General features: G+C 41.1%; 1 protein-coding gene across 1 annotated transcript; it reads left to right on the plus strand.

The window, feature by feature from the left end:
• Window positions 1–19222: 19222 nt before the first annotated feature.
• PROKR2 (prokineticin receptor 2) lies at window positions 19223–30481 on the plus strand. Its single transcript, XM_040247914.1, has 3 exons — window positions 19223–19398; window positions 20571–21164; window positions 27361–30481. The coding sequence occupies exons 2-3, from the start codon at window positions 20707–20709 to the stop codon at window positions 28055–28057; spliced, it is 1155 nt and encodes a 384-aa protein (XP_040103848.1). The 5' UTR covers window positions 19223–19398; window positions 20571–20706; the 3' UTR covers window positions 28058–30481.
• The last annotated feature ends 41608 nt before the right edge of the window (window positions 30482–72089 follow it).

The raw sequence follows: 72089 nt of genomic DNA on the forward strand, positions 1-72089 counted from the left end.
ATCATTCCAATAATATCCTTATATTAATAGCTTCTCTTTCAACTGAAGATCCATTCTAGGATCACTTATTACATTTGATTTTCATGGCTCTTTAATCTTTTTTCATTTAGAATAGCTATTCTGCTAATTTTTGCATATAATATTGGCTTTCTGAAGTGTCCAAACCAGTTATTTTGTACAACGTACTTCAACTGTATTTGTGAGGCTATTTGCCTTATAACAAGATTTGGCTTGTGTATTTTTATTAGGAATACTGCAAATGTGAGTTTGTGCCTTTCTCGGTGAAACATCACATCAGAGGTCACATGATATCATTTTGTCCCATGACTTGGAATGTTAACTTTGACCCCTTCCCTAAAGTAAAAGCCTCTAGATAATTCCCTTGTAAAACTACCTTTCCTCTTTTATAATTAACAAGTAATCTCAGGGCTAATGCTTCAAGGCTGAGGTCTGAAAGATCAATTACTGGAAGTGGAGTAAAAACCATGATCCATCAATAATTCTGTGAAAGAAGAAAATGCAAGAATATTAGAAAGGAAAGTAAGTGCTCCCTCCCACACCACTTTCCTTTCATGCACACACACTGACACAATCTAAGGATCCCTGGAGATGCTGGGAAGAAGATAATGGTAAACCCAACATGTATGGGATGAGAGTTTGAGCTGTTCCATTTCAAACTGAAGGAAAAGTAACCCAGGCTGTTGGAAGAATTGGCAGCCCTTGAGGTGGCAGGCACTCTTGTAGATTGTTTGCAGTAATGAACCCAATTTGTCCATGCCCCTCTATCCATGCTCTTTAATAGTACCTTCTCACCTGACCTCTGAACCTGGTCATATGACTTGCTTTTGTCAATGGGACAGCAGCAAATGACACAAGCAGAGATCAAAACGGAGAAGGAAATGGCAACCCACTCCAGTGTTCTTGCCTGGAGAATCCCAGGGACGGGGGAGCCTGGTGGGCTGCTGTCTATGAGGCTGCACAGAGTTGGACATGACTGAAGCAACTTAGCAGCAGCAGCAGAGATCAAAAAGTGCACATTAGGATTTGCTCTCTTTCTGCTCTTGGACCTTGAGACTACCATTTGAGTGACCCAGCTAGCCTCCTGGGCAGTGGGAGACCACAGGGCCTCAGCATTCCTCTCACCACAGTCTATGACAAAAAGCCAGCAGACAAATGAGTGAAGCCATCTAAGACCAACTAGTCCATGTACACCTTACAAGCTGACCTCAGACACCTGAGCAAACACCACTGAGACCAGCCAAGCCTGGCCCAGTTGGCAGAACAGCCCAGCTGACCCATAGACTCATGAGAAATGATGAATAATTCTTAAGTTACTAAGTTTGGGAAATATCTACTAATTAATATTATGCAGCAAAAACAAACTGATACATTTAGGAACTACTCCATTCACAAACTTTGATTCAAGATATAAACTGTAACCTGGTTTTTAAAAAATAATATCTCTCTTCATAGGTTGTAATCTTTTTCTTAATATAAATTTATTTTAATTGGAGGTTAATTACTTTACAATAGTGTATTGGTTTTGCCATACATCAACATGAATCCGCCACGGGTGTACACATGTTCTTTTTCAAAATAAGATTTATACTGAAACTTTATGAGGGTTTTCAAAAAAACTTAACATTGTTTCAGCAAATTCTAAATTCAATTGAACTCAAAACCAATGTCTTGTGACTTTCTACATGTATGCTTATTTTAGTACAAGATAGCTATGTACAGAATATATTGAAACATTCCAATGTTCCTTAGTTGGGTTATTAACATAAACACACTGTTCAATAGAAAACCAAGCCTCAATGAAGGCAAATCAATTTGACCTCAAATCATAACTTTGTTGCAGAGTTTAAAGTAGTATGACAATCCCATAAAGGAATGCTCAAACTTTCCTATGCATTAGAATCATCTGGAGAAGCTTTTAAAAATCCCAATACCCAGGCCACACTCCAAACAAATTATTCAGAATCCCTAGGAGTAGTCCCCAGGTATCAGTACTTTTTGATAGCTCCTTGGGCCATTCTAATGAAGAGCTAAACCTGAGAACCAGACCCACAAAATGTGCCTCTATATAAATGTATCAACAGATGTAAGTCATTCATTCTGCAGTTCGAGTAATTGAGAAGCAAAAATACAGCATGTGGTCTACTCCCTAATATACATGTTACAGTAACCCTTTACAAAAGCATCAAAAGATGTGTTCACCTCTAATTTCTACCCATAAAAATTTCATATTTTAGGTAATGTAAAAAGACCTGACAACCAAACTTCACAATTATCCAATACTTTATTTTTTTTTCTCTTCCAGAGTGTATCCTGAACCCTGGAAACTTACCAAAATAATTCAATTGCTTAATTTTAGAATTAAATAACGTAATAATTGTCTCAATAGATCTCTGCACTCTGAGGATTCCCTATTCTCTAACTACTTGCCTGGCAGAAAATACTTTTAAATTTCTTTTGAAAACTATTCTTGGCCTGCTATTCGGAGTTCCTTAGCCGTTATATCCTAGCTGCTTTATGACTCAACCCCAGGACTCCTAAACCATGTGCATGGCAAGTCATCGCATCTACATTGTGAACTTTCCATAAGGGTCTTTTGCTGCCCAGGGATTTTGTCTCCGTTTTACAACCTGGCTCCTACAAACCCTCTGCAGCTTGTTTAGCCACAGATCTCTAAAATGAGCCAAACTGATTTTCTTCCTAGATTTTTTTAATCCTCCAAGACATCACTGAACAGTTAGTTGTCTAAATTTCATCACACCTACAACATAAGACATGTTGTATAACAATATTCTCTGAACAAAAAGATACCACACCAGATGATGGGCTAGAAGAGATTCAAAGATTACACAAACTCCCTTTCCCAGACATAGCTAATTCAACCAATTAAGTTGTAAATACAATCATCAGTATCTCCTGTCATGATTTCCCCACCCAACTCAGAGTTGGTATTGAACACCTTGAATCAAGTTAGGGTTACTGTGTGGCAGAAATAGACAATAAAATCTGAAACAGAGAAACTACAAATAGTCCCAAAGTCTCAAAGAATATTCTAAGGTCAACTATAAATATACTGACCTCCAACTACAAAAGGTGGTCGATGACTTGTCATTTCACAAGAGAATGACATTTTGAAATATGTGCCAAGCTGTATGGGTCTAAAAGGATGATGAGCAAGGATCAGGGGCTGTTGCATTCAAAGGAAACTGGGAAATTCCATGTCATCAGAAAAGCCTAGAAATGAAGCCTGAGTGACTGATCAGGAGAGCCTGCTCTACAGGGAGAAAAGGGAAGAAGGGACTCCTAACATAGCCTGAGTCTTGTCAAACATGGGAGAGGATGGAGAATAGGACAGGAAAACAGATGCAGAAAGTCAGCGGCTTTCCTGAAATACAGATGGGTTTTTATGACTAGTATGGGAAAAAGGTTGACAATTACAAACAGATTTCATGAAACTGAGTTTACAGGAGTGGGTTCAAACAGTTTTAAAAGGAAAGAACTGATTGCTTTCTCTGAGCCTGGTATCTTGGTCCGTTCAGCAGGGCCAGGAGAAGCACTCTAGACCCTGCCTCACCACTTCCATACTACCCCAGATGCTTTCAGTCTCTAGAATGAAAGCCTCCTATAGAAGAACTGTTACTTTCTTTAGTAAATTATTTGTTTCTTGGTGGTGAGGCTCAGAAGCTATTGTGTATTTTACTCAGTTATTTGATGGTAGAGAGTGAGCCCAGGTGATTTTTTTTTCTTTTCTTTAGCTATACATAGTGATGCATATATCAGCCTGGGTTTAATCAAGTTCTTTATACACATAAACAAAAGTTTATAGTTCCTTTGTGGAATATGCCAGCACAAAGTACCTTCAGCCCCACTGTAACATGATCTGCCTGAAAGAAGTAGAGTAGAAAAGTCTAGAGCTGTTTTTGTTATGGAAGTGGAGGGTAGAGGGGAGGAGTGCTATCTCCTCCCTCACCTGCTTGGGGGTGTCCATACAATTCTGCTTGCCCCTACCCAGCCATAGATGACTGGACCAGAGGTGGATAAGGGCTTCCATGCAGTTGTCTGTGTTGTACCCTACACAAAGAAAGGGAGTGGCTGGGCTCAAGTGAAGCCCTGGCTCAGGGCTGTATCTGCCTGCCTGAAGGAAGGATGCCTTTTCCAAGTAATGCTAATGCACCCCAGATGCCTTATCCAAGCTGCTGCTGCTGCTAAGTCACTTCAGTCATGTCCGACTCTGTGTGACCCCATAGACGGCAGCCCACCAGGCTCCCTTGTCCCTGGGATTCTCCAGGCAAGAATACTGGAGTGGGTTGCCATTTCCTTCTCCAATGCATGAAAGTGAAAAGTGAAAGTGAATTCGCTCAGTCGTGTCCGACCCTCAGCGACCCCATGCACTGCAGCACGCCAGGCCTCCCTGTCCATCACCAACTCCCAGAGTTTACTCAAACCCATGTCCATTGAGTTGGTGATGCCATCCAACCATCTCATCCTCTGTCGTCCCCTTCTCCTTCCACCTTCAATCTTTCCCAGCATCAGTGTCTTTCCAAAAGAGTCAGTTCTTCTCATCAGGTGGCCAAAGTATTGGAGTTTCAACTTCAGCATCAGTTCTTCCAATGAATATTCAGGACTGATTTGCTTTAGAATGGATTGGTTGGGTCTACTTGCAATCCAAGGGACTCTCAAGAGTCTTCTCCAACACCACAGTTCAGAAGCATCAATTCTTTGGCGCTCAGCTTTCTTTATAGTCCAACTCTCACATCATACATGACTACTGGAAAAACCCTCTCCTATTATCAACATCTCTCACCAGAGTGATACATTTTTTGCAACTGATAAACCTACATTGACACATCATTATCACCCAAAGCTCATAGTTTACATTAGTGTCCATTCATGATATTGAACATTTTATGGGTTTGGACAAATGTATGAAAACCTGTATCTCAGGTGGCTCAATGATAAAGAATCCACCTGCCAATGCAGCAGATGCAGGAGACTCAGGTTAGATCCCTGGATCAGGAAGATCCCCTGGGGTAGGAAATGCCAATCTGCTCCAATATTCTGGCCTGGAAAATTCCATGGACCAAGGAGCCTGTTGGGCTGAGTCCACAGGGATCACAAGGATTCAGATGTGAGTGAGCACACACACACACACACAGTAGTTTCACTGCCCTAAAAATTCTCTGTGTTCCACTTTTTTATCCCCAACTACTTGCTAACCTCTGGCAACCACTGATCTTTTTACTGACTCCATAGTTTTGCCTTTTCCAGAATGTCATATAGTTGGAGTTACACTTAGGTAGACTTTTTGGATTGGCCTCTTTTACTCAATAATAAGCATTTAGGATTCCTCTAGATCTTTTCATAGCTTGATTAGACAGCTCGTTTCTTTTTAGCACTGAATAATATTCCACTGTCTGGATGTACTTGTTTATTTATCCATTTACCTACTGAAGCACATCTTTGTTCCTTCCAAATTTGGGTAGTTATGAATAAAACTGCTTTAAATATCCATGTGAAGGTTTTTGTGTGGACATAAGTTTTCAACTCCTTTGAGTAGATATCAAGGAGCATGATTGTTGGATCTTAAGGTAAGTATATGTTTAGTTTTGAAGCAACCACAAAGTGGCTTCCAAAGCGACTGTACCATCTTGTATTCCCACTAGAAATGGATGAGTTCCTATTGCTCTACACCCTCACCAACATTTGGTGTTGTCAGTGTTCTGGTCATAGTTGTTTTAATTTGCATTTCCCTGATGACATCTGATGTGGAGCATCTTTTCATTTGCTATTTGCCATCTGTATAATCTTTTTTGGTGAAAGTGAAAGTGTTAGTCTCTCAGTCTTGTCCGACTCTGTGACCCCATGGACTATAGTCCCCAGGCTCTTCTGTCCATGGAATTCTCCATCAGGGGTACTGGGGTGGATTGCCATTCCCTTCTCCAGGGGATCTTCCCAACCCAGGGACTGAACCCAGGTCTCCTGCATTGCAGGCAGATTCTTTACCATCTGAACCACCAGGGAAGCCCCTTCTTCAGTGAGGTATCTGTTAACGCTTTTGGTCTACTTTTTAATTGGGCTATTTGTTTTTATTTTTAAGAGTTCTTTGCATATTTTAGGAAATATTTATCAGATATATCTTTTGCAAATATTTTCTCCCCAAGCTAGTAGTTTATCTTTTCATTCTATTGACAGTGTCTTTTGCAGAGAAGTTTTTAATTTTAATGAAATTTGGCTTATTAATTCTTTCTTTCAAAGATCATGCCTTTGGTATTGTATCTAAAAAGTCATCACCAAACTCAAGGTTATCTGAATTTTCTCTTATGCTCTCTTCTAGGAATTTTATAAGTTTTCACTTTACATTTGGGTATGTGATCCATTTTTCTTGGGTTTTGGGTTTTTTTATTTTTCTTTATAGGATAGCTCTATTTAGTTATGCTTTGATTTCTATCATTAGAGTTTTGTAGTTTTTCTCATATAAATCTTGTCCTATTTTGTTAGTATCCTGTTTTGTGGGGAAGCTAATGTAAAAGATGATGCATTTTTTATTTCAAATTCCACTTGTTCCTTGTTAGCATGTAGGAAAGTATCTGACTTTTGTATATTAATCTTATATCTTGCAACTTTTCTATATTTACTTGTTAGTTGGAGAAAGTATTTTACTGATTCTTTTAGATTTTTCTATATAGACAATCATGCCATCTGCAACACAGATTGTTTTATTTCTCTGTTTCTAATCTGTATTCCTTTTATTTCCTTTCCTTTATTATTGCATTAGTTAGGACTTTCAGTATGATATTGAAAGCAGTGATGAAAGAGGACATCCTTGCCTTGTTCCTGGTCTTAGTGGGAAAGCTTTTGGTTAGGTTTTCTGTAGATATTCTTTATCAGGCTGAGGAAGTTCAACTCTATTCTTCAGAGAAGGCAATGGCAACTCACCCCAGTACTTTTGCCTGGCAAATCCCATGGACAGAGGAGCCTGGTAGGCTGCAGTCTATGGGGTCACTAGGAGTCGGACACAACTGAGTGACTTCACTTTCACTTTTCACTTTCATGCGCTGGAGAAAGAAATGACAACCCACTCCAGTGTTCTTGCCTGGAGAATCCTAGGGACTGGGGAGCCTGGTGGGCTGCCATCTATGGGGTCGCACAGAGTTGGACATGACTGAAGCGAGTTAGCAGCAGTTTACTGAGGTTTTTTTTTTTTTTCACCTGAATAAGTGTTGAATTTTGTTAAATGCTTTTTCTGTATCTATTAATATGATCACGTGATTTTTCTTCTTTAGCCTATTGATGTAACAGATTACATTAATTGATTTTCAAATGTTAGACCAGCCTTTTATACCTGGGATAAATCCCAGATTGTTGCAGTATATAATTCTTTTTTCTATTTTGTTGGATTCAACTTGATAATATTTTGGTGAATATTTTCACATCTATGTTTATGAGAGATATTGGTCTGTAGTTCCCTTATAATGTCATTGTCTGATTTTGGGATTAGGATAATACTGGCCTCATAGAATGAGTGAGGAGTTTTCTTCTGAAAGAAATTGCAGGGAACTAGTGTAATTTTCATCTAAGCATGTTTTCTGTTTTGGAAGGTTATTAATTATTGATTCAATTTCTTTAATATATGTATACCTATTTAGATTATTTCTTCTTCTTATGTGGGCTTTGGCAGATTGTGTCTTTCAAAAAATCAGTTATTTTTAATCTAGGTTATCTAATTTGGGGGCAAAGAGTTGTTCAAAGTATTCCTTAATTATTCTTTTAATATATTAGCAGTAACATCCCCACTTTCATTTTTGCTGTTAGCAATTTGTGTCCTCTCTGTTTTTTTTCCTTAGCCTGACTAGGAGCCCATCAATTTTATTAATCTTTTCAAAAAACAAGTTTTTATCTCATTGATTTTTCTCTATTAATTTTTTGTTTTTAATTTCTTTCATTTCTGTTCTAATTTCTCTTATTTATTTTCTTCTGCTTACTTTGGATTAATTTGTTCTTATTCTAGTTTCCTAAAGTAGAGGTTAAATGATTTATTTTAGATCTTTCCTCTTTTCTAATGTATACATTCTATGTTACTCAGTTTTCTTCAAACCTCTGTTTTTATTGTATCCTACAAATTTTTATGAGTTGCATTTTCCTTTAGTTGAAATATTTTAAGTTTTCTCAAGATTTTTCCTTTGACTCATGCATTATTTAGAAGTGTGCTATTTTATTTCCAAATATTTTTATATTTTTCCAACTATCTTTCTGACATTGATTTCTAGTTCAGTACTATTGTGATCTGAGAGTAGACATTACATGATTTCTCTTTTTTTTTTAACTGCTTAATGTATACAAGTTCATCATCACTAGACCTGCCTTACAAGAAATGCTAAAGAAATTTCTTCAAATTGAAACAAAAGAATGCTAATGACATGAAAACATATAAACATATAAAACTCAAACATGACTGAGCAACTGAACTGAACAGTAAATATACTCAAGTTCAGAATACTCTAATACTGTTATGAAAGTGAAAGCAAAAGTGTTAGTCACTCAGTTGTGACTGACTCTTTGAGACCCCATGTACTGCAGCCTGCCAGGGTCCTCTGTCCATGGGATTCTCCAGGCAAGAATACTGGAGTGAGTTGCCATTCCCTACTCCAGGGGATCTTCTTGACCCAGGGATCTAACCCACTTCTCCTGCACTGCAGGCAGATTCTTTACTGTCTGAGCCACCAGGGAAGTCAATACTGTAATGGTGGTGTATAAATCACTTTTATCTCAAGTAGAAAAATTTTAAAATAATATTAAAAGTAACCATAGCTACAATAGCATGTTAGTGAATGTGCAGTGGTTTCACTGTGTCTGCCCTCTGATGCCCTCTTGCAACACTTACCACCTTACTTGGGTTTCTCTTACCTTGGCGTGGGGTATCTCTTCACGGCTGCTCCAGCAAAGCACCGCCACTGCTCCTTACCTTGGACAAGGGGTATCTCCTTACCGCCACCGTTCCTGACCTTCAATGTGGGCTAGCTCCTCTAGGCCCTCAATGAAACCAAGCCATGCCTGCGGGGCAACCCAAGACGGGCGGGTCATGGTGGTGAGGCCTGACAGAATGTGGTCCACTGGAGAAAGGAATGGCAAACCACTTCAGTATTCTTGCCTTGAGAACCCCATGAACAGTATGAAAAGGCAAAATGATAGGATACCAAAAGAGGAACTCCCCAGGTCGTTAGGTGCCCAATATGCTACTGGAGATCAGTGGAGAAAGAACTCCAGAAAGAATGAAGGGATGGAGCCAAAGCAAAAACAATACCCAGTTGTGGATGTGACTGGTGATAGAAGCAAGATCCGATGCTGTAAAGAGCAATATTGCATAGGAACCTGGAATGTCAGGTCCATGAATCAAGGCAAATTGGAAGTGGTCAAACAAGAGATGGCAAGGGTGAACGTCGACATTCTAGGAATCAGCGAACTAAAATGGACTAGAATGGGTGAATTTAACTCAGATGACCATTATATCTACTACTGCAGGCAGGAATCCCTCAGAAGAAATGGAGTAGCCATCATGGTCAACAAAGGAGTCCGAAATGCAGTACTTGGATGCAATCTCAAAAACGACAGAATGATCTCTGTTCGTCTCCAAGGCAAACCATTCAATATCACAGTTATCCAAGTCTATGCCCCAACCAGTAACGCTGAAGAAACTGAAGTTGAACGGTTTTATGAAGACCTACAAGATCTTTTAGAACTAACAGCCAAAAAAGATGTCCTTTTCATTATAGGGGACTGGAATGCAAAAGTAGGAGGTCAAGAAACACCTGGAGTAACAGGCAAATTTGGCCTTGGAATGTGGAATGAAGCAGGGCAAAGACTAATAGAGTTTTGCCAAGAAAATGCACTGGTCATAGCAAACACCCTCTTCCAACAACACAAGAGAAGACTACACATGGACATCACCAGATGGTCAACACTGAAATCAGATTGATTATATTCTTTGCAGCCAAAGATGGAGAAGCTCTATACAGTTAACAAAAACAAGACAAGGAGCTGACTGTGGCTCAGATCATGAACTCCTTATTGCCAAATTCAGACTTAAATTGAAGAAAGTAGGGAAAACCACTAGACCATTTAGGTATGACCTAAATCAAATCCTTTATGATTATACAGTGGAAGTGAGAAATAGATTTAAGGGCCTAGATCTGATAGATAGAGCGCCTGATGATCTATGGAATGAGGTTCGTGACACTGTACAGGAGACAGGGATCAAGATCATCCCCATAGAAAAGAAATGCAAAGAAGCAAAATGGCTGTCTGGGGAGGGCTTACAAATAGCTGTGAAAAGAAGAGAGGCAAAAAGCAAAGGAGAAAAGGAAAGATATAAGCATCTAAATGCAGAGTTCCAAAGAATATCAAGAAGAAATAAGAAAGCCTTCTTCAGTGATCAGTGCAAAGAGATAGAGGAAAACAACAGAATGAGAAAGACTAGAGATCTCTTTAAGAAAATTAGAGATACCAAGGGAACATTTCAGGCAAAGATGGGCTCGATAAAGGACAGAAATGGTCTGGACCTAACAGAAGCAGAAGATATTAAGAAGAGGTGGCAAGAATACACAGAAGAACTGTACAAAAATGATCTTCACGACCCAGATAATCATGATGATGTAATCACTAATCTAGAGCCAGACATCTTGGAATCTGAAGTCAAGTGGGCCTTAGAAAGCATCACTATGAACAAAGCTAGTGGAGGTGATGGAATTCCAGTGGAGCTGTTTCAAATCCTGAAAGATGATGCTGTGAAAGTGCTGCACTCAATATGCCAGCAAATTTGGAAAACTCAGCAGTGGCCACAGGACTGGAAAAGGTCAGTTTTCATTCCAATCCCAAAGAAAGGCAATGCCAAAGAATCCTCAAACTACCACACAATTGCACTCATTTCACATGCTAGTAAAGTAATGCTCAAAATTCTACAAGCCAGGCTTCAGCAATACGTGGACCGTGAACTCCCTGATATTCAAGCTGGTTTTAGAAAAGGCAGAGGAACTAGAGATCAAATTGCCAACATCTGCTGGATCATGGAAAAAGCAAGAGAGTTCCAGAAAAACATCTATTTCTGCTTTCTTGACTATGCCAAAGCCTTTGACTGTGTGGATCACAAGAAACTGTGGAAAATTCTGAAAGAAATGGGAATACCAGACCACCTGACTTGCGTCTTGAGAAATCTGTATGCAGGTCAGGAAACAACAGTTAGAACTGGACATGGAACAACAGACTGGTTCCAAATAGGAAAAGGAGTATGTCAAGGCTGTATATTGTCACCCTGCTTATTTAACTTCTATGCAGAGTACATCATGAGAAAGGCTGGACTGGAAGAAACACAAGCTGGAATCAAGATTGCCAGGAAAAATATCAATAACCTCAGATATGCAGATGACACCACCCTTATGGCAGAAAGTGAAGAGGAGCTAAAAAGCCTCTTGATGAAAGTGAGAGAGGAGAGTGAAAAAGTTGGCTTAAAGCTCAACATTCAGAAAACGAAGATCATGACATCTGGTCCCAACACTTCATGGGAAATAGATGGGGAAACAGTGGAAACAGTGTCAGACTTTATTTTTTGGGGCTCCAAAATCACTGCAGATGGTGACTGTGGCCATGAAATTAAAAGACGCTTACTCCTTGGAAGAAAAGTTATGACCAAAATATATTCAAAAGCCGAGACATTACTTTGCCAACTAAGGTCCATCTAGTCAAGGCTATGGTTTTTCCTGTGGTCATGTATGGATGTGAGAGTTGGACTGTGAAGAAAGCTGAGCGCCAAAGAATTGATGCTTTCGAACTGTGGTGTTGGGGAAGACTCTTGAGAGTCCCTTGGACTGTGAGGAGATCCAACTAGTCCATTCTGAAGGAGATCAACCCTGGGATTTCTTTGGAAGGAATGATGCTAAAGCTGAAGCTCCAGTACTTTGGCCACCTCATGGGAAGAGTTGACTCATTGTAAAAGACTCTGATGCTGGGAGGGATTGGGGGCAGGAGGAGAAGGGGACGACTGAGGATGAGATGGCTGGATGGCATCACTGACTCGATGGATGTGAGTCTGAGTGAACTCTGAGAGATGGTGATGGACAGGGAGGCCTGGTGTGCTGCGATTCACGGGGTCACAAAGAATTGGACACAACTGAGTGACTGAACTTAACTGAACTGAATGTGCAATATAAAAATGTATGAAGTATGACATCAGCAGCATAAAATATGCAGGGAGAAGTAAAATTATAGCATTTTTATATGCAGTTTATGGTAAGGTATGATCAGCTTTTTAAAAATGTTATATCTAGAAAACTTTATGTAAGACTCTATGAGGCTTTATGTAAAACTCACTGTGGCCATAAAGAAAAAAACCTATTGTAGTTATCCAAAAGTCAAAGGGAAAGAAATTAAAGCATATTACTACCAAAAAATTAATAAAAATCACAAATAAAGACAAGAAAGACAGGGAAAAAGCAACTAAGGAACTGAAAAAACTAAAAAACAATTAACAAAATGGCAATAGTATGTCCTTACTACTAGTAATAGTCCTTACTATTATATAATATATATTACTTACTTACTATTACTTACTGTTAAATAGTAATAGTCCTTACTATTATTACCCATTAATAATTACTTGAAGCCTGGCAGATTACAGTCCGTGAGGTCACAAAGGGTCGGACACGACTGAATGACAAACACACTTTCTTGCTTAAATGTAAATTGACTAAATTCTCTAATCAAAAGACACAAAGTGGTTGAATGGGTTAAAAAAGATAAGATCCAACAGTATGCTACCTATAAGACTCTCACTTTAGCTTTAAAGATGCACATAGCTTGAAAATAAGTGATAGTAATGGAGTATCAGATAAAATGAACTTTCAGTAAAAATTGGTCACCAGAGAAAAAGACAGTTACTATATAGTGGTAATGGGGTCAGTTCATCAAGAGTATACAACAATTGTAAATACATATGCACCCAACACTGGAGCACCTAAGTATTTTAATCAAATATTAATAGAACTGAAGAAAGAGAGAGATAGCAATACAACAGTAGTAGGAGACATCAATATCCCACATTTAACATTGAACACATCATCCAGACAGAAAATTAATAAGAAGCATACCTGAATAACACTGTAGACCAAATGGACCTAACAGACACATACAGAACATTCCATACAGCAGCAACAAAATACATATTTTTCTCAAGTACACACAAAACATTCTCCAGGACATTGTATATTGGGTCACAAAGAAAGCTTCAATGATTTAACGAGATTTAAATCACATTTAGTGTCTATTCCAACTTCAGTGGTATAAAACCAGAAATCAGCAACAGGAAAAAACTGCAAAATTTACAATTATGTGGAAATTAAACAACACACTCCTAAATAACCAAAGAGTTGAAGAAGAAATCAAAAGAAAAATCATAAAATTCTTTGAGACAAGCAAACATGAAGTCCCAACTATCAAATCTTATGGGATGTATCCAAAGCAGTCTTAAGATGGAAGATTATAACAATAAATTTGTACATTAAGAAAAAGAAAGATCTCGGATAAGCAACTTGAATTTATACCTCAAGGAATTAGGAAAAAAAAGTTAGAAGCTCAACATTAGCAGAAAGAAGAAAATAATAAAGATTATATGAGAAATAAATAAAATAAAGATTAGAAAGACAAATAAAATCAATAAAACTAAGAGTTGGCATTTTGAAAAGATAAAAAAAAAAAAACTGAGAAAACTAAGTGCTGCACTCAATATGCCAGCAAATTTGGAAAACTCAGCAGTGGCCACAGGACTGGAAAAGGTCAGTTTTCATTCCAATCCCAAAGAAAGGCAATGCCAAAGAATCCTCAAACTACCACACAATTGCACTCATCTCACACGCTAGTAAAGTAATGCTCACAATTCTCCAAGCCAGGCTTCAGCAATACGTGGACCGTGAACTTCCAGATGTTCAAGCTGGTTTTAGAAAAGGCAGAGGAACCAGAGATCAAATTGCCAACATCTGCTGGATCATGGAAAAAGCAAGAGAATTCCAGAAAAACATCTATTTCTGCTTTATTGACTATGCCAAAGCCTTTGACTGTGTGGATCACAAGAAACTGTGGAAAATTCTGAAAGAGATGGGAATACCAGACCACCTGACCTGCCTCTTGAGAAACCTATATGCAGGTCAGGAAGCAACAGTTAGAACTGGGCATGGAACAACAGACTGGTTCCAAATAGGAAAAGGAGTATGTCAAGGCTGTATATTGTCACCCTGCTTATTTAACTTCTATGCAGAGTACATCATGAGAAATGCTGGGCTGGAAGAAGCACAAGCTTGAATCGATTGCCAGGAGAAATATCAATAACCTCAGATATGCAGATGACACCACCCTTATGGCAGAAAGTGAAGAGGAGCTAAAAAGCCTCTTGATGAAAGTGAAAGAGGAGAGTGAAAAAATTGGCTTAAAGCTCAACATTCAGAAAATGAAGATCATGACATCCAGTCCCATCACTTCATGGGAAATAGATGCGGAAACAGTGGAAACAGTTTCAGACTTTATTTTGGGGGGCTCCAAAATCACTGCAGATGGTGATTGCAGCCATGAAATTAAAAGACGCTTACTCCTTGGAAGAAAAGTTATGACCAACCTAGATAGCATATTCAAAAGCAGAGACCTTACTTTGCCAACAAAGGTCCATCTAGTCAAGGCTATGGCTTTTCCAGTGGTCATGTATGGATGTGAGTGTTGGACTGTGAAGAAGGCTGAGTGCCGAAGAATTGATGCTTTTGAACTGTGGTGTTGGGGAAGACTCTTGAGAGTCCCTTGGACTGTGAGGAGATCCAACCAGTCCATTCTAAAGGAAATCAGTCCTGGGTGTTCATTAGAAGGACTGATGCTAAAGCTGAAACTCCAGTACTTTGGCCACCTCATGCGAAGCATTGACTCATTGGAAAAAGACTCTGATGCTGGGAGGGATTGGGGGCAGGAGGAGAAGGGGACGACAGAGGATGAGATGGCTGGATGGCATCACCGACTCGATGGACATGAGTCTGAGTGAACTCCGGGAGTTGGTGATGGACAGGGAGGCATGGCATGCTGCAATTCATGGGGTCACAGAGTCGGACACGACTAAGCAACTGAACTGAACTAAACTGAAGCAAGGAAAAAAAGAAAGGATTCATAAAAGTGTAAATGACAGAAGAGACATTACAACTGGTTGTAATTTCATTACTATGGAAATACAAAGAACCCTAAGGTTACCATTACAATGAATTGGATAACCCATTAATAGAAGAAATTGATAAATTTCTAGAAACATACATATAGTCTACCAAGATTGATTCATAAAGAAATAAACAAACTGAGCAGATCAATAGTGATTAAGGAGATTGAAATCATAATCAAAAGCCTTCCACCAAAGAAAAGCTCAGGACAGAATGCTTTCGCTGGTGAATTCTACTACAAATTTAAAGAAGAATTTTTTTAAATCCTCAAATTCATATGGAATCACAAAAGACCTGGAATAGCCAAATAAATCCCGAAAAAATAAGTAAAAAGCTAGAGGCATGATATTTCTTGGTTTTGAATTATACTGCAAAGCTATAATAGACATGCAGAAGGAAATGGCAACCCATGCCAGTGTTCTTGCCTGGAGAATCCCATGGACAGAGGATCCTGGTGGGCTGCAGACCGAGGGGTCACAAAGAGTCAGACACAATGAAGTGACTTAGCATAGCATAATAAACAACTAGTAGAGTACTAGCATAAAAGCAGACACACAGTCTAATGGAACAGAATGCAGAGCCCATAATTAAACCCATGTACATACACTTAACTCATATTTGACAAGGTAGCCAATAATACTCACTGGGGAAAAGATAGTCATTTCAATAAATGGTGTTGGGAAAACTGGATATGCACAAACAAAAGGATGAAATTGGATTCCTAGATACATCACTCACAAAAATTAACTTGAAATATATTAAAGACTTGAATGTAAGGCCTGAATTTGTAAAACTCCTAGAGGAAAACAGGGAAAATGTTCCATGACATTGGTCTTGGTGACCATTTTTAAAATATAACCCTAAAAGCATGCTCAAGAAAAACAAAAATAAACAAGTGGGATTATATCAAACTAAAAAGCTTCTTCATATCAACAGAAACAATCAACAGAATGAAGAGGCATCATAATGGGATAGGAGAAAATATTTGCAAACAATCTTCCAAATAAGGGGTTAATATCCAAAATGTATAAGGAATTCATACAACTCAATAGCAATAATAATAATCTGATTTTTAAATGGTCAGAGGGCTGATTAGGCTGTTTTTTCCGAAGAAGACATACAAATGGACAACAAGTACATGAAAAGATGATTCAATATCACTAATCATCAGGGAAATGAAAATCAAAACCACAGTAAGATATTACCTCATCCCTGTTAGAATGGCTATTATAAAAAAGACGAAAGATAGCAAGTTTTGGCAAGGTTATAGAGAAAAGAGAACCCTGTGCAGTGTTGGTTGGAATGTAAATTGGTGCAGCCACTATGAAAAAAGTTGTGAAAGTTCCTCAAAAAATTAAAAATAGAACTACCATATGATCCAGCAATCCCCCTTTTGGGTATATATCAGAAGAATATAAAACCACTACCTTGAAGAGATAGCTGCACCCCCATGTTCTTTGCAGTGTTATTCACAATAGCCCAGACATGGAAACAACCTAAGTGTCCATGAATGTATGAACAGATGAGATATATATATGATGGAATACTGTAGAATGGTGGTTGCCAGGGGCTGGAGAGGTAATGGGGAGATGTTGGTTGAAGGGTATGGACTTGCAGTTATAATATCAATATAAGTTCTGAATATCTAATTACAGCATGGTGATTATAGTTAACAGTAGTGTATTATATACTCAAAAGGTGATGAGTTGAAAGTTGACCACTTTAAACTGTCTCACCACCAAAAAAAACAAATTATGTGAGGTGATGGATGTGTTAATTAACATTATTTTGGTAATCATTTCACAACATATACATGTATCAAACCATCACATTGTATACCTTAAACTTACACAATATACAGGGCTTATATATCAGCTCTATCTAATAAATCTGAAAAAATAAAGTAAAAAATATTAAAGAAAAGAAGGAGGGTGGGGTTAGTTCTACATAAGGTGAGAGGCAGAATCACATAATGTCACAACCCAAAAGTTTTCTTAATCATCCATTCAGGAATTTGAAATTGGCATCCCATTGGACTATATCCATTATGAAATATGTCCTCTTTGGACAACACAGGGCTTTTGTTTTGTTTTAACTAACCCAAGAGACTATTTATAAAGTTCTGAAATCCTCGACTCCTTGAAAAGATGGGAAGACATGATTTGTCCATATTCCAAACTGTCGATAATCATTGGCTAGGATTTAACAGCAGGAAATACCTTCAGTCCTTCAGTCTCCTGCCACAGCTTCCAGTTCCATCCAATTCCGTAAAGCCAGAGCTTACCTCTGCTTTGCAGCTAGCAGCCATCAGTTGCAGGTCCTGAGAGTTCAATCCCCTCGTTCAATGTGTAAGGAAACCAAAGACCAGAGAAACCATAGGAGTTGCCTAAAATCAGAACCTGTTGTAAACAAAGTGAGGAACTCAAGAGACTCCTTAAAGACAGGAGGACCCCAACTGGGATGGTTTTGAATGACCAAGGTGTCTGGCAGTTGTGGGCATCGCAGTTTTTAGTGAGTTCTTCAGGTCGGTGCTTTGAGCAGGGAAAGCCTCCCAGAGTCTCCAGCTTCCTCCAGAGGAATCTCCTCCCCCACAACCCCAAAGCCCCATTCTGCACTCGACAGAGTGTCCCCAGCACACAGCTTCCAGAACGAACGATAGAATGCACCCTAGGCTCCTCCAGAAGTAATCAAAGTGTATGCAGCAGGAGCGAACGCTGTCACTGGGCTCCAGGAAGACAGGATCCCTGTGGGGCGCCACGCAGGGGTACAGAGGGCCTCGAGGGTTCCTCAGAATTGCGTCATATCTAAACGGCTACTGAGGTCCCATTCACCGTGGGGTACGAGTGCTCAGAAACCCTCTCGAGGGGCCGGCCCCGCCAAGGCGGGTAGAACGTCGTGCGTCCCGAATCCTGGGAGCACCAGGTGCGCGAGGCGAGAGGCCACCCTCCGCCTCCGCGCTGAGACAGGCGGGGACCCTGGGGCGGAGCCCAGAGCGGAGCTGGCGCACCCAGCCCGGCCGCAGAAGCCGGGAAGAGCTGCGCGGGCCGAACGCGGACTCTAGCTGGAACCCGGGGACCGCGACACGCCTGGGAAGGGCGCCGGGTGAGAAGGAATAGGGACACCTCCTTCGAAGCGCAAGTCCGGTTCCCGAGACCGCTGGTGGGCAGAGCGCGGAAGCCGGTAAGCGCAGAGCTGGGCGCAGTCCCGGGCTCCGGGGGCGGGGTCGGGGGCGTCGCTCGGGCTGAGGGCTCAGACGCCCGTTCTTCCTCAGGGAGTTTCGGGCCGCCTTGCCTGCTGCCGCCTTCCGAATGCGCCCTGGCTGGCTCGCAGTAGAGCGGGTGCCGGGAGGCGACCAGGCAGGGGGCCGTAGGGTGGGACTAGGCAGTGCGGAGGGAGCCACTGGGTAGCCGGGCCGCGGGGCGAGCACCAAACTCGAGGAAGGCGTGGGCAGGGGAGCCCTTCGGGAAGGTGAGCAGGAAAGGGGAAGCGTCTCTGGGAAAATCCCCGCTCTGCAGCTCCTCTCTCCACTCCCAGTTTTCTTCCCGCCTGGAGGCCTCACATGCTTTGCTTCTCGAGCCTGAATTTCTGACTTGATTCCCGCCCCTGCCAGGGTAGCGCCTCCGGCGACTGCGCGGCCGTGCCAGTGGTTAATAAGGGAGAGGAAGGACCAGGCTCCCGGAGCGGGGTGGTCAAGGGCAGAGAGAGCATCCCGAGGTAATGGGGAGTGGACTGGCTCCACCCTGGGAGCCCTCCGTCTCCTCGCGGGTCCCGGGACCGGAACCAAAGAGCAGCCGAAAGTAGAATCCGAGAGAGCGCGAGTCCCGCTTCTCGATCTCTGGCTTAGTAATGTCTGCGGGGGACTGGGTGAGACAGAGGCGATCCAAAACGAAGTTATCTCTAGCTGCGGTCCTGAACCTCCCCGGGTACACAGCAGGCTACCGCGCCGCAGGTTGGAGTGTACTGGCCGTCCTGCGACTGCTGTCCGTGCTGGGGCTGGGGGGTGGGGATGGGAGAGCAGTTTCTGTCCTTCTTTATCCCCGTCTTCTCACAGGGCTGGACCAAGCCAAACCTACTGTCCCGTTTGTTCCGCTTCTTGCGTCCAGCATCCCGTGGCTCCCACTCTTGGGAGTCCTTCCCAGTGTGCTAGGAGGTGGGGGAAGGTGGATGAGCGCGGGGTGGCGGGTAAGTGAGGGGTTGGTGAGGGGTGGGATTCTGCGGGTGCTGGGTCTGGATTCTTTTCCCAGTGCCTCGGACACCTCGAACCCAACGGTACCCTATCTTCTGAGGGCTCAGTACTTCAGAGACTTTATTTCCTCCCCCATGGGCATCTAGAGGCACCAAGAATGTAGAGAACTTAGGCCATAGGCATACGTCAGCCCTCAGGCCCTCCTGGATCCTCACTGACACTCCCCCCACCCCTACACCCCCACCGCTTGGGCGGCTGTTTTCAGTTAAGCAATATCTTGGAGCGGCCACCACTTTCAGAGGACACAGACTCGTTAAGGAGATGTGTTGCCTCCCAGTCAAGGCTGGAAGGGGAACTGGGGGCCTGGGGAGGGGGCAGATCAAGAGTGGAGGCAGGGAAGGGAAGCAGACAGGAGTTTTTTTCTAAAATGGCCTCAGGAAGCAGCAGGAGAATTCCCTCCCACCCACAGGCTTCTCCACCTGCAGAATCTTGGTTGGGATCTTCATTCATTCCTTCAACAGCCCCTCCTCTGTGCCAGGCCCTGGGCTAGGCATCAGGATTTTGGTTTATAGCAAAACTGGAATTCAGACCGTGTAAATCACTGGCCCAAGATGACTCAGCCTCTTCATATGAAACCAGTGATTTTGAAGTCTGTGAACTGGCCTAGAGAGGAAGCAGTCCCTGCTTTGGAGAAAAGACCGTCCTGTATCCACATCCTCTGGCTTCATTGTCCCTGGCGACAGCTGGCACAACATTGTGACTTCCACAGAGTCCTGAGTCAGCTGCCTGAGCAGCTGGGGAAAACTTCTGGAAGACCCCCTTGGGAGCTTCCTGGGGGACAGGGGAGGGTGACTGGGCAGTCAAACTGGTCTTGGCCACTGGGCAAAAAGCAAAGATATACATTCTTCTTGGGTGTCTCTGGGGAGTCCAAACCAACCCATCCCCAAATCCCTCCTGACAGCCAGTCAGTAGGGGGTTTCCCAATTTCCAGATATCATGTGTCCTCCCCACTGTACCATGGGCAGTTCTGCCTGAGGGTAGACACTGGATCTGGTTTGCCTACACCCAGGGGGACTCTGAGAAGATGCTACCAGGTGTTCACCTGTATCTTATCAACTGGCTGTGTCTCCTTCCAGGATCGAGGATGGCATGTTGACTCCCCAAGGATGTTGGCAGGGTGCTAGGATCTCATGAGAGCCAAAGATCTGGACCCTAGCTCAGAGTCTGCAGACCCTGGAGTCTCCCACACACCGCTCACTGGCAAGCTTCACCATGGCAGCCCAGAATGGAAATGCTAGTTTTCCAACCAACTTCAGTATACCCCAAGAACATGCCTCCTCCCTCCCCTTCAACTTCAGTTATGGTGATTATGACCTCCCTCTGGATGAGGATGAGGATATGACCAAGACTCAGACCTTCTTTGCAGCCAAGATCATTATCGGGGTGGCACTTGTGGGTATCATGCTGACTTGTGGTATTGGCAACTTTGTCTTTATCACTGCCCTCACCCGCTATAAAAAGCTGCGCAGCCTCACCAACCTGCTCATTGCCAACCTGGCCATCTCCGACTTCCTGGTAGCCATCATCTGCTGCCCCTTTGAGATGGACTACTATGTGGTGCACCAGCTCTCCTGGGAGCATGGCCACGTGCTCTGTGCCTCTATCAACTACCTGCGCACCGTCTCACTCTACGTCTCCACCAATGCCCTGCTGGCCATTGCTATTGACAGGTGAGGATGTCAGGCACGGGAAACATGGTGGCCCAGGTCTCCTCTTTCCTCGCTTCAGCTCTAACAGCTGGCTTTACTTCAGATTCAAACGTTTGCCGATCTATGGAGGCAAAAGGAGGGTTGGCTTCTTCAGTTGTGGCTCATATTCTTCCAGATGTGGGCAAGAGTGAGTCCCCTAAACCCCTAGCTCTCGGCCATGCTGCCATATACCACATCTGCTTCAGATACAGGTATGTCATATAACCATGAGCCTCTCCAACACACAAGCAAAAACAGCAGGTTTAAGCAAGTTACTACTTAGCTACATTTTAGACAAGCAGCTTCCAGTCAAGGCAGCATGTGCAAAGTTTTTCTTGTAACCACAAGCCAAATCAAGATACAGAACATTTTCATTCCCTAGAAAGCTTCCTTGTGCCCCTTACCAGTCAATCCTCCCACCCCAGGCAACCATCAATCTGATTTCTAGTATCATACTTTCATTTTACCTGTTTTTTAACTTCACAAAAATGGAATAATACAATATGTACTCTGGTTTCTGGTAACTTTGATGCAAAGCTGATTTTACAATGGGATTATTGCATGGTTTGCTTGTAAAAAAGAGAGAAGGATATTCTTGCCTTTCTTTTTTGTATACATCCCTCTGCTTATTTGCATATATTTGCATGATATGTTCTGGAAGTCCTTGATCTGCTATAAATTTCTAATTACAGCTTCAGACAAATTTGACACATGTTTTATTTATGTAAACAGTAGTAGGCCAACACTGAACCACCAGTGGCTCTTTTTAAGAAGCCAGTTTGTGTCACATCTTCTTGGTTTATCATTGTGAGTTATGCTGAAACTCATTTTGATGATGTATTTTTAATCATCTTTTTCCTTTTTATCACCTTTCAACTTGTTTTTTCCCATTCTTAGTGCTATTTAGGTCCATAGTCCTTTTTAATCAACCCATTGATTTTTTCATTTATGATAATATTATACACATGCAGATATGAGGCATTTTCCTTTTTATAACTTAATTCCTGTAGGAAAAAAACAATTTTGTTATCACAACTGTGAGGCTCTCAAGCCCTGAACCCACTGTGTTTATGAAACTTACCTATCAACCAACTACACAAAATACCCCAGGGGAAATATGTTTGATACAATGATACAAAGTCAGATTCTTGGGGCCCTACTGAATGGGAATCCCCTGGCTAGAGCCTAAGTATCTGCATTTTACCCAATTCCCTGAGTGACTCTGTTGTCTGCTCAAGTGGGAGTTACCACTGTCCTCATCCCCTTTGTTCCACTGAAATCTTTGTCTTTATAATGTAGTTGTGAGGCTTCTCTCTCTCTCTCTCTTTTTTTTTTTTTAATATTGGAGATTCTCAGGAAGTAAACATCCTGTTACAATACAGGAGTGGTTCCTTTTCCACCCCAAACTAGCTTTGCCTCAGTCAGCTTCCAGCTGGGTCAGCAGTTCCACCATCTCCCAGTCACACAAGCAGGTAATACTGCCATCATCCTTTGCTTTTCTCCCCATTCTACCCCCACCCACACACCCCCTTTGCCAGATGCAGCCCTACACCAGGTCCTGGCAATAGTCCCTCCAGCCTCATCTCTTGGCAAGTCATGGCTGGACCATCACTATGCTCCTCTAACTTGTCTCTTCACCCCTACAGGAGATCCTGACTGCCCCCTGAAATCCATACTCATTCATAAGCACCAGGATATCACCATTGAAGGGTCTTTCTAATATATTTCATTCCTTACAAAACCTCCAAAATTTCAATGCCTGTAGAACACATGCCAAGTCCTGAGTCTAGCACCTCGTAGTCTTTGTAGTCTGATGCCAATCTGTCTTTCAGTCTCATGTATGGGGACACAGATAGTCTTTTCCAAAGGACACTGTATTTTAAGCACAATAACCACGTCTTCTATCTTTATGCTTCCTTTGTGCTTAGCAAATAGCCTCAAACCTGTGCCTTAGTTTGGTTTACTCCCAAAATAGACCCTGAGACAAGGATTCATGTGCAGGTAGCACCCAGGAAGCACCTTCAGGGAGATGGGAAATGCAGCAAGGGAAGGCAGTCAATAAAAGCTGTGTCACTGAACAAATTTCCACTGTGGGAAACTGATTTTTATTCTTGCCACAGAACTCTTGGAGCTGGTGTAGATCACACCTCAGAGTTCTCCCAGCAGTGGGAGGTGGGTGAGGGAGCTGAGCTATTTATATACCAAATCTCATAAGTCATTTATGAGGGCCTCTGGAAATTCTGTGCAGGTTGCCAAGAGTACTCTGGGAGCCAGAGAAGACCTTCCAACAAAGTAATGCAGGTGTTAGCCGGTGGGAGTGGACAGGTATGCACTGAAGTGATAAAAGCAAAGGGATATAGGAGCGTATCAACAGCATCTGCTTCAACCTGGTAGATCCACAGGTTGCTGAATCCTACTGTATGCCCAGCCTACGTGTGTGGAGACATAAGGGAGTAGAAGACACAGTCTTTGACCCCTGGGAGCTTTACTTCCACACAAAAACTTGAGTAATCTATTGATAAGTTAAGAGTAACTCAGAGGAAGACACGATGATTATGTTGGTGGTGCAGTCTGGGAACACTTCATGAGGAAGTTGCGGTAATCTGAGTGTGCTATTCTGACCACCTGCTATACTCCGTGGATCAAGGCAGGACTCTTGACTGATGATGACTGAACACACAACACTTGAAGCCAGAACAGTGAGGCCGCCGGCAGTTGGTTGGTCTCGTACACTCCCAGCCCAAGGGAGGAGAACACTGCACATCAAGCAGGGCCACGTGCGCCGTGTGGGAGTTGCACTCAGGAACAGAATGAGCCAGCAGGGGCTGTGGACAGCAGGCTTTACAGTGGCAAGAGACTGAGGTGACCTTAGCTCCCATGGGAGGATGTGATTGGCTTGTTTGGATGATTTTGCCAACTGGCAGGGAAGTGAACCCCATTAGTTGTGGGTTGGGGGCGCAGTTATTCCCACTGACAGAGAAACTAGCAGGACAGGAGCCTTTCCCACCAGGAGGAGGGACACATCTGGTGAAAACAGAGGAACTCACAGCTAAACTTTTTGTAGATATCAAAGCACATATGGAATTTCAGCTCTTAAAATTCATGACTCTAATAAATAGCATCCCTCTTTCTTACTCTGTTTCAAACCAACTGAAAAATAAGGCAAAATGATAAGAAGGATAGATGATGGCCAAACTCTTACTTTTGTTGAGATAACATTAATATTAAATAATTGGCTTATATCTGTAGGCATGGGGACTACATCATACTCAGAACAAACCCTGACACCGGCAGCAGGAGAAAAGCAATGTTCATGTGCAGAGGGCCTAGAAGAGATGCTATTTGAAGTCACAGAGACCCCAGAAGGAGAGGGTTGACCTCAAGAAACAGGCAAGCAGATAGATGGCAACAAAGAATTTACAGATGTCCCTCTTGCCAATGAAAGAGTCACAGGAAAAGATAAGTTTAAACAAAGTATTATAGCTTCTAGCATGCTTTATATACATTTACCTTCTCAAATGGAACCTTTCAAAAAGGTTGTCTGTAAAGTTATTTTTAATCTCCCTTTCACAGATGAAGAAACTAAGTCCCAGGGGCGTAAGTGATTTATCTGAGGATTTAGGTACAGAGCTAAAATCCAGGGCTTCTGAATAATGCCTAGGGAGTGTGCTTTATTTTATGATTTATTTGATAACAATAAATCATAAAATAAAGCTCTGAATTTTGGAGCAACCTATACTATAAGGAAGAAGTTACTGAGTGAAAAGGAATTAGAATTTAAGAGTTGACAGCAGAGTAAGCAGGGCTGTAGAAATTCTCTTTAGCATTGGTTACTGAGAAACTTTTCATGCTGGAATCAGATTGGGAGAGTTATTAAGTCCTGAACTAGTTCTGCATTATGTAAGAACTTTGGACTCACTATGGGAAGCAGAATAATGACTCCCAAGATATCCACATCTTAATCCCCAGAACACTTATCCCTAAGAGGAATTAAGGTTGCTAATTAGCTGATCATAAAATAAGGTCATTATACTGGATTATCTGGGTGGGCTCAGTGTAATCACAACAGTCCTTAAATGTGCAAGAGGGAGGCAGAAAAGTCAGTGTCAGGGTGATGTGTTGTGGGAAGGACTTGACTGATCATTGATGGCTTTGAACATATAAGGGGGCCATAAGCCAAGTAATGCAGGCAGCCCTAATGGAAAAACAAATGAGATTTTTCCCTAAGAGCCTCCAGAAAGGAACACAGGCCTACCAACACCTTGATGTTAGCCCAGTAAGGTACATGTCAGACTTCAGACTTCAAAACTATAAGATAATAAATTTGTTTAAGCCACTGAGTTTGTAGTAATTTGTTATAGCAGCAACAGGAAACTGATACACTCAGCATCACAGAGAGACAGTGATTGTGAGATGTCCCTGCCCCAGTGAAGGATGAGCTAACCCACTTGTCCTGGTCTCCAGCCCTGTGAGCCTTGTGCTATCCAGGCAATTCGTGCAGGTTAACTTGGAAAAACTGGGACCCATGGATGGGTAAAGAACTCTAGCAAGCACTGCTCATTACTTTATATGGCTAGGGTGCAGCCAGTGGTTGGGATGAGATCCAGTTTTATCTCAGGTCTTCAGAAAGCTGCAACCTGGAGTGAACAAGGCTGCCATGAGATCTCCTAATTGAAGTCTATGGGTCAGAGCTGCCAGTGGGCAAGGGGAAGGCAAAAGCAAGTAAAACAACCTCACGGCAGATTATTGCCAGGGACAGACAGAAATAGCACTCCAGAAGGCCGTCTTGCTCAAGTCAGAAACTTGGAAAGGTGACCAAAGGGTCTAGTTACCAAAAAGGGTAAAGTGAAAGTCAAAGTGAAGTCGCTCAGTCGTTTCTGACTCTCTGCGACCCACGGACTGTAGCCTACCACACTTCTCCATCCATGGGATTTTCCAGGCAAGAATACTGGAGTGGGTTGCCATTTCCTTCTCCAGAGGCTCTTCCCTATCCAGGGATCGAACCCAGGTCTCCGGCATTGTTGGCAGACGCTTTACCATCAGAGCCACCGGGGAAGGCTAGATAGAAATCTATGGGTGTCTTCCTGCTGTTGGTCGTAACCTGACTCAAGCTCCAGGTATGAGGTATATATTCATCTCCAAGACTGAATTGCTTCTTCCCAACCCCTCATGCCTCTTTTCTTCCTCCACCTTCCTCCACCACCTCTTCCTCTTGACCCATAAAATGCACAACAATGATTCCAGGGCACTAAATTACCTAAATAGGTGTTATTAGGTTTCTCTAGAAAGGAAATGTTCAACCTACACAAATGAGCTCATTTCCCACTAAGGGCTCCAACCTCTTTCCCAGGCAGTGTTGCTGATTGGAAAGAGGATAAAAGCTTTATGCTATATCCTGCTTGATGGTGTCAAGGCAACTTTACATACCTTCTCATCTGAGCTTGAGACAGCCCACGGAGGTGGGTGTAAAAGGTTTCTATCAGGAGCCTACATTCCATTCCCTGCACCAAGTGAGCTTGGGCAAGTCATTTACATCGCACTAGATTGCTCAGATTCCACCCTAAACCACCCCTATCCTCCAGCTCTGTAATGCAGAATGAAACCTGAGGGTAGCAGAGAAAAAGTCCTAGTCCACAGACCTTCTTTTGCCTCTACACCAGGAGATCTGTGAATTGAAGAGTTTTGAAAGAATTATATTCTTAGTCAGAATGGCAAGCTGAAAAGTCAGTTGGTATCAATAGGATTTATAATCATGATAGACCTCATATATTTATTGAATATCTAGTACATGCCAAGCACTTCACAAACATTGTAACATTTAATATTCACAGAAGCCCTGCAAGGTAGGTGTCATTTTATCCCATGTTGCATTTGAGGAAAGGAATCTGAGAGAGACTGATTCACTCTAGACCCCCAAAGCCAATCAGGTAAAAAGCCAGGATTCATTTTATCTGTTTGACCCAGATCCTGTGCTGTTCCCACTAAACCTCTCCTCTCCTCCAAATGCCAAATGATGTTGCTAAAATAAAATGAAGTATGTTGACGCTGGAAAATAGGTACGTGGGGAGTCATTGTGCCATTTTGTCTGCTACTGTGGGTGTTTGGGTTAAAAACTAATAATGATTACAAGCATATATCAGCATACATCATTGCTACTGATGCTTCCCTCTCCCACCAGATATCTCGCTATCGTTCACCCCTTGAAACCACGAATGAATTATCAGACAGCCTCCTTCCTGATCGCTTTGGTCTGGATGGTATCCATTCTCATCTCCATCCCATCAGCCTACTTCACAAAGGAAACCGTCCTCTTCATTGTCAAAAACCAGAAAAAGATCTTCTGCGGCCAGGTCTGGCCAGTGGACCAGCAGCTCTACTATAAATCCTACTTCCTCTTTGTCTTTGGCATCGAGTTCCTGGGCCCCGTGGTCACCATGACCCTGTGCTATGCCAGGATCTCCCAGGAGCTCTGGTTCAAAGCGGTCCCGGGTTTCCAGACTGAGCAGATCCGGAAGAGGCTGCGCTGCCGCCGGAGGACGGTACTGGTACTCATGTGTATCCTCACGGCCTATGTTCTGTGCTGGGCGCCCTTCTATGGCTTCACAATCGTGCGCGACTTCTTCCCCACTGTGTTCGTGAAGGAAAAGCATTACCTCACAGCCTTTTATGTTGTGGAGTGCATCGCCATGAGCAACAGCATGATCAACACCGTGTGCTTCGTGACAGTGAAGAACAACAGCAAGAAGTACTTCAAGAAGATGCTGCTGCTCCACAGGCGGTCCTCCCACCATGGGAGTAAGTCCAGCGCTGACCTCGACCTCAAAACCAGCCGCCTGCCAGCCACGGAGGAGGTGGATTGTACCAGGCTGAAGTGACCCTCTGGTATTGCACAATTGAAAACCCAAAAGCCAGTACTTGGAGCACAGTTTATCAATAACCAAGTTCACAGGCTGCATGGGGGAAGGGCAACTGTTTTCACGCTTCGCGGCTGTCAAGGAGCTGGATGCTTCTGCAGTCATAAAATGCAGTGCGGCTCGACACAAACCACAGCAGCTAACAGTTACTGATACCTGCTCAACGTACTGTGCGCGACACCAGCAAGATTAAGGAGCTGACATTTACTGATTACCTACTGTGTGTAAAAATATTTAAATAGCAAAATGAATTGGCAGAAGTCCCTGGAGTCATCGAGTTATATCCAGATATTTAGGTGTCAGGCAGAGGCCACAGTTGGTCTTCTAGGTTCATACTTCATCTTACCTCATTGTGTGTTCAGTCAGTGCAGGAAAGTCAAAAGCCAACAGAATATAGAACAATGGAGATAAAAGCATGAGTTACAGTGCGGGGTTTACAGCCTCATGGGGAGACAGTTCATGCCATCACAATGAGCTGTTCCACTCCGATCTTATGATTTCATTAGAACATTCTCTTGGATTCTGGTTGCCAGAAAAGAATTTTTCTCATAATCAGGTCACTAGTTATCTATAATGGTGTCATTTCAAAGAAAAGAACCAAAAAAATCTCTTTTCCTCTGATCCTTGAAAGCTCGTCATTCTTTTGGTTGAAGACAGGCAATCCTAAAATGAGGAACATATCCAGTTCCTGACACTTTAAAGTAAATGATGTCAGAAACTTCAGTATCAAGGAGAAAGGAGTGGAGTTTGCCACTGGCAATGAACGTAATCTGTGTGGCCATTTTGCTAAGGCCTGGACCATTTTTCTAGAACACATCCTCTTTTTCAAAGATGAGCTCTACTTGAAATTCAAAGACCTGGGTTCAAGTTCTAAATCACGTGATCTAGATGTTTATTCTCTCTGCATCTCAGTTTTGTTCAATAAAACAGGACTACCTTATATGACTGTTGGGAGAGACCACTGAGGTCATAGTTTATGAAAGTGATTTTCAGCTATACAAGTGATGAGAATGGATAAGTGACATTGAGCAATTTATTTGGACCCCATCCACTGTGGCTTATTATGGAGAAACACTCCCACTTTTTCATCCTTATTCTATGAACCAATGAGCCCTGAGCTCTTTGCAGATCTCTGAACTCTACATCAGGAGAAAAAAAGAATCCTTGTCCTGGGTCATAATCAGGAAGATTCGACCTCAGAGTCTTGGTAATCCCCCTCCCCTGACTTTCAGTATCCCTGTGATCATAGAAGTGTTTTGACAATCTTCCCTACACGTTGCCAAACAACACACCCCAGAGTTGCCTAAATCTGTTTGTATTATCACATATCTGTGGTAATTGTGTATATTTGTCCTCATTTCTTCTGGATTCATTTTGAAGCAGAGACTATACAAATGGGAACTGATCTGGGATTGACTCAAATGACCCACATTTGGACAATTTACACTTTTCTGTAGCTAAAGTGTTATTTAGTTGTTTGCTTATGTGTGTATGTGTGTTTAATTAATTGTTGGTGTTTTACCCAACAATCGTGTTTCAACCAACATTTTCCTCTATCACCACCCAGCAGACTCACTTTCAGCCCAATTATTGTACCCTCAGAAAATGTAAACTCACTTTAACATTAGGCTAGCCAAACTGTTTATAAATTCTGATTTTAGAAAACTATATGATTTATTCTAAAGCCAAGCCAGTAAATATTTGGGGTTATCTGCATTTTCACACATGTAATAACTGCATTTTTATTTATTACTCCTATCCTGATTCTTCTCCTAATAAGATGAGTCTTTAAAAATAGACTGTTACCAATTGTATCTGTCAAAAGAATTCAGCCCCCTTTTCCTTTTTATATTATACTAACCTCTCTTCATTTAAACTTAATGGAAACAACCTTTGTAAATATCAGTGTGATTTGTGAGTTTCCAGTGAATAAACGTGTTACATTATTATCAGATGAAATAATTAACATATGGAATCTTAACCACACTATTAAAGTATTTTCCCTGATAATCTTCTATGTGTTAGTATATTTAGATATCAGTGAAGTAATAGCCATTTAAACAATTAAACCTTGAAACAGAGAAGTTCTTAAAGGCATTTTTAGAACAACAGTAGCTCACACCAGCAACCAGTCTCATCTTGGTCACTTCTCTCAAGCTGCCAGCCCAAGAGAGTACTAATGCACGCAAATCAATCAGAGAACCACTACTCCATGTTCACATTCACATTCACTCTCCTCCTTCATTTCATTCTTTAAAAATTTAAAGAAAAAAAACCCTTCATTTTAAAATCACCTTGTTTGTTTCATGAATAATGCTGTTTACATGGAGACTGTTCATTGATCTAACTGGTGTTAAGGTAATAAATGAATAGCACTTGTGTTTACCCTTTTCTTCTCGAGACTAATTAATGCTAAGCTTAAGATACTTTTAATGTGCTGAGATATATAAATGTTTATATATAATTTTATATTGGGAGCTATTAAAAATTTAATCTCGTTTGGCAAGACAGATCCATTTCCTTGGCCAGAATAAAAGAAGGATGGCTTTGTGATGAAGCTATTAGAGATCTTTCTTTCAGCATCCAACATCAATAATAAGTTGATTCTCAAATTGAAGAAATTAAAAAATAGCTTCAGGCCTTTTAGGGGTAAAAACCAATTCCAGATTTATGAATGGAAAAGTTACCTATGGGACGTGATTATAAAACTTAAAGAGAGTTCTATCTCTAGGGGGAAGTGTTGGTTTTGAATCATATCTCCTCAATCTAACCATTATCTCTCCCTTGAACTCAAGATCACACACACACACACACACACACACACACACACACACATCCCTCAATAGGACGCCACAGCAGGAAAAGGCCTTTTCGGGCATGTAATTCAACTCACTAGTGTCTTAGATGAGAAGATATGAATTCCAAATGAGGAAGTGATTTGCTTAAGGATGCACAGCTAACACTTGCTGGAACCAAAATAGTGCCCCAAGGTCTCATTCAGTAACTGCCCTTCTGAATCCAAAGGAGAGGACTTCCTCTAAGAATGTTTAGAGGGCCATTTAAACTGGTTGCTCAAATTGCCAACATCCGCTGGATCATCGAAAAAGCAAGAGAGTTCCACAAAAACATCTATTTTTGCTTTATTGACGATGCCAAAGCCTTTGACTGTGTGGATCACAAGAAACTGTGGAAAATTCTGAAAGAGATGGGAATACCAGACCACCTGACCTGCCTCTTGAGAAATCTGTATGCAGGTCAGGAAGCAACAGTTAGAACTGGGCATGGAACAACAAACTGGTTCCAAATAGGAAAAGGAGTATGTCAAGGCTGTATATTGTCACCCTGCTTATTTAACTTCTATGCAGACTACATCATGAGAAACGCTGGGCTGGAAGAAGCACAAGTTGGAATCAAGATTGCCAGGAGAAATATCAATCACCTCAGATATGCAGATGACACCACCCTTATGGCAGAAAGTGAAGAGCAACTAAAAAGCCTCTTGATGAAAGTGAAAGAGGAGAGTGAAAAAGCTGGCTTAAAGCTCAACATTCAAAAAATGAAGATCATGGCATCTGGTCCCATCACGTCATGGGAAATAGATGGGGAAACAGTGGAGACAATGGCTGACTTTATTTTGGGGGGCTCCACAATCACTGCAGATGGTGACTGCAGCCATGAAATTAAAAGACGCTTACTCCTTGGAAGGAAAGTTATGACCAACCTAGATAGCTTATTAAAAAGCAGAGACATTACTTTGCCAACAAAGGTCTGTCTAGTCAAGGCTATGGTTTTTCCAGTGGTCATGTATGGATGTGAGAGTTGGACTGTGAAGAAAGCTGAGCAGTGAAGAATTGATGCTTTTGAACTGTGGTGTTGGAGAAGACTCTTGAGAGTCCCCTGGACTGCAAGGAGATCCAACCAGTCCATTCTGAAGGACATCAGCCCTGGGATTTCTTTGGAAGGAATGATGCTAAAGCTGAAACTCCAGTACTTTGGCCACCTCATGGGAAGAGTTGACTCATTGGAAAAGCCTCTGATGCTGGGAGGGATTGGGGGCAGGAGGAAGAGGGGACGACAGAGGATGAGATGGCTGGATGGCATCACTGACTTGATGGACGTGAGTCTGAGTGAACTCCGGGAGTTGGTGATGGACAGGGAGGCCTGGCGTGCTGCAATTTGTGGGGTCGCAAAGAGTCAGACATGACTGAGCGACTGAACTGAACTGAACTCACTCCTGAGAGAATCTTAAACTGCACAAAAGATACCTTCCTTCCCTCTGCCAAGCAGAGTGCATCCCATTCAATAGACTTCATAATCTAGACTCCAGGGTTCCAGAGAAACCAGAATTACCCCAGGATGACTCTAGTGTTCCTGCCTTTCATTTCTCCTAATGGGAGAAGTGCTCCCTTTGTAGATGTCTGAGCACATTTAGCTGGAATGTACATGGAGCTATTTGGATGTGGTGTTGGAGCCATGTGGGAAAGCAGATTATGATGAGAAGAGGCTTTGGCCGCAAGAACAGTAGGTGGTGGGGAAAAGGACTTTCTCATATTGGAAGACAAAGCAAGTCCAAGGCCAGAGTGTGTAATCATCACACAAGTGGTGAGCAGTGGTCATTCTTCATGCCTCCCAGGAACCAAATGCCTTCTGGTCACAGGTCAGCCTCTCTCCTGAGGTACACCTACCAGGCCACACATCACCTCCTGGAGTTGCTTGAACCAATTGCTCCTTTACAGATGCTCAAAGAGCTCCAAATACAGGACAATTTTTCTAAGCAATAAAGAGGCGTGGGGGGGGAATGTGTTTGGCACTTGTTTCAGCTATAACAAATTGGTGGGAGATGAGAGGTTCATTGGAACTTGAAAAGAATCATCATCAGATAGAGGAAAATAGGCAGGGGGGTTGCCTCCAAGAAGTGAGGAGGTCAGTTTGGGAACAGAAGGTCATATAGACACAAGGTCTTTCCAGTCCTTTGTTGATTCCTTGTACTGAATTTCCACATGTGAGTCACAGCCTGAGATGAAAGAGGTTGTCTACAGGATCTCATGTAATGCTGTTTGTAGGTTTCCAGCTCTGGATCCAGGCAAGTTCCTGATACAATTCTTTGACTGACTTCTGCAGCAGGAATGGTCCACTCTGTGTAGAAGATCTGCCACCCACTCACTTATTTAGTCTCTATGCTGACTGCTGTGAAGGAACAAAGGTGTGGGTGCAAGTCTGAATCTGAGAGTAACTCTCAAAATGATACATGATTAATTCTATGTTGAAGCAGAGACACTGTAAGCACAAAAATGGAGAGGATATAGAAGACAGATTCCTTCCAACTGTGGGAATCAGAAAAGGTTTGGAGTACAGAGGTTGTTAGGCAGAGTTCTGGAAGGTGGAGAATGGTGGGGAGAGGGTATTCTAGACAAAGAGAATAGAAAGAGCAAAGACATAAAAGAGGGGAAATGAGATAGAATATAAGTGGAACAACAAATAGTTTGATTTGACAGACATAGAGAAGATAGATGTTTAGGGGAGAACAAACACTGGCAGCAGGATAAAGAGCAGGATGAAAAAAGAGGTGTACTGAAAGAGACTTGGATTCACAATTAGAATCATATTCAAATAGTAATTCGTATTTAATAACTTTCACTTTACCTCTTACCCCTTTACTTGTAAAATGGGAATGATCATAGTACTTGCAGCATAAGATTATATGTGGATTAAATATGTATCTTAACGCCTCAGTTCAGTTCAGTTCAATCACTCAGTGGTCTCCATCTCTTTGCAACCCAGCATGCCAGGCTTCCCTGTCCATCATCAAATCCTAGCGCTTGCTCAAACTCATGTCCATTGAGTCAGTGATGCCATCCAACCATCTCATCCTCTGCCAACCCCTTCTCCTCCCGCCTTCAATCTTTCCCAGCATCAGGGTCTTTTCAAATGAGTCAGTTCTTCGCATCAGGTGGCCAAAGTACTGAAGCTTCAGCTTCAGCATCAATCCCTCCAATGAATATTCAGGACTGATTTCCTTTAGGATTGACTGGTTGGATCTCCTTGCAGTCCAGGGGACTCTCAAGAATCTTCTCCAACACCACAGTTCAAAAGCATCAATTCTTCACTGCTCAGCTTTCTTTTTAGTACAACTCTCACATCCATACATGACGACTGGAAAAACCATAGCCTTGACTAGACAGACCTTTGTTGGCAAAGTAATGTCTCTGCTTTTAAATAAGCTGTTTAGGTTTGTCATAGCTTTTCTTCAAAAGAGCAAGAATCTTTTAATTTCATGGCTGCAGTCACCATCTGCCATGATTTTCGAGCCCAAGAAAATAAAGTCTCTCGACTGTTTGCATTCTTTTCCTATCTGTTTTCCATGAAGCAATGGGACTAGATGCCACGATCTTAGTTTTTTGAATGTTGAGCTTTAAGCCAGGTTTTCATTCTTCTCCTTTACTTTCATCAAGAGGCTCTTCAGTTCCTCTTCGCTTTTGCCATAAGAGTGGTGTCATCTGCATATCTGAGGTGATTGATATTTCTCCCTGCAATCTGGATTCTAGCTTATGCTTCATCCAGCCTGGCATTTTCACATGATGTACTCTCCATACAAGTTAAATAAGCAGGGTGACAATATACAACCTTGACATACTCCTTTCCCAATTTGGAACCAGTTTGTTGTTCCATGTCCAGTTCTAACTGTTGCTTCTTGACCTGCATACAGATTTCTCAAGAGGCAGGTCAGGTGGTCAGGTATTTCCATCTCTTGAAGAATTTTCCACAGTTTGTTGTGATCCACACAGTCAAAGGCTTTGGTGTAGTCGATAAAGCAGAAGTAGATGCTTTTCTGGAACTCTTTTGCTTTTTCTGTGATCCAATGGAGGTTGGCAATTTGATCTTTGGTTCCTCTGCTTTTTCTAAATACAGCTTCAACATCTGGAAGTTGTCGGTTTGCATACTGTTAATGCCTACCTTGGAGAATTTTCAGCATTACTTTATTAGCGTGTGAGATGAGTGCAATTGTGTGGTAGTTTGAACATTCTTTGGCACTGCCTTTCTTTGGGATTGGAATGAAAACTGACCTTTTCCAGTCCTGTGGCCACTGCTGAGTTTTCCAAACTTGCTGGCATATTGAGTGCAGCACTTTCACAGCATCATCTTTCAGGATTTGAAATAGCTCAACTGGAATTCCATCACCTCCACTAGGTCTGTTCATAGTGATGCCTTCTAAGGTCCACTTGACTTCGGATTCCAGGATGTCTGGTTCTAGGTGAGTGATCGCACCATCATGGTTATCTTGGTCATGAAGATCTTTTCTGTATAGTTCTTCTGTGTGTTCTTGCCACCTTTTCTTAATATATTCTGCTTCTTTTAGGTCCATACCTTTTCTGTCCTTTATTGTGCCCATCTTTGCATGAAATATTCCCTTGGTATCTCCAATTTTCTTGACGCGATCTCTAGTATTTCCCATTCTATTGTTTTCCTCTATTTCTTTTCATTGGTCACTGAGAAAGGCTTTCTTATCTCTCCTTGCTATTCTTTGAAACTCTGCATTCAGATGGGTATATCTTTCCTTTTCTCTAGCACATCATAAGCAGTCAATAGATATTAGCTATTATTTTTAGAATGATTAATTCTGGGAACAGAATTTCTCTTAGAGGAATCCAGAGTATTGTGTCACGTATAATGGAAGTACTATTTGGGATTTATTCACCAGAGTATTTTCATCTTCTGTGGCTCCTAGTCTCTAGTTATCTTGGACTCCCAATTCAACCTGGCCAGCTCAAGTCATAGGAATTTCTTCCATAGTATAAGGAAGAAGCTCTTCCACCATTAAAGCTGAACCAGAAAGATTAGTGATTCTAAGGAAATTGGCATTAATATAGGGGAAGTCCCTTCCATACCGAAAGAAGGAAACAGAGCATACCCCTTCCAGTCCCAATGGTGGAGGGGAAGAAGGAAACAAGCTGATTAAAGACAGATGCATTTGTCCCTGCTTTCTCTTTCAGGATATAAATCTAGGTGGTGAAGCGAAGACGCAATAGAAGCACCTAAGTTATAGGGAAGCCTAAGAAATGCTTGGGGCAGGGAAGCACCAATGAAGTGCTTGCCCGTGTTCACTCAGGTAGGCCCTAGACCTCCAAGAGAAGTCATGCATAAGGCCCAGAGATAGTGAGACAACATCTCACTAAGAAGAAGCTGTAAGATAGAGGAGTCTGACATAGTACCTTGACATCTCACAGAAAGCAGTGAGGCATAGGGATCCATAAATTACCATGTGCCCCACTTAGGGGTCACAGATGGATGGACAAAAGCCTGGGGTTGAGTTAAAGAGGCCATTATACATGGGGCCTTTGCAATCAAGCACAAATAGCGAGGATTATAGATTCCAAAAGACCAGTTGAAATGTGTTATTTTTCAGCAACCCACTCTGCCACACAGCCCGCAAAGATCCAGAATGCACATAACAGCATGTGATTCTGAGTGTTCCCTCTACCCTTCCCCAGCATGCTTTCATGGGAGCTCTACCATATTGGGAAAGAGTAAGAAGAAGGGGCTGAAATCCTAAACATTTCATTTATCTGAAAGTGGGTGATTTAAACTGAATGGAATATACTTAAGTCCAAAAAGACTATATGTTATTAATAGCGAAGTTTAAGTTTGTTCTCTACCTCCCAGTGAGACAGGGACTTATAAAGCTTTGACCAATGATAGAAAAGTCAAGAAGCTATGTTTTCCCCATCATACAAATGTAGTGTCAGACAACACTGCACATATAACAATGATGAAAAAAACAACAGAAGATTGAGGACTGGCGTGGGGAGAAAAGAGGAAAAGCAGTTGTCCCACTGGAACATATGATAAAAAATGGGAGTTTTTATATAGGATCCAGATCCAAATCTTATGGAACAGGGTTCAAAACAATAAGGAGGATATGATGGTACCCTCACTTGGACCAGCATAGAAGTGTGCAAGCACTGAAAGGGACAGGAAAGACTTGCACCTGGTGCTTGACAGACGGCCATGAGAGGAGTGGGGCTCGGGAGGTCAGAAGTCATCATGAGGGAGGCATATGTGGGTAGAAGCGGTGGCTGCTGTTGAAGGAGAGGCAGTACTTCCAGCTGTTCACCACTGGGTGTGATGTCTGCTGTCACTTGTCATATATGTACTTTGTTGTGGTGAAAGATCAAGCCCTGAGCCTTTGGAGTGGGAGCACTGACTCCAAGACGCTAGACTACCAGAGAAATAACCCTAAGGAGTGTTAAATAGTGAGAACTCCCACAAAGGAAACCACTTGAATACAAGACTCAGCATCAGCAGTAGCACCCTGTGCAGGATGCCTCATCCAAACAAAAAAATGAAAACAAAAATACAAACCATACCATCAGCAGACAGGAGTACCACCTCACTCAGCCTTGCACATCAGAAGAAAACAAAACAAAACAAACAAACAGAAAAAACTCAACACAAATCTCACCTATACAAAGTTTACAGAAACCACTGCACCAGTCTTAGGAGAGCAGAAATCAAAAGGAAGAAAAAATTCAACCTTTAAGCCTGAGAAAAGGAGACCTCAAACACAATAAGTTTTAAAAAGAATAATGAAAAGGCAAAAAAATACTGCACAAATGAAGGAACAAACTAGAAAAACAGAAGTCTAAATAATGAAGAGGAAATGGGCAAACTACCTGAAAAAGAATTCAGAATAATGATAGTAAAGATGATCAAAAACCTGGAAAGCAGAATGGAGAAAGTGTAAGAATCAATTAACAAAGATCTAGAAGAATTAAATAATAAACATACAGAGACAAACAACACAATTACTGAAATTAAAAATACTCTAGGAGGAATCAATAGCAGAATATCTGAAGCAGAAGAATAAATCAGTGAGCTGGAAGACAAAATGGTGGAAATAACTTCTGAAGTGCAGAATACAGTAAAAAGACAGAAAAGAACTGAGGATAGTCTCAAGGACCTCTTTGACAATATCAAATGCACATTCAATTTATAGGGGTCCCAGATGAAGAAGAGATAAAGAAAATGTATGAAAAAGTTTTTGAAGAGGTTATAGTTGAAAATTTCCCCAACATGGAAAAGGAAATAGTCAATCAGTCCAAGAGGTGCAGAGTTCCATACAGGATAAACCCCAAAAAACATGACAAGACACAAACTAATCAAACTAACAAAGATTAAACACAAAGAAAGAATATTAAAAGCAGCAAGGGAAAAGCAACAAATAACATACAAGAGAAACCTTATACATTTAACAGCCGATTTCAGCAGAAACTCTGAAGGCCAGAAAGGAATGGCAGAGAAAAAAGTACTGAAAGAGAAAAGTATACAACCAAGATTACTCTACCTGGCAAGGATCTCATTCAAAATTGATGGAGAAATAAATACCTTTTCAGACAAGCAAAAGTTAATAGAATTCAGTACCACCAAACCAGCTTTACAACAAATGTTAAAGGGCCTTATATAGTCAGGAAATAGAAGAAAAAGATCTATACAATCAAACCCCAAACAATAAAGAAAATGGCAATAGGAACATATATATTGATTATTACTTTAAACGTAAATAGATTAAATGCTCCAACCAAAAGACACAGACTGGCTGAATGGATACAAAAAAAGACCCATATATATGCTGTCTACAAGAAACCCACTTCAGACCTCAAGACACATATAGACTGAAAGTGAGAGGATGGAAAAATATATTCCATGCAAATGGAAACCAAAAGAAAGCTGGAGTAGCAATCCTCATATCAGGCAAAATAGACCTTAAAGTAAAGAAGATTACAAGTGATAAGGAAGGACACCACCTAATGATCAAGGGACCAATCCAAGAGAAAGACATAACAATTGTAAATATCTATGCACCCAACATAGGAGCACTGCAATACATAAGACAAACACTAACAGACATAAAAAGAGAAATTGGCAGTGACACAATAATAATAGGAGGCTTTAACACCCCACTCACACCAGTGGACAGATCATCAAAACAGAAAATCAATAAGGAAGCACAAGTCTTAAATGATACATTAGATGAGACGGATCTCATTGATATTTCCATGACATCTCATCCAAATACAGAAGAAAATACTTACTTCTCAAGGGCACATGGAACATTATCCAGGATGTACCACATCTTGGGTCACAAATCAAGCTTCAGTAAATTTAAGAAAATTGAAATCATATCAAGCATTTTCTCAGGCCACAACAGAGTGAGACTAGATATCAATTACAAGAACAAAAGCTGTAAACAACAGATTTGACATAAACACGTGGAGCTTAAACAATACATTTCTAAATAACCAACAGGTTACTGAAGAAATCAAATGGGAAATCAAAAAATTTCTAGAAACAAGTGACAATGAAAATATACCTCAAAACCTATTGGTTGCAGCAAAAGCAGTTCTAAGAGGGAAGTTTATGGCAATACAATCCTACCTCAAGAAACAAGAAAAACAGCGAATAGACAACCTAACTTTACACCTAAAACAACTGGAAAAAGGAGAAGAAAGAAACCCCAAAATTAGTAGAAGGAAGTAAATCATAAAATTCGAGCAGAAATAAATTTTAAAAAATGAAAGAAACAAGTGTAAAGATTAAAAATACTAAAAGCTGGTTCTTTGAGAAGATAAACAAAATTGACAAACCCTTACCCAACTCATCAAGAAAAAAAAGAAAGAATCAAATCAACAAAATTAGAAATGAAGAAGTTGAGGTTACAACTGACAATGCAGAAATACAAAGGATTATAAGAGACAATTATGGATGACTATATGGCAATAAAATGGATAACCTGGAAGAAATGGACAGATGCTTAGAAAAGGTCAGTCTTCCAAGACTGAACCAGGAAGAAATAGAAATTATGAATAACCCAATTACAAGTACTGAAATTGAAGCTGTGATCAAACATCTCCCAAAAAACAAAAGCCCAGGGCCAGACTGCTTCACAGGAGAATTCTATCAAACATTTAGAGAAGAGCTAATGCCTATCCTTCTAAAACTCTTTCAAAAAATTGCAGAAGGAACACTTCCAAATTCCTTCTATGATACTACCATCACCTGATACCAAAACCAGAAAAGACAACACACAAAAGAGAAAACTACAGACAAATATCATTGATGAACAGAGATGCAAATATCCTCAACAAAATTTTAGCAAACAGAATTCAGCAACACATTAAAGAGCTCATACACCATGATCAATAAGGGTTCATTCCAGGGGTGCAAGGATTCTTCAATATATGCAAATCAATCAATGTGATACACTATATTAACAAATTAAAAGAAAAAAAACCACATGATAATCTCAATAGATGCAGAAAAAGCCTTTGACAAAATTCAGCACCACTTTATGATTAAAACTCTTCAAAAAATGGACATAGAAGGAATCTATCTCAACATAGTAAAGGCCATATATAATAAGCCTACAGGAAACATCATTCTCAATGGTGAAAACCGAAAGCATTCCCCCTAAGATCAGGAACAAGACAAGGGTGTCCACTTTCACCGCTATTATTAAACATAGTTTTGGAAGTCCTAGTGACAACAATCAGAGAAGAAAAAGAAATAACAGGAATCCAGATCGGAAAAGACGTAAATCTTTCACTGTTTGCAGATGACATGTTACTGTACATAGAAAACCCTAAAGATAGTATCAGAAAATTACTAGAGCTGATCAGTGAATTTAGCAAAGTTGCAGGATACAAAATCAATACAGAGAAATCACTTGCATTTCTATATACTAACAATAAAAAATGAGAAAGAGAAATTAAGGAATCAATCCCATTCACCATTGCAACAAAAAGAATAAAATATCTAGGAATAAATTCACCCAAAGAGACAAAAGAACTGCACACAGAAAAGTATAAGACTCTAATGAAAGAAAGCAGAGACTACTTTGCCGACTAAGGTCCGTCTAGTCAAGGCTATGGTTTTTCCTGTGGTCATGTATGGATGTGAGAGTTGGACTGTGAAGAAGGCTGAGTGCCGAAGAATTGATGCTTTTGAACTGTGGTGTTGGAGAAGACTCTTGAGAGTCCCTTGGACTGCAAGGAGGTCCAACCAGTCCATTCTGAAGGAGATCAACCCTGGGATTTCTTTGGAAGGAATGATGCTAAAGCTGAAACTCCAGTACTTTGGCCACCTCATGGGAAGAGTTGACTCATTGAAAAAGGCTCTGATGCTGGGAGGGATTGGGGGCAGGAGGAGAAGGGGACGACAGAGGATGAGATGGCTGGATGGCATCACTGACTCAATGGACATGAGTCTGAGTGAGCTCCGGGAGTTGGTGATGGACAGGGAGCCCTGGAATGCTGCAATTCATGAGTCGCAAAGAGTCGGACACGACTGAGCGACTGAACTGAACTGAACTAAACTGAATGAAAGAAATAAAAGGCAACATAAACAGATGGAGAGATAGCCCATGTTCCTGTGCAGGAATAATCAATATTGTGAAAATATATACTACAAACAAAATCTCCAGATTCAATGTGATCCCTATCAAATTACCAAAGGCATTTTTCACAGAACTAGAACAAAAAATTTCACAATTCATATGGAAACACAAATGACCCCAAATAGCCAAAACAGTCATGAGAAAGAGTGCAGCTGGAGGAATCAACCTTCCTGACTTCAGGTTATACTACAAAGCTACAGTCATCAAGACAATATAGTACTGGCACAAAAACAGAAATATAGACCAATGGAACAAGATATAAAGCCCAGAAATAAACCTATGGACCTGTGGGTACCTTATTTTTAACAAAGGGGACAATAATATACAATGGGGCAAAGACAGCCTCTTCAATAAATGGTGCTGGGAAAATTGGACAGCTACATGTAAAAGAATGAAATTAGAACACTTCCTAAAACCACACACAAAGAGCAAATCAAAATGGATTAAAGACCTAAATGTAAGACCAGAAATTACAAAACTCTTAGAGGAAAACATAGGCAGAACACTCGATGACATAAATCAAAGCAAGATCCTATATGACCCACCTCCTAGAGTAATGGAAATAAAAACAAAGTAAACAAGTCAATTCAGTTCAGTTCAGTTCAGTCGCTCAGTCATGTCCGACTCTTTGCAACCCCGTGGACTGCAGCACACCAGGCCTCCCTGCCCATCACCAGCTCCCGGAGTTTACCCATTGACTCAGTGATGCCATCCAACCGTCTCATCCTCTGTCGTCCCCTTCTCCTCCTGCCTTCAATCTTGTCCTTCCTTCTCCTCCTGCCTTCAATCAAGTAAACTAGTGGGACCTGATTAAACTTAAAAGCTTTTGCACAGCAAAGAAAACTATAAGCTAGGTGAAAAGACAACCCTCAGAGTGAGAGAAAATAATAGCAAATGAAATAACTAACAAAGAATTAATTTCAAAATAGACAAGAAGCTCATATAACTCAATGCCAGAAAAAGAAACAACCCAACCAAAATGTTGGGAAAAAACCTAAACAGACATTTCTCCAAAGAAGACATCCAGATGGCTAGCAAACATGAAAAGATGCTCAACATCGCTCATTATTAGAGAAATGCAAATCAAAACTACAATGAGATATCACCTCACTCTGGTTAGAATGGTCATCATCAAAAAGTCTACAAACAGTAAATGCTGGAGAGGGTGTGGAGAAAAGGGAACGCTCTTGCACTGTTCGTGGGAATGTAAATTGAGGCAGCCACTATGGAAGATGGTATGGAGATTCCTTTAAAAACTAGGAATAAAACCACCATAGGACCCAGCAATCCCACTTACAAGCACATACCCTGAGGAAACCAAAATTGAAAAACACAGATGTATCCCATTGTTCATTGCAGCACTATTTACAATAGCTAGAACATGGAAGCAACCTAGATGTCCATCAACAGATGAATGGATAAAGAAGTTGTTGTACATATACACAATGGAATATTCAGTTCAGTTCAGTCACTCAGTCGTGTCCGACTCTTTGTGACCCCATGAATTGCAACACGCCAGGCCTCCCTGTCCATCACCATCTCCCGGAGTTCACTCAGACTCACGTCCATCAAGTCAGTGATGCCATCCAGCCATCTCATCCTCGGTCGTCCCCTTCTCCTCCTGCCCCCAATCCCTCCCAGCATCAGAGGCTTTTCCAATGAGTCAACTCTTCCCATGAGGTGGCCAAAGTACTGGAGTTTCAGCTTTAGCATCATTCCTTCCAAAGAAATCCCAGGGTTGATCTCCTTCAGAATGGACTGGTTGGATCTCCTTGCAGTCCAAGGGACTCTCAAGCGTCTTCTCCAACACCCCAGTTCAAAAGCATCAATTCTTCACTGCTCAGCTTTCTTCATAGTCCAACTCTCACATCCATACATGACCACAGGAAAAACCATAGCCTTGACTAGACACATCTTAGTCGTCAAAGTAATGTCTGCTTTTGAATATGCTATCTAGGTTGGTCATAACTTTCCTTCCAAGGAGTAAGTGTCTTTTAATTTCATGGCCACAGTCACCATCTGCAGTGATTTTGGAGCCCAAAAAATAAAGTCTGATACTGTTTCCACTGTTTCCCCATCTATTTCCCATGAAGTGATGGGACCAGATGCCATGATCTTCGTTTTCTGAATGTTGAGCTTTAAGCCAATGTTTTCACTCTCCTCTTTCACTTTCATCAAGAGGCTTTTAGTTCCTCTTCACTTTCTGCCATAAGGGTGGTGTCATCTGCATATCTGAGGTTATTGATATTCCTCTCAGCAATCTTGATTCCAGCTTGTATTACTCAGCCATAAAAAGGAATGCATTTGAATCAGTTCTAATGAGGTGGATGAACTTAGAGCCTATTAAACAGAGTGAAGTAAGTCACTCAGAGAAAGATAATTAGTGTATACTAACTCATATATATGGAATCTAGAAAAATAGTACTGAAGAATTTACTCGCCAGGCAGCATGGAGAAACAAACATAGAGAATAAACTTATGGACATGGGGAGAGGGGAGGAGAGGGTGAGATGTATGGAGAGAGTAACACAGAAACTTACGTTACCGTATATAAAATAGATAGCCAATGGGAATTTGCTGTATGTCTCAGGAAACTCAAACAGGGGCTCTGTATCAACCTAGAGGGGTGGGATGTGGAGGGAGTTAGGAGGGAGGTTCAAAAGTGAAGGGATACATGTGTACCTATGTCTGATTCATGTTGAGGTTTGACAGAAAACAACAAAATTCTGTAAAGCAATTGTCCTTTAATTAAAAAACAAATAAAATTTAAAAAAATTAAAGCAGAAATCAATGCTATAAGAAATAGGAAATTGTTAGAGAAATTCAATATAACCAAAAATTTGTTCTTTGAAAGACTAAAAAAAAATATATGCCTCCAAAAGAAAAATAAATAAGGAGAAGACAGTATGACTTCAACATTGACAGTGCAGGAAAATATAGTTGATATCAAATATGGGAGCCCTTGATATTGGCACCTTTGATATTTGTGACATTATTCATGAGCAATCAAAAAATTCATGATGTAAGGTGAAAGCTTCAATCTTGGACAATAATGACTAGACAGATTGTGACTAGTCAATACTGACTAGCCAATCACATGGCAGTCCATTTCAATGGAGCTTCCTTGTTATTTATTCAACATTGTATAACCAGTTGCTCTTATGAAATAATGAATGACTATATATCTTAGTTTAAAAGATGTATATGCCCCTAAAAGAAAGCCAGCAGCTTTTTCAGTGATGGAACCTGGTGCTAATGTTAAAAATTAAGAAAAAATGAAAATATTAGTAGGTGAGAAGTTAAGGATCCTTTAAGAAAATGATAGTTCATAGCCAGAGAATAGAAGTTCAGATAAATTAATATAGTGATATGTTTGCTTATTCCAATCCATGGCACAACTAAATCAAATATAAGCTTTATAGATAAATAAGAAGTGATTCATAATACTTCCACAAATGCTGCAGCCTGTGGCAAAAAAAAATTGTATTTTAAGGAAGAAATTACATGCCATAATGCTAGTGATATAATTAGAGATTTCCAAAGGTAAGGCTCTAAATTTTCTTTATCTCAGATAAACTTTCAATACTTTGGTATTTTGATTAGTTAAACATCTATGTCAATCTAAAGATTTTAGCCATTACTTGACTGAACCCAGAGAAGGCAAGATTATTAAAGATTTGGACCCTGAATTCCATGGACAAGAAATACTTAGATGAATTCCTTCTCATTGGTGTTCGATGTTTGAGCTACAACAGCTAACAGAAAATTTCACAAAAGGCTTCAAGTGTCATTTCGCGTTCTTACTCAGACAGTATGCCTGAAGTTCTGCATTTTTATTTCAGCAAATGTTTATTGTATCATATAGAGGTAGCTGTGAACTCCGGGAATTCGTTCTTCTCTTGCTCTGCCACCTCATTATATCATCACCCTCTACCATCTGCAGAGTTGTAGGAATATCAAAAGAAAGGGAAAACTGAGGGGCCCATAGCTGACCCAGAAAAGCATTATCACCCACAGCTACCCAGTTTTCACTGCAGAATTTTTATTTCATAATTAGGCCATCACTTTCCTGATCTCTGAGCTTCATTTAAAGAAGGGGTAACCCCATGCTTCTACTCCACAGTTATTATCAGTCAGTTCAGTTCAGTTGCTCTGTCGTGTCCGACTCTGTGACCTCATGAATCGCTCTGCGACCCCATGAATCGCAGCACGCCAGGCCTTCCTGTCCATCACCAGCTCCCGGAGTTCACTCAGACTCACATCCATCAAGTGAGTGATGCCATCCAGCCATCTCATCCTCTGTCGTCCCCTTCTCCTCCTGCCCCCAATCCCTCCCAGCATCAGTCTTTTCCAATGAGTCAACTCTTCCCATGAGGTGGCCAAAGTACTGGAGTTTCAGCTTTAGCATTATTCCTTCCAAAGAACACCCAGGGCTAATCTCCTTTAGAACTGACTGGTTGGATCTCCTTGCAGTCCAAGGGACTCTCAAGAGTCTTCTCCAACACCACAGTTCAAAAGCAACAATTCTTCGGCACTCAGCTTTCTTCACAGTCCAACTCTCACATCCATACATGACTACTGGAAAAACCATAGCCTTGACTAGACAGACCTTAGTCGTCAAAGTAATGTCTCTGCTTTTGAATATGCTATCTAGGTTGGTCATAACTTTCCTTCCAAGGAGTAAGTGTCTTTTAATTTCATGGCCACAGTCACCATCTGCAGTGATTTTGGAGCCCAAAAAATAAAGTCTGACACTGTTTCCACTGTTTCCCCATCTATTTCCCATGAAATGATGGGACCAGATGCCATGATCTTCGTTTTCTGAATGTTGAGCTTTAAGCCAATGTTTTCACTCTCCTCTTTCACTTTCATCAAGAGGCTTTTAGTTCCTCTTCACTTTCTGCCATAAGGGTGGTGTCATCTGCATATCTGAGGTTATTGATATTTCTTCCAGTAATCTTGATTCCAGCTCGTGCTTCCTCCAGACCAGCGTTTCTCATGATGTACTCTGCATAGAAGTTAAATAAGCAGGGTGACAATATACAGACTTAACATACTCCTTTTCCTATTTGGAACCAGTCTGTTGTTCCATGTCCAGTTCTAATTGTTGCTTCCTGACCTGCATATAGGTTTCTCAAGAGGCAGGTCAGGTGGTCTAGGATTCCCATCTCTTTCAGAATTTTCCACAGTTTCTTGTGATCCACACAGTCAAAGGCTTTGGCATCGTCAATAAAGCAGAAACAGATGTTTTTCTGGAATTCTCTTGCTTTTTCGATGATCCAGCAGATGTTGGGAATTTGATCTCTGGTTCCTCTGCCTTTTCTAAAACCAGCTTGAACATCTGGAAGTTCACGGTTCACGTATTGCTGAAGCCTGGCTTGGAGAATTTTGAGCATTACTTTATTAGCGTGTGAGATGAGTGCAATTGTGCGGTAGTTTGAGCATTCTTTGGCATTGCCTTTCTTTGGGATTGGAATGAAAACTGACCTTTTCCAATCCTGTGGCCACTGCTGAGTTTTCCAAATTTGCTGGCATATTGAGTGCAGCACTTTCACAGCATCATCTTTCAGGATTTGAAATAGCTCCACTGGAATTCCATCACCTCCACTAGCTTTGTTCGTAGTGATAATTTCTAAGGCCCATTTGACTTCACATTCTAGGATGTCTGGCTCTAGGTGAGTGATCATACCATTGTGATTATCTTGGTCGTGAAGATCTTTTTTGTACAGTCCTTCTGTGTATTCTTGCCACCTCTTCTTAATATCTTCCCCTTCTGTTAGGTCCATACCATTTCTGTCCTTTATCGAGCCCATCTTTGCATGAAATGTTCCCTTGGTATCTAATTTTCTTGAAGAGATCGCCAGTCTTTCCCATTCTGTTGTTTTCCTCTATTTCTTTGTATCGATCACTGAGAAAGGCCCTTCTTATCTCTCCTTGCTAGTCTTTGGAACTCTGCATTCTCGTTCAACTTCAGCTTCTTCAGCATTACTGGTTGGGGCATAGGCTTGGATTACTGTGATATTGAATGGTTTGCCTTGGAAACATACAGAGATCATTCTGTCATTTTTGAGATTCCATCCAAGTACTGAATTTTGGATTCTTTTGTTGACCATGATGGCTACTCCATTTTTCTAAGGGATTCCTCCCCGCAGTAGTAGATATAATGGTCATCTGAGTTAAATTCACCCATTCCAGTCCATTTTAGTTCACTGATTCCTAGAAATTTGACGTTCACTCTTGCCATCTCTTGTTTGACCACTTCCAATTTGCCTTGATCCATGGACCTAACATTCCAGGTTCCTATGCAATATTGCTGTTTACAGCATCAGACCTTGCTTTTATCACCAGTCACATCCACAACTGGGTATTGTTATTGTTTTGGCTCCATCTCTTCATTCTTTCTGGAGTTATTTCTCCACTGATCTCCAGTAGCATACTGGGCACCTACTGTCCTGGGGAGTTCCTCTTTCAGTATCCTATCATTTTGCCTTTTCATACTGTTCATGGGGTTCTTAAGGCAAGAATACTGAAGTGTTTCGCCATTCCCTTCTCCAGTGGACCACGTTCTGTCAGACATCTCCACCACGACCCTCCAGTCTTGGGTGGCCCCACAGGGCATGGCTTAGTTTCATTGAGTTAGACAAGGCTGTGGTCCTAGTGTGATTAGATTGACTAGTTTTCTGTGATTATGGTTTCAGTGTGTCTGCCCTCTGCTGTCCTCTTGCAACACCTACCGTCTTATAGAAATACACAGTTCTGATGTTTCTGGATCTCACATTACTCCAGCTGAGCCTGACTCCTTTGCTCCAAGCAAGATTTTAGCTAAACTATCTCTTAACCAAAGAAAGGCAATTTCAAAGAATGCTCAAACTACTGCACAATTGCACTCATCTCACACGCTAGCAAAGTAATGCTCAAAATTCTCCAAGCCAGGCTTCAGCAATACGAGAACCATGAGCGTATAGATGTCCAAGCTAGTTTTAGAAAAGGCAGAGGAACCAGAGATCAAATTCCCAACATCCGCTGGATCATCGAAAAAGCAAGAAAGTTCCAGAAAAACATCTATTTCTGCTTTATTGACTTTGCCAAAGCCTTTGACTGTGTGGATCACAAGAAACTGCGGAAAATTATGAAAGAGATGGGAATACCAGACCACCTGACCTGCCTCTTGAGAAATCTGTATGCAGGTCAGGAAGCAACAGTTAGAACTGGGCATGGAACAACAGACTGGTTCCAAATAGGAAAAGGAGTATGTCAAGGCTGTATATTGTCATCCTGCTTATTTAACTTCTATGCAGAGTACATCATGAGAAACACTGGGCTGGAAGAAGCACAAGCTGGAATCAAGATTGCCAGGAGAAATAACAATAACCTCAGATATGCAGATGACACCACCCTTATGGCAGAAAGTGAAGAACTCAAAAGCCTCTTGATGAAAGTGAAAGAGGAGAGTGGAAAAGTTGTCTTGAAGTTCAACATTCAGAAAATGAAGATCATGGCATCCGGTCCCATCACTTCATGGGAAATAGATGGGGAAACAGTGGAAACAGTGTCAGACTTATTTTGGGGGGCTTCAAAATCACTGCAGATGGTGACTGTGGCCATGAAATTAAAAGACGCTTACTCCTTGGAAGGAAAGTTATGACCAACCTGATAGTATATTCAAAAGCAGAGACATTACTTTGCCAACAAAGGTCTGTCTAGTCAAGGCTATGGTTTTTCCAGTAGTCATGTATGGATGTGAGAGTTGGACTGTGAAGAAAGCTGAGTGCCGAAGAATTGTTGCTTTTGAACTGTGGTGTTGGAGAAGACTCTTGAGAGTCCCTTGGACCACAAGGAGATCCAACTTGTCCATCCTAGAGGAGATCAGTCCTTGGTGTTCATTGGAAGGACTGATGTTGAAGCTGAAACTCTAATACTTTGGCCACCTGATGCAGAGAGCTGACTCATTGGAAAATACCTTGATGCTGGGAAAGATTGAGGGCAGGAGAAGAAGGGGACGACAGAGGATGAGATGGTTGGATGACATCACCAACTCAATGGACATGAATTTGGGTAGGCTCCAGGAGTTGGGGTTGGACAGGGAGGTCTGGCATGCTGCGGTTCATGGGGTCGCAAAGAGTCGGACATGACTGAGAGACTGAACTGAACTGATCTCTTAACTTTGGGTTTACAAACCCAGTGAAGTTCTTCTGACTGAGTCTTGTATTCCCCAATATGGTAGTCTCAGTAATGACCCCCTAAATATGTCTACCTCCTAATTCCTAAGGCCTGTCAATATGTAATCTTATGGGGAAAGGAACTTTATATGATTAAATTAAGCATCTTGAGACTAAGAGATAAGTTTGTATTGTCTGTCGGGAGCCCAAAGTAATCATAAGCATCCTTATCAGAGAAAAACAAGGACAAAGTCAGAAAAAAAGGAGGTATGACAACAAAAGCAGAGACTGGAACAATGTGCTTTGATGATGGAAGAAGGAGTCACAAGCCAAAGAATGCAGATACCTTCTAAAAGCTGAAAAAGGTAACAAAACAAGCTCGCCCCTAGAGTCTCCAGAAGGAATGCATCCCATTGACACCTTGATTTTAGCCTCACAAACTCTTTTTGGACTTCTGACCTCCAGAACTATGAGAGAATAAACTTGTATTGTTTTAAGCTACTAAATTTGTGTTGATTTGTTATAGCAATAATAGGAAACTAATTCACCCAGTTACCAACTCCATCACCATCTTTAAGGCTGAATAATCAGTAGCACTTTGGTACTCCCAAATTGCTTGACTCCAGCTGGGTATTTACTCTCCTGTGCATTAGTGAGGACAGCTGTAAGTTGAGGCTGATTTGGAAGGCACATAACAGGTAGTCCACAAAGGGACAGGTAATACTGCCAGTCAGCGCAGCCTAGAGGTCAAGTTTAGAGAGAGCAATAAAAGCAGGAGGATCAAGCAGAGCCCAGGCAGTCAGACAGCAAACTCCACCCCAAGTAACAGCACTGATGTGCTCAGCTATTCAACAAGTGATGGCTCCATCTCTGTCTTTGATTTGTAGGTCAACAGGGTGGAACTGTGCCACAGAAAGAGATCAAAGGCCTATATGAGACTGAAGTCAAAGCAGAACTATTTGAATTCCCTCCCACTGGGCACACTTGTCAGAACTTTCAGGCTATAAAAATGCCAGAAAACATGTCAGAAGCCAAGTACTTGCATCTGTAGAACTCCACAGCATCTGCTCCTATGCAATAAATCCAGGATGACTCTTCTTTGGAAATTTAGAAATTTCTAAGCTGGAGAGTTCACTCATACCCTCCCCATTACCTACTATCCTCATCTCTTTTAAAAGAAAAAAGATGAGGTGATAAAATTAGGGGAGAGGATAGGAAATAAGAAAGCACCTATATTGCCACCTTCTCCGTTGCCAGGTTCTATGAGACACATTTGATATGTGGAGGCATGTTTAAACCTCCACATTCCAGTGTCATTTTACTCCATCATTTAAAGATGGTTAAACCTCCCCACCCTTGCCCAGCCTAGAAGTCCTTGAGGTAGGAATGAGATCATTGGACGAATTGAAATATGAGTTGTTCTCAAGGCTCCCCTGTGAATAGCTATTAGAATCACAAAGCACCTAACTTCATCCAAGAGTTGTTCAAACAATGTTTGTTTTTAAGAAACAAACGTACTTTTAAGAAATAGATGAACAGACTAGACTCTTTTCTATGTACAGTCAGTGCTCATTATTCTCAGAGAGTATATTTGTGAATTCTGCTGCATGCTAAAATATATTTGTGACCCCAAAATCAATATTCATGGCACGTTCATGGTCATTCACAGGCATGCACAGAGCAGGGGAAAATGTGAGTCACCCAATGCTCATGTTCCCAGCAGAGATCAAAGAAACTGACACCCTCCTCCCTTGTTTCAGCTCTCATAGTGTAAACAAGCATCTTTTTCATGTTCTGTGTAGTGCCATGGTTTATGCATTCTTATGCTTTGGGTATCAGTTTTGCTGTTTAAATGATAGCTGAAGGACTTTCAGTGATCTAAGCACAAGATGAAAGAGAAAATATATGTATGAGATAAGCTTTGTTGAGGCATGAATTGCAGTACTGTGGACCATGAGTGTTTGTGAATACATATATTATATGTGAATATATATATATGTGAATATATACATATGTTTAACAATATATCTTAAACAAAATGTCTTTGAACAGAAACATATGTAAAACAAGGTTATGTATTGATTGGTTGACGAAAATATTGTGACCAGAGGCTTGCAGGAACCTAACCTCATAATTCCCTTAGAGCAATAGTTCGATATTCATCATTTGTGGTAACTTTATGGAACATAACTACTGTGAATAAAGAGAATTGACTGTAACCTTTCAAGTTCATATTTTGTTTGTCACAAGACATAACCTGAAGTGTTAGTTGAATAAAATCAGAGCCCAAGGTTTGAGTTGATCAAATTGCCACTTTTTGCAGCATCCCTGAAGCCCCTCCTTCCTACATGTCTGCCACAAATTGAAAGCCCTTGGAAAGAAACGTCTGCGATGAAAACACATACATTTAACCAAACAACAGTCCACACTTACTGGAGATCACATGTCCAGGAAAGCAGGATTTTTTGCCCATTAAAAAAAAAAAGTTGAAAGATACCCCTCATCTGCTCTATTGCATTACAAGAAGAAAACCACACTCTGTCCACATCCCAGAGTGGAAAGGAGGGTAGCCCTTGGCTAAGACTTTGAGCCTCTTTGTGGCCATTTCAGTGCTTTTCAAAGTTGGTTTTTGCAGAGCTGAGGGAACAATTACTAAGAGGTAGTGCTATGTCTTACTCTCAGGGGACCCATGTACGCAGTCTGAAGCAGCAGATTGGGACCAAAAAAAAAGGAGCCAGGGATCATCCACATAAAACTGTGAAGTTTAATTCACTGAGAAGAGGTGGTCTTGGAAATTATGGAGCATGAAAAAAAATGCTGCCTCCTTGTGGGTTTCAACTATATCATTTGTCTTTGACAAGAGAAGGAGAATGGAGAGTGAGAAGGAAAGAGGGAGGTGGGGTAAAGAGAGACAGAGATGCCTTTCTACCTGATTCAACAGACACTCACTGGAAAATGTAGAGGATGAAGTGGTGTGCCTGCAAAAAATGAAGATGGGGAGAAGTTCTGGAAGCAAAAGCTCATCCTGGGCTGTGCTGCGGAAACTGCAGTGTCAACAGCTACCTTGCACTGCCCTTCTGGAATCCCCAGGAAATCCTCACGGATGGAGTTCCTTAGCACCAGGGGAAGTACTGCCAAGGGGAAAGGGACAAATCCTGGGTGAGGCAGACCCCTTAGGTAGATAACAGAATTTCTAAAAGAGTGAGTGGGAGTCCCATAATGACCATTAAAAAGAAACTGATGCCCCCTTTTAAAGCAAGAATGAGATAAGACTGTCTGCTCTCATCCCTTCCATTCAAACTATTAGAAGTCAGCCTAATAAGACAAGGGAAAAAACATTATAAGGATTAGAAAAGAAGAATACCATTGTGATTATTTGCAGATAATATGCTTGTCTGCAAATAAAACCCAGAATAACCTAGTAAAACTTAATAAACTAATAAGAGAGTACAAAAAGGTAGTTGACTACAAGATGCAGAAACAAAAATCAACAGTGAAGTTGACAAATTCAACTTGATACACTTTGAATTATACCAAATTCAAACCAAAGCACATATTTTTTCAAGGCACATTTTTGGAGAAGGGACTTAATCCATCAGCCAGCAATATTTATTATAAAGTTATGGTAAAACTGGAAGAGTTGGGTATTCACAGAAGGGTTAAACAACTAGGCCAATCAAATAAAATTTAAAGCCCCAGATTTCTGATGCATCTATGTATAGGAATTGGCAAAATCCATTTTTTTCCAAAATGTGTAAATCAACGCTAAAGAGCTAATTTAATCTCAGTTACAGAGAAATAAATCGAGATTTTTAAACACTTGACTTCTTTACGGAAAATCTATACCTTCTATCTACTCTCCACCTTTTGTGGAGGCACTGAAAAGGATTAGGGGATGGGACAGAACAGGGAAATATTCTCTGCTCCCACTTCAGCCTGTGCTAATGCAAAGAGAGAGGCAGCAACATCCAAGGGGGTAAAGGGAGAGTGGTGTCCAGGCATTCCTGGGTCACCAGCAACAGAGAGAGCAGAGGTGGAGATGGGAGCCATGCTGACCTGGCTACTGTCAGGTGAATATCTCATAAAACACTGAAAAGAAACTCCACGGACACAAGACTAGGAAGCTGGAAGCCTGGTCCAAGGATAACTTTTTACACAAATCCAGTCAAATATCATACATTACCAATAGAATTCCTCTGTGAGTAACACACTGACATTCTACTTCCTAAGTACATTCTGCAATTGTCTTTTCTGCTTTCAACAGTCTTTACCCATTTTTTATTTTAATTTTTATTACAGCATAGTGGATTTACAATGTTGTATTATTTTCAGGTATACAATAAAGTGAATCTGTTATACATGTACATATATCCACTCTTTTATTTTAAATTCTTTTCCCATATAGTCCATTATAGAGTAATGAGTAGAGTTCACTGTGCTATACAGCAGGTTTTTATTAGTTATCTATTTTACATATAGTAGTGTGTATATGTCAGTCCCAATCTCCCACTCATCTTTACCTATCTTTATCACAATAATCCTCTCCTTCCCCATAAGCACTAAAGAGCCAGCCAAAGCTGCATAACTCATGAGCTGTGATTCGGCCATCATGCATTTATCACCAGTTGATTTGTGTCTATTCCTGCCTGTCCCTGATCTTATCCCTACTCAGGCTTCTCTAATACCATGCGAGTAACCCTAAACCTTCCTGCCTTCATCCATATTACCTGCTCCAGTTTCTCTGGTGGAATTAGCTCTCTCTCATGGCTACTGGCTGGTTCTGGTCTCATGCACATCTCTGGTTTCTACTCCATTCAGACTGAGCTCTACTGGATGCAGAAGGATTCCCCAGAGTGAAAATGCAACTTTGCTCCCAATATGAGAGACCACTGCCTTCTCCTTTCCCAGAGAATGCCTCCCAGGTTTCAGCACCAGCACAGACCAATAACTGTAACCTGTAATTTAGATTCATGTGACCCAGCTCTTCTATTGGGCTTGATTCCTTGGTCCTTCTCCCATATCTTCCAGCTTTATTACACCTCCTTCCCCACCTCTAACCTGCACCCCCTGATACCCAGAAAACCAAATTAAGATCCTAGATGTCTTTAGTCTTTCTCTATGTGCCAGTTGGTATCTTAGTAGGAAGTGAATTCAACTCAGCTGGTTCAAATGAGAAACCATTAATAAAGAAGGTATTTACAGAGGTGTGGGTGGAGATAAGGGAATCAACAAGGGGTGATGGGGCTCCCAGAAACCAGCAGCAGAGGGTAGCTTTATCACCCTTAGGACTGGAGAGCAAGAAAAAGAAATAATGACACAGGAGCTCAGTGAGAGCTGGAGTCACTGAAAAGGGGCTGCTCCTGGAGGGATGGAGCCACTGTCAGAGCAAGTAGTATACCCTGACCTCTCTCTCCTGCTGCCCTCATCTCAAGCACCTTCCATTGGTCAAACCCAATCAGAATCCAACTGGCATGTGAGCCCAAAAACTGTCATCTGTAGAGTTGCTCTCTGAGCACAGAGTAGGGCAGAGAAGGGTAGAAAATGCAAACAGGTGGGCAAACAGTACAAGCAGACCCTTTGTTTCTCATGTCAGACCTTTCATTTCTCCTGCAACCATGAGTGTTCCAGACTTGGGCTCTCCTGGCCTCCTGACAAGGGAGTTTCTCTTAAGCCCTTCATGACGTATCTACCTGGTAATAGCCAATGTGTTATGGCTCCCACAAAAGTATTCCAACAACTCAGATATGCCACTCCTGGGCAGGGAATACCTTGTACTTCTCAGATGCTAGGAGTTACTGGGAATTTATGGAGAGAGGACAATAAAGGCATGTCTCCACCAAGGGAGCTCCCAGTGGAGACACAGGCAGGTGGGATGAAGCAAATGAGAGGAAGGCCACAGGACTAAGAAGCTCAAACCAGGACGCTTTGTTCCAATTGGTGGGCAATAATCCTTCCTCTTCTTCCAGGGTGTGCCCAACAAGTAGCAGAATGGCTCAGGCAATCATGATAGGAAGGGCTGCAGACCGTGTAACAATACCCATTCCATGTTCCCATCGTTTGTCCTATTCAGACCAGAGACAGATTCCCAGCCCCAGTTTGGTCACACACAATTGTCCTGCCCTGTCTGAGTTCTTGTTTCCCTACCTGCATTTCATATTCTGAGTTTCTTCCTTTCCTTCTTCCTAGGTTTATTTATGTCATCCCATCACTTTTTGTTGTCACCTAATCACAATTTCATGTCCATTGTCAACTTTTAGTGACTTTAAAAAGTATGGTTGCCATAACCACTCTTGCAAAAATTATGGACTGGCTGCCTTATTTAGCAGTAGTTATAACCTACCTTGGAATGGCATCTTGGTTAAAACAGAGAGTGTGGGCTTCTATTTTATCTTAACACTGAGAATCAGGGACCAAAACCAACACACTCACCACCAGCAGGCACATACATTAGCTCATTTAACCCTTCAACTCCCCTCTGAGGTGTGAACCACTGTTAGTCTCATTTTATAGACGAGGTAACTAAGGCTCAGAGAGGTTGATTAATTTGCCCCAGGTCATGAGGCTAGTGAGGATCCTCTCAGTTCTCTCTCTGTCCTTCTGACTGTCTGTTACCTAAGAGTGAGGAATAAAGGCAGCACTTGAAGGAAAACACTTTTCTCTCCTCTGATTGCCGTTGTTTCTCTGTCTTCCCTTTGGATTCTGTACAGAGCTGCTGTTCATCTTTGCCTTACGCTTCAGAACAAGACAGAATGATTGACTAACCAAGGCTATTGGGAGCAGCCTCCCAGATAGGATGACCGGATCCCCAGGAAGCTTGAACACCAGGCTGCCATGGCTGAACCTTTACAATCTCAATTCAACAGTCTGCCACTGTGCCTTTGTTATTTCCTGTGAGCCTGCTGTATTTAAGAACATAGAAAAGAACTTTTGTTTAGCCAGGAGGTATGGGAGTGGGGTCATTCTGAAAGAGGAAAACTGAAACAGAAATGGGACAGAGCCTCTAACTGCTCTTCATTCTCCCATTGTCTCTGTCAGGCGTCACTTCCAAACTACAAAACCAGAAAAGCATGGCTCGTTAAGTTCTGCATTATCTGGGACAGTTGGGGATCTCTCATCCATCCCTCAACATATACACACACACAGGGAGAAAGAGAGAGACCCCAAATTTGGTACAGAATGGGTAAATGCCAAGTAGTCCTGCCCTGATTGAACTCTGAAGCTAAATCCACCTTGATATTTGAATTTCTGAATAGAGAAACGTCCAGAGAGGCAAACTGTCCTGTGCAAAGTCACAGAACTGTTCACATGGCAAGCTATGGTGTAGAACCCAGTCTCCTGGTCCCCAAGTAAATTTTTCACATTGCATTATCCTCACCCCCTCCATGAGGGCTTGTTGCAGAGGATCATCAGCAGGGTCCAGCTAGGCCCAACATATGGGGATGAAGAGGAGATTCATAGGGGAAGAGGTTCTTGAAAATCCAAGAGTTGAGTTTCGTGGTCCTTCTTGGGCCAAAGAGAACTCTTCCCAGGTAAGGCTGGGAATTACAAATTTACAAATTAAGATACAGGATGCCCGGGCTTCCCAAGTGGTACTAGTGGTAAAGAACCTGCCTGCCAGTGCAGGAGACATAAGAGATGCAGGTTCAATCCCTGGGTTGGGAAGTCCCTTGGAGGAGGGCGCGCAACCCACTTCAGTAATTTTGTCTGGAAAATCCTATGGATAGAGGAGCCTGGTGAGCTACAGTCCAAAGGGATAACAAAGAGTTGGATATGACTGAAGTGACGGAGCACACACAGCAAACACATACAGGATGCCCAGTTAAACTTGAATTTCAGATAAACAATACCTAACGTTTCGGAATAAGTATATCCAAGTATTTCAACTGTATCTGGCAACCCTATCCCCAAGGTCCAGATGAGGGGGAAAACACCATAACTGCCACAGATACTTCCTCATTTCCCTGCAGGTGTCCAGGCCCTCAAAGTTCTGACTCTAGCCAATAGAACCTGCCTTGTTTTCTAGAATTATTTCTGGTCTGAGGTAAACATGGCACCAGCAAGCAATTGGGAAAGTTAGGGAGTTAATAGAAAATATAGATCCCAAAATATTTAACCCATACCACTGTATCTTTGCTACCTGAACTTCTCAGAGTGTGAAACATAGACTTGTCATACTGGAAGACCTACCCATCAGGGATCCCCTTCTAAGGACAATGCCAAGCAGACTACCCCAAAGTAGGGAAGTTCTTTACACAGATTTCTTGAGTGAATGAATGAGCAAACCAGGGCCAGAGCAGAAAGTCAGGAAATCCGACCTTTGAACAATAGCACTCCCTTCTTGAGCTGACACCCCAGTTCTCTCCCAACCCAGGCCTGAGGCATCTTTCAGAGCTCAATGGAATTCCCTCCTTCTTCAATGGAAAGGCAAGCTCCTGGATGTCCGAGGTCTGGCTCACTCGTTTAGGGCCCCCAGGGCCTATCTCAATGCTAGACACAAAAAAAGCCAATTAAAAGTTGAATAAATGAATGAATGAATGACTTTTCTGACTACAAGGACCTCAGGAGTCCAAGAAACAGGGATTTGGAGTGAACAATGATAGGAATCCTTTGTCACCAATCTTGAACTCATTCATTCATTCAATATTAAATATACTGAGCTTTTTGAGGTCCAAATGGGAAAGGGAAAGTGTTATTCACTCGGTTGTGCCCAACACTTTGGGACTCCATGGATTGTAGCCCACCAGGCTCATTTGTCCATGGAATTCTCCAGGTAAGAATATTGGAGTGGGTTGCCATTCCCTTATCCGGGGATCTTCCCAACCCAGGGATTGAAACTGGGTCTCCCGAATTGCAGGCAGATTCTTTACCATCTGAGCTATCAGTGAAGCTTAATTTTCCATTTTCTTTAAAAATTGCTTGGTCCCTACCCCATCTCAACCACTTTCAGTAATAGCAGTCTCATTTTGATAATGAGTCATTGTTTAGCTGTTGAAAAGTCAAGTTCAATCTTGCCCAAGTCAAAACTGCAATCTCATATGCAATTCCAAGTATCAATTCTCCTTGCAGGTTCTACCTGTGAGGATAGGGGATGTGAGCTCTTCCACCCTTCCTCTACTTCCTCCCTGTAATGAGACAAAGTAGAAGATATTAGAAAAAATAAGGAAGCCTCAATTTTCTTAGCTAGTGCTATTTGTGATTGTCTCTTGGCTACAGAAGTCTTCTGTACATGGTAGGGTCCCTACCTTGCACCTGGTCAGGTGCATTGGCAGATCCTTTGGAAGTATCCCTACACGAGCCTCCATAATGTATAGTTTTCTGATGTGGGCAATGTGCTCTGTGCATAACCTGCATGCTTCTTCCTTTCCAATTCTTGCCCAACTAGTCTGTCTGAAACCCTTTTCATGCTGTAGTCCCGTCACCTCTTGAGAAACCTCCTATCAAGACTGCTTAAACCTAGAGACTGTTCGTAGTATCCATTTACCCATCCTTGCTTCTCCAAGTATAGAGTGCTATCTGCCTATTGATGCCTTCATTCCTAGACCTCCCATCACAGTCAATGCCAGCTAACATTTCACCTTTAGCATGACTTGGTTAGATATGGATTCCAGTATGTTTCACGTAAGTCTCCCAGGTTGCAGTTCCCCTAAGAACTCTCACCTCCCTCCTTCCCTGTGGATACAGCAAGAGCCACAGGAACTTGAAGTCCCCAGTGGTCCAGTGGTTAAGACTCTGTACTTCCAATGCAGGGGGCAAGGGGTTCCATTCCTGGTTGGGGAACTAAGATCCCTCAGGTTCACAGTGCAGCTAAAAGAATACAAAACAAACAAAAACAAAAAAGATGAAGCCACAGGATTCTGCATCTCAGCAAGCTACCAGCTTCCTGGTGAGAAGCCAAGTGGAGGAATGTGGACTATCTACGAAGAGAAGCAAAGAAACACCTAGAAATGAGCAGCAGCCCTTGGCTGAACTCTTCTTTCCCAATGACTCCCGATAATCACATCAAATGATTTATAAGACAGTCTTAAAAAGACTGAGGGTAGAAGAAAGTATTGATGGCCACTGAACTTGTTCTAGTGTTTTCTACTAAGTCTGGCATAGGTATGTCTAGCATCTAACTTTGTAATGCAGATAAACACACGTTGCATCATCTATTCTGCTGGTGTGTGCGTGTATGCTCAGTCATGTCCAACTCTTTGCAATACCATGGACTGTCAGCCAGCCAGGATCCTCTGTCCATGGGGTTTCCCAGGAAGTATACTGGAGTGGGTTGCCACTTCCTCTTCCAGCAGATCTTCCCGACCGAGGGATTGAACCCACATCTGCATTGGCAGACGGATTCTTTACTGCTGAGCCATCAAGGAAGCACTCATCTATTCCAGTACCTCTTTTTGAGAAGTGAAGGCAACTTTCACCCATAATTCTCATCTTTATGGTTTCACTGAAATCCCATGATATCCAAAAAAGTCCCTTCAACTTCCTGTTAAAATCGTTTATTCATTCACTCATCCATCTATCTACTCATTCAGCATATTGTTAGAGTACATTATTGAGCGTAGCAGTGAGATACCTGACTTAAGGAGTCTAGATGGAAGATCTCACTGGGAGAGGGCATCTGGATCCAAGATCAAACTGAACCATCAGTACAAAAAAGGACTTTAAGTACTTCCTTGGTGGCCCAGTGGTTAAGAATCTGCCTGCCAATGCAGGGGATACTGGTTTGATCCCTGGTCTGGGAAGGTGTCACATGCAACAGGGCAGCTAAACTACTGAGCTCATGCATCGCACCTACTGAAGCCCACACTCCCTAGAGCCCTTGCTCTGCAACAAGAGAAACCACAACAATGAGAAGCCAATGCACTGCAGCTAGAGAGTAGCCCCTGCTTGCTGCAACTGTGAAAGCCCACATGTAGCAATGAAGACCCAGCACAGCCAAAAACAAATAAATATTTTTAAAAGGACTTTAGAAACAAAAATGAAACAAAACAATATAATCAATGGCCACATTAATATATGTAACATCTGACTCTAGGGACACAGTGACCAACCACCCTGCAGTCTGAAACTCATACCCTCAGATGAATGGGATCCATTTGAAACACCACATTTCGCTGAAAGATGTAGACAAACTGGAGACGGCTGTCAAAAGTAGCTGCACAGCCCTGAAAACCATGCTCTAGGAAGAAAGAGCAGGAGAGTTTACCCAAGAAAACAGAAGGCCAACAAGAGAAGCAAAAGTAGCAGCTGCCTTCAATATTTGAAGGCTAGTGATATTAACTGTAACCACGCACAAAAGGTATGACCTCAAAGAGTAGATCTACAAACAATAATAGAAGGTTCTCCAAAACTAAGATTTCAGTTGTATGTATTAAATCACTTCCTAATCAATCAGTTCAGTTCAGTCGCTAGGTGGTGCCCAACTCTTTTGCATTTGAAATCAACCCTGTGCATTTATGTAAATTATATACTGGTTTTGTTGTTGTTCAGTCACTAAGTTGTGTCCAACTCTTTGCGACCCTATGAACTGCAGCATGCCAGGCTTCCCTGTCCTTCAACGTCTCCCTGAGTTTGCTCAAGCTCATGTCCATAGAGTCAGAGATGCCATTCAACTATCTCATCCTTTGTCATCCCGTTCTCCTCCTGCCTTTAATCTTTCCCAGCATCAGGATCTTTTCTAATGAGTTGGCTCTTCACTCAGGTGGCCAAAGAATTGGTGCTTCGGCTTCAGCACCAGTCCTTCCAATTAATATTCAGGATTGATTTCCTTTAGGATTCACTGGTTTGATCTCCTTGCAGTCCAAGGGACTCTCAAGAGTCTTTTCCAACACCACCAGTTCAAAAGCATCAATTCTTTGGCACTCAGCTTTCTTTATGGTCCAACTCTCACATCCATACATGACTACTGGAAAAACTATAGCTTTGTCTAGACGGACCTTTGTCGGCAAATAATGCTTTTTTAATGTGCTGTCTAGGATGGTCATAGCTTTTCTTCCAAGGAGCAAGCATTTTTTAATTTTGTGGCTGCAGTCACCATCTGCTGTGATTTTGAAGCAGATGAGAAAATAAAGTCTGTAGCTGTTTCCATTGTTTTCCCATTTATTTGTCATGAAGTGATCGGACTGGATGCCAAGATCTTAGTTTTTTGAATGTTGAGTTTTAAGCCAGTTTTTTCACTCTCCTCTTTCACCTTCATCAAGAGACTTTTTAGCTGCTCTTTGATTTCTTCTATAAGGGTGATGTCGTCTGCATATCTGAGTTTATTGATATTTCTCTTGGCAATCTTGATTCCAGCTTGTGCTTCATCCAGCCTGGCATTTTGCATGATGTACTGTGCATAGAAGTTATATAAGCAGGGTGACAATATACAGCCTTGACGTAGTCCCTTCCCAATTCGAACCAGTCTTTTGTTCCATATCCAGTTCTAACTGTTGCTTCTTGACCTGCATAGAGGTTTCTCAGGAGGCAGGTAAGGTGGTCTGGTATTCCCATCTCTTAAAGAATTTTCCACAGTTTGTTGTGATCCACACAGTCAAAGTCACTTTCTAATAGTCAGATTCATTTAATTACTTGCACAGCCTGTCAATGAAGATGTAAACTAGGAACTGATTGGCCATCTGTCGAGGACGGGAAGTTTCTCTACTGCAATGGTCTTCAATCAGCATTAGTAGAGCCTGCTAAAATAAAGATTCCTAATTCCCACTCCAGGCTTGAAATCAGAGTTCTTGGGAGTGTGGCTCAGGTGTCTCCATATCTCAGTAAGCCCCACAGGTGATTCTAAAGAGCCAACCAGGACTGAGAACCAGTGCTCTGTGGGGTGGAGAGACACACTGTGGCCATTGCCAACTCCCAGACTGGACAATTTTAAGAAATATTTGGTAAGAAGTGAGTTGGGCTTCCCAGGTGGTGCTAGTGGTAAAGAACCCGGTTGCCAATGCAGGAGACATAAGAGATGCGAGTTCAATCCCTGGGTCAGGAAGATCCCCCAGAGGAAGGGATGGCAACCCACTTCAGTATTCTTGCCTGGAGAACCCATGGACAGATAAATGGTAAAGAAGTTGTGGTACATATACACAAGAGAATATTACCCAGCCATAAAGATAAACACATTTGAGTCAGTGCTAATGAGGTAGATGAACCTAGACCCTGTTATACAGAATGAAGTAAATCAGAAAGAGAAAAACAAATACTGTATATTAACACATATATATGGAATCTAGAAAAATGGTACTGATGAACCTGTTTGCAGGGCAGTAATGGAGGTGCAGACATAAAGAATAGACTTTGAACACGGTGTGGGGAGAGCGTGAAGAAGAATTGAGAAGAATTGAGAGCATAGCATTGAAACGTATATTACCATACGTAAAATAGATAGCTAATGAAAAGTTGCTGTATAACACAGGGAGCTCAGCGTGGTACTCGGTGACAGCCTGGATGGGTGGGCTGGGAGGGAGGGGACAAATATTTACTTATTGCTGATTCACATTGCTGTACGGCAGAAACCAACTCAACAATGTAAAGCAATTATCCTCCAATTAAAAATAAATTTTAAAAAATTTAATGCCATGAATTTTAAATTTACTGAGATTGATTTTTGTGGGGAGAGAGCAAATTAGCCAAGATGGACCATCCAGGCTCCCTCGTCCCACGTTTTGTAAATAGTGACTATGTAACAGCTAAGATTTATAGCACTGCACATGCACGTCACGAGGTACTTGCTCAGTCACGGGTTGTATGCTGTAGGGATATGTGAGCACCACTGAGCTGTGCCACAGCTGTGTCCACTGGGTCAGCCAAGGGAGGAGAGAATAAAGCGTGTCTGCTGCTGCAGCTGCTGCGTCAGCCAGAAGAGAATACTGCTACAGCTGCTGCGCCAGCCAGAAAAGAACGAACCTATCTGTAGTTCCTATGGCTCCTGAGTCTCCTTCCAGTCCCTTAGCTTGCGCCTTGCCTACTCTGGGTTCAGTGAACAGTGTGAACAGTGAGACAACTGGCATCACAAACAGGATGAAGAGTGATACAATTTTTACATATGATGCTTTTGTATAACTATCACCTGATAAGTTGTAAGATATTTCCAGCATTCTAGAAAGCTCTCACATGCCACTTCCCAGGACTCTCCTTCTCTGCCCAAGGATAGTACTATGTTAATATCTATAACCATAGAGTATTACTACCTTTCTTAAATGTCAAAAAAATAGAATTATACAGCATGTGTTATTTTATGTGTAAATCTTTCATTCATCCATAGATCTCGAAAAGATTTTTTTTAAGGTATAATATAAACAAAAAACAACAAAAAAATGAAGACAGCAGGAGAGGAAATGACAGTCACCATATTTTGAAAGCTGGGGCATAGTAGGATGTGTGGTAATTGAGTTGGTAGATGTGAGAAAGTGGAGTCCAAAATCAACAGTGAGAAAACCCAAAATGCCATCTGCTTTGCTCAACAGAAGCCCCAAAAATTTCAGGATTGAGGGTGATGCTGAAAACAGAATGAAATTAAGAGAGTAGTCATGAGCAAATAAACATCCAGATTCTCCTTCTTGGTACCACCCAAAGACAGAAGGACTGTTTTTCCTGGAGAGAAAATAGTACAGACACCAGGCACAGGTGAGGGCAGGAAGTGTTATATTGGAAACTGGAAAATAGGCAAAATCTGCCTATATACTGAGTGTTGACACTCCAACCCTATTTCTCTTCTAGTTACCTGAATTCCGGCAGCCAAGGTTATACTGCTAGAACTGGGCAGAGAAGTTTTCTCCTTTAAAGTCTGGCCCAGTCCAAAGGGGAAAGACCTAAAGATAATGACACAGAATTTTTCTAACAAAACAACCCAGCCAGGTCACTCTACGAGACCCACAGTTCAACAAGGGTCACTCATGAGTACAGAAATCCCCATCAATATTAGTGACCTGCAATTCAATGTGAGCAGACAAGCAGACATCTGAGGGAATCCAATGATAAACACAAAAATAATAACTAGAAGGAAGTAACTTAGAGGGAACAAATATACACATATATATCTGATATACCAATATATAAATTTATTAAAATATATAATTTATATATTTAATATGTAATATACCTCCAGGTCATCTGTAATTCTGATGTACTCCTTTTAATTACTGAACAATATCTCCTGTGTGTATGTTAGTCACTCAGTCATGCCAACTCTTCACAACCCCATTGACTGTAGCCCACCAGGCTCCTCTGTCCATGGGATTTCCCAGGCAAGAATACTGGAGTGGGTTGCCATTTCCTTATCCAGCAGATCTTCCCAACCCAGGGACTGAACCCGGGCGCGGGGGGGTCTCTGGCATTGCAAGCAGATTCTTTACTGTTTGAGCCATCAGAGAAGCCCAAGAATACTGGAGTAGGTAGCCTATCCCTTCTCCAGCAGATCTTCCTGACCCAGGAATCGAACCAGGATCTTCTGCATTGAAGGCATATTCTTTACCAACTGAGCTATGAGGGAAGCCCAATAATAACCAAGCAATATCCCTGCTGCTGCTACTGCTGCTAAGTCACTTCAGTCCTGTCCGACTCTATGTGACCCCAGAGACGGCAGCCCACCAGGCTCCCCCGTCCCTGGGACTCTCCAGGCAAGAACACAGGAGTGGATTGCCATTGCCTTCTCCAATGCGTGAAAGTGAAGTCGCTCAGTCTTATCTGACTCTTAGTGACCCCATGGACTGCAGCCTTCCAGGCTACTCCGTCAATAGGATTCTCCAGGCAAGATAAGAGAGACTAATTACCCCAGTCATTTTATTTTTTTATTTATTAATTACTTTACAATAATGTGATGGGTTTTGTCATACATCAACACAAATTGGCCATAGGCACACATGTGTCTCTTCTCTCCTGAACCCCTCTCCTACCTCCCTCTCCACCCCATCCCTCTAGGTTGTCACAGAGCACCAGCTTTTGGTGCCCTGCTTCATGCACCAACCTCCCACTGGCTATCTGTTTTATATATGGTAATGTATATGTTTCAGTGCTATTCTCTCAAATCATTGCACCCTCTTCTTCTCCCATAAATTCCATAGCTCAGAGCTTCAAGCACTCCAACCACTGATTTCAGTTTGTTCCTCCTATCTAGCACTAGACACAGTGATGATTATGCCTGAAATCATATGGTTCTTCTTCATCTTCAGTACATACTTTCAAAGAACTTTTGCCACCAGCATCTGCTTTTTATGGAACCAATGTCTGCCTTTCTTCTATCGTTCTATCCCTCATGAAGAAGGAGATGAGGGTCTCCTCAATATACTGATTGACTTTTCCTTGGCATGTGTAAGTTTCTTATATTATGTCAGGTAGTATCTCTATTACAAGCCTTTTGTCTCTAACTGGAGAACAAACAACTTCACTTGCTGTTAGAGGAATTTTATGTCAGCATTTTCGAGGATTTTTTTGGAGGAGAGGACTTAACAAAGGAGAAGAGAGAAGTTGAAATCTAGTGGCCACATACAGCCCAGAGGAGAAAAAGTCTGAGGTTGTCCCACTTGTATTAATGAAAAGTAAGCCTAGAGTATGGGATGCACATACTCATAGGAAGACTCAAGAGAGAGGTATGCACATCTACCTGCCTGTAACTTCTGAAATGAAAAATAACTTGAAACTATGAAATATGATAACAAACTTACCAAAGTGTATTGCATATACCTTTTGTAGGCATATAAATTGAGAAACATAAGTTACATTTCTCTTCTACAACAAAATAGAAATTATAAATCTTCCATCAAGGTAGAAAAGAAAATGTAAGATCACTTTGCTGTAACTCAGCCATCTGCACTGTTCAGATCATGCTGTCTCTACATCCATGCACCAACCTACTTCTTCGTGTACAGTTCTCTTCACTTCAGGGGCAGTTCATGTTGCTTAGTTCACACATTTCATATTTTCCTCAGTCACTAGACATTTTAGGTATGTTTGGCTATGATTTCTTTCTAACACTGTCTAGAAAAGTAACCACTAGTCACATGTGGCTATTTAAATAACTAAATTAAGCAAAATTTAAAATTCAGTTCCTTAATAACACAAGCCACATCTCAAGTGCACACACAGTGGCGACTGTGTCAGACAGCACAGCTACAGAGCAGGTTCTTCTCTACTGTACAGTGTTTAGAAAAACTTGAAAGTCATATCAGAACAAAAGTCTTTCTCTTTCCTCCCTGACACCTCTCCTCTCTCCTCCTTTTCTACAACAATCTCTTCTTATATCGGGTTCAGAATTCCTACAAGAGAATTCTGATAAGATTCTCCAAGGTTTGTGGGTGACGACCTAGAGGTATGAGATGGGAGGAGTGGGAGGGCTCACGAGGGAGAGGATATATATACATATATATAGATAGATAGATAGATAGATAGATAGATAGATAGTTGTGACTGATTCACATTGTTGTATGGCAGAAACCAACACAACATTCTAAGCAATTATCCTCCAATTAAAAAGAAAGAAATTAAAAATAAATCCCTGAATTCTACACCAATGACCCCAAACTTCTTATAAAGCACCCCAGCAATAAAAAATACTTGAGTTGCAATCAAAGGAAAATTTAAAAGGATGAACTGCATATGAAATAAACATCTAATAAACAGTTCTATAAATTCATTCATTAATAGTTTTTTATAACAAATAGTTCTGATTAAGATAGCATTAAAATAAAACTCATGTACACCTGTGGCTGATTCATGTCAATGTATGGCAAAACCAATACAGTACTGTAAAGCAAAATAAAGTAAAAATTAAAAAAATAAATAAAATAAAATATGCCTATTGTCAGTATTTTGAATTAAAACTAATTCAATCTACTTTTTTAAATGTTGATTTAACATTTTGTGATAATACAGGTCTGTTTCTTTCAATACTTGCTTTTGATTATTGTCATAGCTGAAAAAACTTCTCATGAATAGTAAATGTAGTAATAACATCATTGGATGGGCTCTCCCAAACTGTGATACTAATTTTTCCATTAGTGTAGTTCCCACTAGTGTAGTTTCCACTAATTATGTAAAAATTCTTGTTGATACTTGGCAATTAAATCACCATATTCCCTGATGCTCTTGCAGACTAGCCAGAGAGTGCTGTATTCTTTTGTATTTAGCAAAGCAAAGTTCAGTACAGAACCTACCAAAACACTTCATTTTGAAGCTTTTAAATGGCTCAATGGTTCTGTTCCTGTTTCCCCACCCCATTTTTATTGTGGTAAAAAAACACAAGTAAAACATCATCTCAACCATTTTTAAATGTACATACAGTTCACTACTGTTATGCATATTCACATTGTTGTGAGTGTATATTCAGAACTTTTCATCTTATACATTTGAAACTCTATATCCATTAAACAACTCCTCTTTCCCCCTCTATCTTGCCCCTGACAATCACCGTTCTATTTTCTGTTTCTATGATTTTAACTGCTTTAGATACCGCATGTAAGATCCTCAAGGTTTATCCATGTTGTAACATGTGATGGAATTTTCTTCCTTTCTAAAGCTGAATGATATTCTGTGATCTATGCACACCACATTTTGTTTACCCATTCAACTATTGAGGGACATTTGGGTTGTCTCTGTCTTTTAGTTACTGTGAATAGTGCTGCTGTGAACAAGAGTGTGCAAATATCTCTTTGAGATTCTGATTTCAATTCTTTTGAATATATATACTCAGAAGTGGAATTGCTGGATCATATGATAATTCTATTTTTAATTTTTTTATTTCATTTTTCTATAGCAATTGAACCAGTTGCACCCAACAGCATACTAGAGTTCTAATTTTTCCACATCCTTACCAACAATCATTATTTTCTGTTGTTTTTGTTTGCTTGTTTTTAATAGTTGGCATCCTAATGAGCATGAGGTAATATCACACTGTGGTTTTGATCTACATTTCTCTGATGGTCAGTGAGCATTTCCAATATGCTTTTCAGCCATTACTATACTATCTTTAGAAAAATATCTGTTCAAGTCCTTTATTCATTTTTAATTCATTTGAATTTTTGTAGTTGAATTATGAGAGTTCTTTATCTATGCTATATATTAACCCTTTATCAGCTACATGATTTACAGATATTTTCTCCCAATCCATAGATTACTTTTTCAGTTTGTTGATTGTGCCCTTTGATTTACAAAGTTCTTTTTTTAAGTTTGATGTAGTTTCCTTTGTCTGTTTTTGCTTTTGCTGCCTCTATTTTGGTATCATATCCAAGAAATGTGTGCCAAGTCTAATGTCATGAATTTTCCTTTATATTTCTGTCTAGGAGTTTAATAGTTTTAGGTGTTAGGTTTAAATCTTCAAGAATTTTGAGTTAATTTTTGTATATGGTCTAAGATAAAGGCCTAACTTCACTATTTTGCATATGAATATTCAATTTTCCCAACACCATTTGTTGAAAAGGCTTTTCTTTCCCTGAAGTCTTGACTCCTTTGTAAATATCCTATGACTATGAACACAAGGGTTTATTTCTGGGCTCTCTATTCTGTGCCATTATTCTGCTTGTCTGTCTTTATGCCAGCACCACACTTTTTTGATTACTGTAGCTTTGTAATATGTTTTTTAAATTTTTTGTTGAACAATGATTGATGTCATGTCAATGTAGTGTTAATTTCTGCTACATGACAAAGTGATTCAGTTATACATATAAATACTTTTTTTTCATATTCTTTTCCACTATGGTTTATCACATGATATTGAATATAATTCCCAGTCCTATACAGTAGGAGCTTGCTATTAATCCCCTCTTTTTTTAATTTTTATTTTGTATTGGAGCCTAGTTGATTAGCAATGTTGTGTTACTTTTAAGTGTACTTAGGTGCACAGCAAAGAGATTCAGTTATGCATATACATGTATCTATTCTTTTTCAAATTCTTTTCCCATTTAGGTTACTGAAGAATATTGAAGGACTTCCCTGGCAATCCAGTGGTTAAGATTCTTCACTTTCAATGCAGGGGGTGTAGTTTTGATTCCTGGTTAGGAAACTAAGATCCCACATGCCACCCAATTTCATTGCAGTACTATTTATGATAGCCAGGACATGGAAGCAACATAGATGTCCATCGACAGATGAATGGATAAAAAAGATGTGGTGCATACACGCAACGGGATATTACTCTGCCATAAAAGAGAACGAATTTAAGCAAGTTCTAGTGAGGTGGATAAACCTAGAGCCTGTTATACAAAGTGAAGTAAGTCAGAAAGAGAAAAGCAAATATAGTGTATCTATATATATATATATGGAATCTAGGAAAGTGGTACTGATGAACCTATTTGCAGGGAAGGAGTGGAGACACAATGTAGAGAATGGACACAATGACGAGCGAGGGAGGGGGACGAATGGAGAAAGCAGCATCAACATGCATAGCACACTATCCTGTGTGAAATGGATAGGTGGTGAGAAGCTGCTATATAACCCAAGGCGCACAGTTTGGCACTCTGTGATGGCCTTGGGAGGGGATGGGAGGAAGAGAGAGAGGCTCAAGAGGGAGGGGATACATGTATAATTATGGCTGATTCATGTTGTTACATGGCAGAAACAAACACAACATTGCAAAGCTTAAACAACAAAAAATAATAAAAGAAAATGAAATTTGAGAAGATCCCACATGCTGTGTAGTGCAGCAAAAGAAAAAAATAATATTGAACATTGTTTCCTGGGCTATACAGTAGGTCCTTGTTGGTTATCTATTTTAAATATAGTAGTGTGCATGGGTCAATCCCAAACTCCCAGTCTGTACCTCCCAATAACCTGTCCCCTCTGATAACCATAAATTCATTCTCGAAGCCTATTTATGTTTTGTAAATAAGTGAATTTGTACCATTTTTTAGATTCTTCATATAAGAAATATATGATATTTGTCTTTCTGTCTGACTTACTTCGCTTAGTATGATAATCTCCAGGTGCATCCATGTTGCTGCAAATGCCATTATTTCATTTTCTTAATGGTAGAGTATATGTACTACATCTTCTTTGTCCATTCATCTGCAGATGGACATTTAGGTTGCTTCCATGTCTTACCTATTGTAAGTCACACTGTAATGAATATTGGAATGCATATATCTTTTCAAACTATGTTTTTCTCTAGATATATGCCCAGGAGTATGGGCATATGGTCGCTCTATTTTTAGTTTCTTAAGAAACCTCCATACTTTTCTTCATACTGGCTGTACCAATTTACATTCCAACCAACAGTGTAGAGGGCTCTATTTTCTCCACACCCTTTCAAGGATTTATTGTTAGTAGATTTTTTTGACAATGGAAATTCTGACTGATGTGAAGTGATATCCCATTGTAGTTTTTATTTGTATTTCTCTAATAAGTAGAGATTTTGAGCATCTTTTAATGAGCCTCCTAGTCATCTGTATATCTTTGGAGAATTGTTTGTTCAGGTTTCTGCCTAATTTCTGGTTGGATTGATTTTTTTCTTTTCTATGGAGTCTCATGAGCTGTTTGTAAATTTTGGAGACTAGTCCCTATTGGTCACATCATTTTCAAATATTTTCTCCCATTCTGTAAGTTGTTCTTTTTATTTTGTTTATGGTTTCCTTTGCCATGAAAAAGTTTAGTTTAATGAGGTCCCATTTGTTTTTGTTTTTATTTCCGTTCCTCTAGGAGATGGCTTGGAAAAGATATTGCTGTGATTTATGTCCAAGAGTGCTCACCTATGTTTTCCTCTTAGAATTTTATAGTATCTGGTCTTACATCTAGGTCTTTAATCCACTTAGAGTTTATTTTTGTTTATAGTGTTAAATAATGTTCTAAGTTCATTTTTTTACATGTTGCTTTTCAGTTGTTAAGTTGTATCTGACTCCTTGCAATCCCACGGACTGCAGCATGCCAGTCTTCCATGTCCTTCATTATTTCCCGAAGTTTTCTCAAACTCACTTCATTGAGTCATTGATGCCATCCAATCGTCTCATTCTCTGTTGCCCACTTCTCTTCCTGCCCTCAATCTTTCTCAGCAGCTGGATCTTTTTGAATGAGTCTGCATTTCACATCAGATGGCCAAAATATTGGAGTTTCAGCTTCAGCATCAGTCCTTCCAATGAATATTCAGGGTTGATTTCCTTTAGAATTGACAGGTTTGATCTTCTTGCAGTCCAAGGGACTCCAGCATCGCAGCTCAAAAGCATTAATTCTTCAGCACTCAGGTGATGGACAGGGAAGTCTGGCGTGCTGCAGTCCATTGGGTTGCAAAGAGTCAGACATGACTGAGCCATTGGACTGAACTGAACAGCCTTCTTTATGGTCCAACTCCCACATCCATACATGACTACTGAAAAAATCATAGTTTTGACTATATGGACCTTTCTCAGCAAAGTAATGTTTCTGCTTTTTAATATGCTGTCTAGGTTTGTCATTGGAGAAGGCATGGCACCCCACTCAGTAC

The sequence above is a fragment of the Oryx dammah genome, unplaced genomic scaffold (genome assembly GCF_014754425.2).
Source record: "Oryx dammah isolate SB20612 unplaced genomic scaffold, SCBI_Odam_1.1 HiC_scaffold_10, whole genome shotgun sequence".
In the NCBI taxonomy this organism is placed as follows: Eukaryota; Metazoa; Chordata; class Mammalia; order Artiodactyla; family Bovidae; genus Oryx; species Oryx dammah.

Coding starts and splice junctions, on each gene's coding strand:
- PROKR2 (XM_040247914.1), top strand. CDS start 20,707: ATGGCAGCCCAGAATGGAAATGCTAGTTTTCCAACCAACTTCAGTATA. Junction 21,165..27,360: donor CTGGCCATTGCTATTGACAG/GTGAGGATGTCA, acceptor CTCTCCCACCAG/ATATCTCGCTATCGTTCACC.